The sequence below is a fragment of the Bidens hawaiensis genome, unplaced genomic scaffold, assembly GCF_021521415.1.
Source record: "Bidens hawaiensis isolate Kalapana, Puna unplaced genomic scaffold, B.hawaiensis_p1.1 tig00001960_1, whole genome shotgun sequence".
NCBI lineage: Eukaryota > Viridiplantae > Streptophyta > Magnoliopsida > Asterales > Asteraceae > Bidens > Bidens hawaiensis.
The window spans coordinates 2,457,845-2,518,792 of record NW_027491108.1 but is presented as its reverse complement, the minus strand read 5'-3'; the positions used below and the strand labels follow the sequence as shown (position 1 = coordinate 2,518,792).

At 36.7% G+C, this 60,948-nt stretch overlaps 2 protein-coding genes and 3 pseudogenes across 4 annotated transcripts; 3 read left to right on the top strand and 2 right to left on the bottom strand.

Annotated features, from left to right (window-relative positions):
* Nucleotides 1-7,534: 7,534 nt before the first annotated feature.
* On the top strand, nt 7,535-23,224 carry LOC143602214 (purple acid phosphatase 2-like; annotated as a pseudogene). Its single transcript, XR_013147791.1, has 7 exons — nt 7,535-7,654; nt 9,907-10,018; nt 10,093-10,322; nt 11,536-11,672; nt 11,763-11,984; nt 12,112-12,230; nt 23,009-23,224. The product of XR_013147791.1 is annotated as a purple acid phosphatase 2-like (transcript).
* A 1,320-nt stretch (nt 23,225-24,544) lies between these two features.
* LOC143602205 (F-box/FBD/LRR-repeat protein At1g13570-like) lies at nt 24,545-26,031 on the top strand (annotated as a pseudogene).
* Nucleotides 26,032-37,770: 11,739 nt separating this feature from the next.
* Nucleotides 37,771-43,584, top strand: LOC143600851 (uncharacterized). Its single transcript, XM_077078412.1, has 12 exons — nt 37,771-37,944; nt 38,018-38,127; nt 38,588-38,657; nt 39,378-39,519; nt 39,606-39,743; nt 41,243-41,382; nt 42,009-42,056; nt 42,148-42,258; nt 42,598-42,779; nt 42,899-43,020; nt 43,109-43,185; nt 43,419-43,584. Exons 1-12 carry the CDS (start codon nt 37,771-37,773, stop codon nt 43,536-43,538), a joined length of 1,434 nt encoding a protein of 477 aa, XP_076934527.1. The 3' UTR covers nt 43,539-43,584.
* A 1,842-nt stretch (nt 43,585-45,426) lies between these two features.
* Nucleotides 45,427-47,818, bottom strand: LOC143602194 (chromatin remodeling protein SHL-like). The gene is made up of 5 exons (XM_077079396.1): nt 47,723-47,818; nt 47,288-47,633; nt 47,143-47,211; nt 46,449-46,563; nt 45,427-45,453 (listed from the first exon to the last, which is right to left on the bottom strand). The coding sequence occupies exons 1-5, from the start codon at nt 47,808-47,810 to the stop codon at nt 45,427-45,429; spliced, it is 645 nt and encodes a 214-aa protein (XP_076935511.1). The 5' UTR covers nt 47,811-47,818.
* A 4,321-nt stretch (nt 47,819-52,139) lies between these two features.
* On the bottom strand, nt 52,140-58,087 carry LOC143600841 (beta-galactosidase 3-like; annotated as a pseudogene). Its single transcript, XR_013147554.1, has 18 exons — nt 57,916-58,087; nt 57,745-57,840; nt 57,529-57,641; nt 57,365-57,431; nt 56,843-56,935; nt 56,579-56,722; nt 56,143-56,234; nt 55,947-56,052; nt 55,778-55,865; nt 55,409-55,527; nt 54,666-54,828; nt 54,409-54,587; nt 54,221-54,324; nt 53,629-53,738; nt 53,285-53,395; nt 53,082-53,195; nt 52,439-52,642; nt 52,140-52,261 (listed from the first exon to the last, which is right to left on the bottom strand). The product of XR_013147554.1 is annotated as a beta-galactosidase 3-like (transcript).
* Between the last annotated feature and the right edge of the window lie 2,861 nt (nt 58,088-60,948).

The following is a 60,948-nucleotide window of genomic DNA, read 5'->3' as shown; positions in this document are numbered from 1 at the left end:
GCTGCCACTACGAGCGAAATAATACCGTCCCGCGGGTTACGCGCGGACGTTGTGCCGGAAAACAAGGTGCTCGTCTGCGTAAGAGGAGCGACCTCTACGAGCAGGCTCAAACCCATAGTACTGCCCCGTGACGTGCTAGGCACTCGTCTGTGTAAGAGGTGCGACCCCTACGAGTGGGTGGATCAAACCAGCAGTCCCTACCCTTAGAGTTCCAATGGTAAAGTAATCACTTACTCGAATCTGGTGCACTAACATCGAAAACCATAGATAACCGTTCGCATTGCTCATCATGAAACATAATTTAAACACATAATCGCTTGCATAGCTTGTAAGTATACCATGATAAAACATTATTTAAGTACGTGTCCCTCGCCCCGAAAACAGTTTAAAAATAGTGAAAACAGTGAAAATAGGGGCTGTGAGACTCACCTGTGGTTCTTGTTAAGGGATTAATCGAGATTCGGGTTTTCTTGGTGTTGGCCTCGGAATTGAAGGTCTATAATACGATTAAATAACAAGAAGTATATATATTAAGATCAAGAAATAGGAGAATATAAGGGTTGGAAAGTAGTTCTCAAGGTTATAATCTCGGCTTACCTAGTAACAGGAACGGAAGTGAAAATCAAACGGATGCTTGGGAGATGATTAGTGCAATTTGCAACTTTAAGAGAGAAGTTTGAAGTGTGTTTGGGTGATAGTTTGGGTTACATATTTATAGGCAAGATTTAGGGAACACAATCCCTTGCTTTAGGGGATTGTAATCTTTTCATATCTAGGTGTAATGATGATAAAGTATGGAAATTATTATTATTTATTTAAAAGTGGAGGTGATTAGTCCTAGGGAGTGGATAAAAGATTCTGATTTGATTTGGACAGGACATGCAGGTCTGTGGTTGGTGAGAGTGGGGTGGCCGACAGTTGACTTTTCATGTTACAGTGTGCTTTTTCAGGTACTTTTGTCAGTGTACAGTAAAAAGTGGAAATCTCTGAAACACGCTACTGTTTCCTTTTGGGCGGGAATAATTCCCTTATATCTGGAGATTAGGCTAAGTGTTATGCGCGTATAACTTTGTGCGCATAGCTTTCTGCGTGAAGGACATTTCTTTGCTGCGGGTAGGTGCGTAACCTTCTCGCAGTCAGGGACATTGAGTTTCATTTGTAGATTCTCCAGGTGGTCTTGGTATTTCAACATAGTGATCAGTTATGTTGAAGTCAATTCCATCTTGGAGCTTCAGTCAAACTAGCTCTCAATGTTCCCGCCATGCGGGGAGGTTAGTTCCCTTTCCGCATGCGCATAAACGTTTTGGGATGCACCCGCCTTAGCATCATGCGGGACGGTCAACCCATTAGACAATATAAAGTTATGGAAACATAAAACCAATACACTCGCGCATGGCGCATATAACATATGCCCACGCTGGTTCTTAACATGGTGCGCTCGCGCAGGGTGCACATAACAAATACCCGCGCTGATTCTAACATAGCGCGCTCGCGCAGGGCGCACATAACATGCCCGCGCTGACTAACATGGCGCGCTCGCGCAGGGCGCATATAACAAATACCCGCGCTGATTCTAACATAGCGCGCTCGCGCAGGGCGCACATAACATGCCCGCGCTGACTAACATGGCGCGCTTAAAATTCACAATCACCTAATTATTAGGTTGATTACTTAGTTTATAGGATTGGGAAATTACCCGGGTGTCACATTCTCCCCCTGTTAAGAGAATTTCGTCCCGAAATTTAGGAGACGTCGCTGGCAGAAGCCATGCTCTGAAAGAGGTGTGGGTATTTCTTGCGTATTTGATCTTCTCTTTCCCAAGTGAATTCAGGCCCACGCCTTGAGTTCCATTGAACCTTTACTAACTTGATTTTGCTTCTGCGTAACTTTTGTTCTTTCCAATCGGTTACTGCTATAGGTTCTTCTACGAAGTGCAGTTGTTTGTCGATGTGAATCTCGTCTAACGGCAAAATCAACGTTTCGTCAGATAAGCACTTTTTGAGGTTGGACACATGAAACGTATCATGAACTCCACTGAGTTCGGCGGGTAAACGGAGTTTATAAGCAACCGGACCGATCCTTTCCAGGATCTCAAATGGTCCAATATAGCGCGGATTCAACTTTCCTCGCTTGCCGAAACGGGGGACTCCTTTCCATGGAGAGACTTTTAAAAGTACTCTATCCCCTACTTGAAACTCCAACGGTTTCCTTCGCACATCTGCGTAGCTCTTCTGTCTGTCGCGCGCTGTCTTAAGGCGATCCCGTATCTGAAAAATCTTGTCTGTTGTTTCTTGGATCAATTCTGGACCAGTCATTTGCTTGTCACCCACTTCAGCCCAGCACAGTGGGGATCTACACTTGCGCCCATATAAAGCTTCAAACGGCGCAGCCTTGATGCTTGTGTGATAACTGTTGTTGTAAGAAAATTCAACCAATGGGAGATGAGTATCCCAGCTACCTCCGAAATCGATTGCGCACGCGCGCAGCATATCTTCCAATGTCTGGATTGTTCGCTCGCTTTGTCCATCCGTTTGGGGATGATATGCCGTACTCATGTCAAGACGAGTACCTAAAGCCCCTTGTAACGATCTCCAAAACCTTGAGGTGAACCGACTATCTCTATCAGAAATGATGGACACCGGGACTCCATGCTTTGAAACTACTTCTCGAATATACAATCGGGCTAACTTTTCCATCTTATCGGTTTCCTTGATTGGCAGGAAGTGCGCTGACTTAGTTAGCCGATCTACAATAACCCAGATCGTGTCGTAACCCCCAGGTGTCCTTGGCAGTTTGGTGATGAAGTCCATAGAGATTTGTTCCCACTTCCACATGGGAATTTCTGGCTGCTGAAGTAACCCCGACGGCTTCTGGTATTCAGCCTTCACCTTCGAACACGTCAGGCACTTACTGACATACGTCGCGATGGCGCCTTTAAGATTGGGCCACCAATACAGCACCTTAACATCTTGGTACATCTTGTCTGCGCCAGGATGTACGGAATACCGAGTCTTGTGAGCTTCGTTTAATACTTGCTCGCGCAATCCTCCCTTGAGAGGGACCCATATGCGGTTAGCGAAATATAGATTGCCGTTCTCTTTAAGTTCCATACTCTTAATCATACCCCCAAGGGATTCATTTTTAACAAACTCTGGTTTCAAGGCTTCTTGCTGAGCGTCTCGTATGCGGGTATTGAGATCTGCGCGAATGGTCAACCTTAGAGCCTTGACTCGTAGCGTTTTTATTCGCTCCTTCCTACTTAGCGCGTCTGCTACCACATTCGCCTTTCCAGGGTGGTACTTAATTTCACAATCATAATCATTCAACAACTCCACCCATCTTCGTTGCCTCATGTTTAAATCCATTTGATCAAATATATGTTGAAGGCTCTTGTGATCCGTAAAGATTATACACTTTGTACCATAGAGGTAATGGCGCCAAATCTTTAGCGCGAAGACAACCGCTCCAAGTTCCAGATCATGCGTTGTATAGTTCTTTTCATTGGTCTTGAGTTGGCGCGAGGCATACGCTATGACTTTGTCTCGCTGCGTAAGGACACATCCGAGTCCCTGATGTGAAGCGTCGCAGTAAACGACGATGTCATCCGTCCCCTCGGGCAGAGACAAAATTGGCGCACTACATAACTTCTGTTTCAACATTTGAAACGCCGCTTCCTGATTTTCGCCCCAAACAAACTTCTTGTCTTTCTGAGTTAGCGCGGTCAGGGGTAGAGCTATCTTGGAGAAGTTCTCAATGAAGCGTCGATAGTAGCCAGCTAGTCCTAGGAATTGCCTCACCTCAGTTGGGGTTTTTGGCGCTTCCCAGTTTTCGATGGCCTTGACTTTGGAAGGATCAACGTGTATTCCTTTCTCGTTTACAACGTGACCGAGAAAGTGAACTTCTCTAAGCCAAAACTCACACTTGGAAAACTTCGCATACAACTTTTCTTTCCTCAACAATTCCAAAATCAATCTCAGGTGTTGTTCATGCTCGGCCTTGGTTCGAGAGTAAATCAGAATATCATCTATAAATACAATTACAAATTTATCCAAGTATGGCTTGCACACTCGGTTCATCAGATCCATGAATACGGTCGGCGCATTTGTTAGCCCGAAAGACATCACTAAGAACTCATAATGGCCGTATCTAGTTCGGAAGGCTGTTTTCGGCACATCTTCCTCATGGACCCTAAGTTGGTGGTATCCTGACCGTATATCTATCTTCGAATAATAACTGGATCCCTGCAACTGGTCAAATAAGTCGTCAATCCTCGGTAAGGGGTACCGATTCTTGACTGTCAGCTTGTTCAGCTCCCTGTAGTCAATACACATTCTGAACGAACCATCCTTCTTCTTAACAAACAGTACTGGAGCTCCCCAAGGTGAAAAGCTTGGGCGTATGAAACCCTTATCCAATAGTTCCTGTAACTGATTGGATAGCTCTTGCATCTCAGATGGAGCTAGTCGATAAGGCGCTCGAGCTACTGGCGCAGCTCCTGGGACTAAATCAATACGAAATTCGACTTGTCGCGGCGGCGGTAATCCGGGCAAATCTTCAGGAAAAACTTCTGGAAATTCGCGCACTACTGGTAAGTCTTCAATTCTTCGCTCATCTCCTTTCTTCTCTACTATATGCGCCAGGAAGGCGTAGCACCCTTTCCTTAGGCACTTGCGCGCCTTTAGGCACGAAATCAGTTTCGTCGCAACTCCCATTCTTTCCCCTTGAATCACCAAAATCTCTCCGTTCAACAGTGGGATCCGAACCTGCTTCTCATGGCAAATAACCTCCGCCTGGTTCTCGACTAACCAATCCATACCTACCACAATGTCAAAACTTCCCAAGTCTATTGGCAATAAGTTAATATTGAACCCGTGACCTCCCATGACTATTACACATTGTTCAGTTCTTTCGTTCGCGCATAACTGCCTACCATTGGCTAGTTCTATAGTATAAGGTGTGTCTAGCCTACTGGTTGCTAGGCCTAGGGAGTCTTTAAACTCAGCGGATATAAAACTTAGGTCAGCGCCAGTATCAAATAAGACAGATGCAAAATGGCCGTTAAGCAAAAACGTACCGGTTACCACATTCGGCTCTTCCTTTGCTTCGCCTGCGCCGATCACAAAAGCTCTCCCGCGAGCTTGGTTTCCCTTTTGTGGGCAATCCCGACTGAAATGCCCTGGTTTCCCGCATGCGTAGCAGTTGTCACTGGCTCCAGCTTCCTTAGCACGGCAATTCACCGTCTTGTGCCATGGCCTGTTACATTTGGCGCACATGACGCTCGCGCATTCACCCTCGTGGTGAAACTTGCATCTGTTGCACCATGGGTAAGGCCCGCTGTATCCTTTCCTTGATGGCTCCGCGGCTTGGATTGCGTAAACCCTTGCGCTCTCCTGCTTCTTGAACGGTGGCTGCTTGGAGTCGGACCCTCGGTGGTGAGAGTTCCATTTCCTCTTGGAGTCAGAGGTTCGCTGCTCGTTTCCGCGCGTAGTCAACATACCCGCACGGACCGTATCCCTTGTAAGGGTGATGGCCCGCGCTACCGCCTCATCAAAGGTTGGAGGCGCTGCGGCGTTGAGCGGAACCCTAACAACAGGAGGTAACCCAAAGATATATATCTCTCGATCTTCTTTTCCTCCGTGTTTGCCATGTCTGGCACCAACTGGCAAAGCTCGTTGAACCGGTTGTTGTAGGCGTCGATATCCGTTCCTACCATGGTGTGGTTCCAGAATTCCTGTTGTAGACTCTGAATTTCTGCGCGAGAGCAGAACTTTCTCATCAACATTTCCTTCAGCTCCTCCCAGGTCTTGTGAAGAGCAACTTCTCGCCCCAAAGTCTTCACTTGAAGCTTCCACCAAGACGAAGCTGCTTCTTGGAACATGCAGGTCGCGTAAAGGACCTTCTGGTTCTCACTACATCCGCTAATGGAGAGAACTGTCTCCATCTTGTCAATCCAGTTGTATAGCCCAATGGCTCCTTCGGTACCCTTGAATGGCCAAGGCCTACAGGCCATAAATGTCTTATAGGAGCACCCTTTGTCCAAGGCTCCTGATTCGGGTTCTGGGGCCTCGTTCTCCTGACGACCCTGGCTTGATTCGGCCTTGCTGGCCTCATGTGTTGCGATCGCTTGCGCGATTATTTCCGCGAGTTCCTCGGGTGTTATGGTAATTCCCTTGGCTCTAGTTGGAGGTATTCTCGCTTTAAAAGAGTGAAAATATATCAAACTTAGCGCATGTACTCTGAGCACATAATGTTTTTATCCTTATTTACTAGACACTGTGTGACCCGTGTTCCTACGTGTGTGTGTAGTTTCTCTTTTGAAAATATTTTCTTTGAAAAATATTTCATGCGATTCCCCAACGGTTATAGTCTAGGTTAAAACTTCTTTTCCTAGTTCGCTATAACCAGTGCTCTGATACCAATCTGTCACACCCGGCCCTGAACGGCGGAAACAGCCGGGCGCGCGCGAGTGGGGATTGATAATTAAGCACGGGCCATTGCAAACTTTATCTAGCATTCTACCTCTTGATGAATCAACTCCTTCTTGACCAGTGACAACTCCTGTTTTAGGTCATCTAGCTCTTTGGTCTTCTTATCAAGAAGACTGGTCTTTGTCACCCCCATCTTCATCAGTTCAGAGATACGAGTATGGGCTTCATGGAGTTCAAGGCTCATGGCAGCAAACCGGGAGGAAAGATACTCGAGGCCCTACAAGGATAAAGAATCCCCAATATAAGTTATTCTCAGGATATGAGAAATCATGACAAACGAAGAAGATACATGCTGAGTCTTATTCATGGCGTCATGGAAATCAACATCGTGCACGGGAACGGATTCGCTGGTCTCCTGGCTCTTCCGTTTCTTAGAACCTTTCGCTCGGCTGCCTTCTGGACGTGGGATAGAGTTAGATATGGGTTCTTTCTTGATAGCGCTTCGGGTGGATACCATGCTTTCAATATCTTCAAGGGCAAAAGCAGAAGCAGACTTGCCTACAAATACACAGGTTAGTATCCCTAATCCTTAAAATGTTTATACTAACATCTCAAATGTTTCTTACCTGACATAACAGAACTTGAGGACGGAGATGGTTCTTAAAAACTTGACCGAAAATAATACGTCCTCTCTTCCTCGTCAATGAGAAATAAAGAAGCAAGCTTATTCTCGGTTTCTCTGGTGGGAGGAGCAATTTCAAAAGAACTTCAGAGCTGCAAAAGACAAAAAACATAACAATCAGCAAAGATTTCAGCATATATTTTCAAGATAATGTATCATACTTTTGGTCACCCAGAGGTATGGAAGGTTTTTGGGATTCGGAAGCGAGTCTCTCCTAACAAAGAAGAATTGTTTCTTCCATTGGTCATTGTTCTGGGTGTTTTTCAAAACTAGTGGGTTCCGACCAGATCTGATTTTGAGAAGGTATCTTAAGGATCCGTGGCTGCGAAGATCATACACGGATGCTAGCTCAGAAAGAGTGAAATCAAGAGCATGATCGGTAATTAGTCTCTCTAGAACAAGCAGAGTCCTCCAAACCATCGGCATGGTTTGGGCGAAACTAAGGCCCGTTCTAGAAAAGAACTCTGCGGTAAAGGCAGGGAATGGATACGAAAAGCCGATTTTGAACGGCAAAAAAGGAACAAATCCAGGTCTTGGTGACCAAGTCAGATACGACCGCCGGATCAAAGGGTCGGAAAACGGTTCCCGGGGGGAAGCAGCCTCGGGATTGTAAGCTTGCAATATCATTATTATTGAACGTGCATATCTCGCTCAAGGGATTGGCGAGAAGATTTTGGGACACGAAGTCCTCAATACTAGAATCACGGAGTTTGGGACTCATGATTTCCAGAAGCTAAAGGAAAGAAAGTAAGAAAAGATTACCTGGATGGAAGAACAAGTGAATGAAAATGTTATTTATCCAAGTGATTATAAGGACGGCCTAGGGTTTACTCAAAGGACGGATGAATAACACGTGCATCAGCAATCCACCACGCATGCGAAAATTCAAAATTCAAAATTCAAAAATTTTACAGCTGTAAACCATATCTACAGCTGTTAAATTTGGGGACAATTATTAGGGCTCGGATTTTCAATATCCTCAGCAAATGTTATATTGAGAACAACTCCAGGATGCGGTATCCTCCAAGGTAACAGGTATCCTAATTACATTATATAACTAACACGATCTTTGCTACTTTCTATGTTTACCAGGTCAAAGATTGTTATTGTGATCTCCCAAAGACTCGCGCTTTCAGTTAATAAAGCGTGACAAGAAAGGAAACGTGCTGATTGAAGGGCTAACGGCTAATTGGAATGATTCCTTACTTTCCTTAAATATAGGACTTCTAGTTAGTTTTGTTTTTGTATAAATAGAGCTCAAAACGGATCATAAGACACACTCTAGCACTCGAGAACTTACTAGTACTCGCATTCTTTGTAATCACGATCAAGTTTGAGCTCCACCATTGTAATTACCTTTATTATTAATAAACCGGTGGTGATAGTTTTCACCGCCCGGGGTTTTTTGCTTGTTATCCTTAGGATAACGAGTTTTTTCCTCGCAACAAATCCTTGTGTTCAAGTTCTTTTATGTTCATTTCATACAAGCACCTAGTCCCGATTACTAATTTGGTTACGAAATCATTGTGTTAATTTTTGACCAAACATAACTAACACGATGTTTGCTACCTTCCATGTTTACCAGGTCAAAGTCAGTTGTTTGATCTCCTAATAACTCGCATTTATTGTTATTGGAGCGTGGAAACTAAGGAAACATGTTATCTAACGGAATTAACGGCTAATTGATTTAGTCTAAGAGTTTCCTTAAATATAGGACTTCTTGTTAGTTTTATTTTTGTATAAATAGAGTTCAAAGCCGGATCATAACACACACTCTAGCACTCGAGAACTTACTAGTACTCGCATTCTCTGTAATCACGATCAAGTTTGAGCTCCACAATTGTAATCACCTTTATTATTAATAAACCGGTGGTGATAGTTTTCACCGCCCGGGGTTTTTTGCTTGTTATCCTAAGGATAACGGGTTTTTTCCTCACAACAAATCCTTGTGTTCAAGTACTTTTACGTTCATTTCATAAAAGCACCTAGTCCCGATTACTAATTTGGTTATGAAATCGTTGTTATTAATTTTTGACCAAAACAATGACGACAAACTCAAACATCATCTATTACATCTAACAACCAACAGTATACTCCTCTTAGTATTCTTAATGGTGTTTGCGAACATGTTCATGAAAACATACAGAAGTGGATGTAGCGGATGGCTAGTAATAAGAAATTAAAACTGCACATAAAATCAAATTATCACAAATGCTGATCATACTATAAGAGCATAGGGAACTACAGACACTAAAAAAATTTGTAAGCAAACCAAGTAAGTTGCAACAAACCGTCTTTGTAAGAATCATCGCCAAGTGTCTTAACTGAGGGAGTCAAAGATGGCTTTATTGTATATTCCTGCAATGGAGCATTAACAAAAGACACTAATCAGTGATATATTTATTAAATTTAAGAATTATCATTGATGGAGGACACGGCTTCATGATAATTGTGATCAAGACACCACATACTTGGGTGTCTACATTCTCATTTTTGGTAGGTTGGTATTGTTTCCTACGTTTTCATGGTTAAGATAATTTTATACATGAACCTTCTCCATAATAGTAATATGTTATAAAATATTATTAAATATAAACATGCTTCCATTTTATTTGAGAGTTATAGCAACCATGAGGCCGGTAATTATGGGCAAATGAAAATATACTATTATTTAGTTTTTTTTTCTATTTTAAATACATTGTTAGTAAAAATATGAAAATGTGTTATTATTTTATAAGGGTAACCATTTTCATGTTATGTTTTGTTAATATATTCTTAACATTAATTATTTGGCAGTTTGATACCAAATATTATTATAAGGTTGGGATCGATCATACTACAAGGACATTTTTTATTGTGACCCCTCCGGCAGTCGGTCCCGATGTGCCCTACACTTTTGGAATAATCGGTATGTTATTGGAGTTAGATATTGTGTTTTGTTGCATAAAATGTAACTTTTTTAATTAAGTTGATGTTGTTTAGGGGATCTTGGTCAAACATACAATTCTAATATCACACTTACACATTATGAATTGAACCCGATCAAAGGGGACTCAGTATTGTATGTTGGTGATTTGTCTTATGCTGATCATTACCTGTATCATGATAATCGAAGATGGGATAGTTGGGCAAGTTTTGTTGAAAGAAGAGTTGCTTGTCAACCTTGGATTTGGACCGCTGGGAACCATGAACTTGATTATGATCCTTCCATAGTAAGTAAACTTCATAAAAGTTAAAATGATTATAGTATGTGGTAAGACGGACATGGGTTAAACTTCATGTAAAAATGATCATTTTGTAAGTGAACCGGCCCGTAAACATAATGAAGAAACACGGATCTAATCATGTTAGGATCGGATCTATATTTCCACCGGGTAAGGGTTAAGGAATGGATCCAGGTTGAACAGAATCAATTATCAAACCAAATATGGATTACACCTACAAAACATATTGAGTCTTGTTATGGGAAGGACAAGATGGGGGGGGGGGGGGGGGGCTATTCCTGTAACCACCATCCGGTGTGAGAATAAGTACTGTTCTTAGGAGATAAGAAGTACAAAGTAAGGGATGTAATATTGTGATTGTGAATGAGTACCTTATGATGATGATGATGATGATGATGATGATGATGATGGTATTTATATCTGGGGGTGGAGGGAATGTGATTGGTGGAGTTGTCCCTATTCAAAGGATTCTTCATTTACCCGAATGGGCGCGTGTCACACTTTGATAGGAGGTGACAACTGGCCATGTGCATGGTTGTTACCAGTTCTCCGATGTCTCGATCTCTCTCATTGGCCGTATCACCTCGTGTTCTCCGTGAGGAAGGTAAGCGTCACTGCCAGAGAAATATTTTGACAATATTCTAGAAGGATATTGTTACAACTGTTTTCCCCTCCTAAGTGTGAGCTTCTACTATTTCTTTTCTGTGTGGGGGACTTTTGCGGTACGCGGGTATTATGGGTGACTTGCTCAAGTTTTGACTTGCACAAGTTTGACCCACTTGTATTATGAATGATGTGTGTTTACTCCCTACGATTACTGTGGACGATCTGCGGATTTCTTTCACGGGTGCTATTGATGGCCCGTGAGTATCTTCACTTGTTTTTTTTATCTTTCTACTACGCTACCTCTATAGATAATTTTGTCCATTTAAGTTTATTATAAATAATTAACGTGTTATATAAGAATATATAAATAATAATCAAAGTTTTTATATAGAACAATTTACAAGATTGCATTTATTAAAAAATATACTTTAGATGATTTTTAATCTGTTCTATTTATTCTTTTTTTTTTCATTTAAAGTATCATTTTGCATGTTTAAAATAAACTCAAACCAAATCAGCCGTCTCATAAATTATTGTAAAGCAAAAATCAAGATCGGTCTCATTTGGCACCTAAATGATGTATGTTTTGATATAGGGCGAAAACAAGCCATTAAGCCTTTTCTCCACCGATATAATGTCCCTTTTAACGCATCAGGGAGCACCGAACCCCTATGGTACTCAATCAAGAGAGCTTCCGCATATATCATTGTATTGTCTTCCTATTCAGCATATGACAAGACTTGTATTATTTATTGTTATAATTAAATGTTATTCCAGCATTAACTATGATAAAACTGTTACACCTTTAACTAATCTGATGCGGGAACATACGCTCCTAAATATATGTGGCTCATGGAGGAGTTACCAAAGGTGAACAGAAGTGAAACTTCGTGGTTGATTGTTCTTATGCATTCGCCATGGTACAATAGCAACACGTACCATTATATGGAAGGCGAGACCATGCGAGTTATGTTCGAACCATGGTTTGTTGAATACAAGGTTGATGTCGTGTTTGCTGGCCATGTTCATGCTTATGAGCGCTCGGTAAGTTGTATTCAATCTAACATTTATTACATATATGCATGCATCTAACTGCGTCGCGTAATTATTAATGAAACTGGGGCAATATTGTAATTTCTCACTTTCTTTTATGTAAAATGATTACACACAGTATCGGATATCTAACGTTGCCTATAACATAGTGAATGGGAAATGCACTCCTGTATTTGACCAAAATGCCCCTGTGTACACAATTGGAGATGGAGGCAACATTGAAGGCCTAGCAACTACGTAAGAGTTATGACTATGTTTGTCACACCCCAACCTAGGGCCTAGGCGTATGACCAATAGTTGGTACATGTTTTGTAAATATATCAGAGTTGTGGTCTTTTAGGGAAGTCTTTTGAATAAAATATCATTATATTGAAATCTTAGGAATTGAATACCTGTTTTGATATTTTAAACACCTGTTATTTTATGATTCTTCACAATATTTTAAATAAAATATCAGAGCCATCAGATTATCTCTAATGACTATGCACCAATCTTCTAATTTGTTTTGCTTGTCTGTTCTAATCTTTACTGTTTCCCTGAAATGTCGGGAAAATACGTCAGCTAGGTGCTGGTGAATAACGCTAACTCAATAAAAGGTTTCATAATTCATCATAACATAATCACATTCTTTAATACAAAATCACCTTTGATATAACACTAATAGTGTTCAACGACTTAGTGGGCCTCATCCCGTCTCATCGGAACTAAAAATACTCATAGACCACATAATCGGACTTCACTCGCCCTAGAAACAGTCACTTGCCTCATGGTCAGTATGTTTATAGTGTGCCCACTACAAAGCATATATGTAAGGATCCAGACGCATGTGTATTTTAGCCTGAGTGTTTAGTACTACCTTGTATCAAAACTTTTTAGAGGATTTGAGCCAACCCTCATGCAAACACTTTCATAACTCTTTTACATATGGATAACAGTCGATAATCTAAAAGAGTAAACATTTCATAAACATAGAGGATTTGTACCATCCCTCATATAAAATCTTTTTCTGACTTTTAATATATGGATAACTGACACGAGGTCGAAGACTCGCGCAAAAATAAACCAATTACAACTAAATAGATAGCGGTAAATGGGTATCGAACACGGGGAGTTTGTGGAATGTGTGTTTACCAGTAGCTATAACAAAAAACAAAATTAAACTAAATTATATAAAAGTAAATTCAGATTTGATTGTTTGATTTTTAGATTAACTAAAATAAAATAAAACAACACACTTGCAAAACAACTATTGAGATTTGTAAACAAATTAAACGAAAGCGATCATCTTAGATTTCAGGTTTAAATCAACACTAATGTTCATGCTTACTAGAAAGAACCACTGTGACATTTGTCAATTTCGGGTTATTTTATACTTGTATTCTTAATGTAAACCCGACCCGTTTTGTATCCCGAACCTTTCGATATTATCAAAATGATGAATTGTATGTTAAATATTTGTGTTATAGTTGTTGGATAAAAAAAAACACCCTTTTCGGTTCTTAAAATTCCCCGAAAACGCTCAAAACGAACTCCAGGGACTAAAACTACCAAAATGGAGACTTGAAGGACCCATTTGTAGTTGGTGCTTTCTTGGGTCTATAACCAAACCATTTTCATGAAACACCCTTTATGAAAGACCCATTCAACTTACCCTATATATACACACCCATCTTCTTCATTTGTGCTTGCTCATTTCTTCATTTCTCTCTCAAATTCTTGAATTCTAAGGTTGTTCTTCATAAGCTAATCTTTCATTTTAACTAACTTCTTAATACTTAAAGCTTGATGTTACAACATATATATAATATACACTCCTTGTTTACCTTCGGTCTTTCATTTCTCCGGTCTCGGCCGGTTGAAATGTCGGACTAGTAAGGCAAGGTTACATGGAGGACTTTGTAGTCCTTGTTTATATATTTAACAAATCTAACCATATAAATTATTATACTTTCTTAAATTCTACATATTTTAGTTTATTTTTCATATTTGTCAAGTTCCATGGTATTGGGTATGTGGTGACTAGCCTCGGTTTCATCCCGAGTTGAGAACCGAACCAAAAACCGAACTTTTGTTTAAAAGCATTATTGTTAACTTTTTGAATGTAAAACTTGAGTATTATTATTTATAAGTTATTTTACAAGTTCCATGGTAATTGGGTATGTGGTAACCATCCTCGGTCTTATTCCGAGTCAAGGACCGAACCAAAAACCAAACTTTTGTTTAAAAGCTTTATTGTTAACTTTTTGAATGTAAAACTTGAGTATTATTATTTATAAGTTATTTTACAAGTTCCATGGTAATTGGGTATGTGGTAACCATCCTCGGTCTTATTCCGAGTCAAGGACCGAACCAAAAAACCGAACTAAACTGAGTTTACTCGCTTAAGACACACAAGTGTGTTTTTAGCCACCAAAACTCATATTTTTCTTCAAGATTATATTTTAAATCAATTTTAGTTAATTTCTAAACATACTTGGCATGTCGGTAACCAACTTGATCTTATAACAAGTTCGAACCGATAAGGTCGTATACTCGCTTAACGAACGTTAAGGTTCTTCACAATAGAACTACATACTTGGTTAAGTCTATTTTGATTTTATTGAGTTATCTCATAACATTTATTATTTTGGGAAGTTAACTGTGAGCTTGGTCAATTATCAAGTCTCGAACCGACAAACCCGAACACTCGTTTAAACCTCGTTTTGGTATTCTTATAACCAAAGGTTTTGCAATATCGCATTTTAACCCACATTATTACTTAACATAGGTTGAGTAAAAAAAAGAAAAAAACTAATGAATAGAATACAGAGACCCGGTTTCGAGTAAACTTATTTTACAAAACTCGTTTATTTAATTTCTCAAATATTTACATTTTAAATCCTAAACTTTATTTATTTACTTTATTTGTCATGTATTTTATTTTAAACCCTTCCAATACTACCTACTAACACAAGACCCGTTTAATATAGGTCTTGCTCGTTAAACCAATCTCTCCGATTATTCACGACACTATCTTTCAAGTTACTTGTTAATGTGAGTACTTTTTCATCCCCCGTTTTCCATCTTTCGTTTTGGGGGTGGCATTGCATACTTATTCAAATTCAAATGATTTATACTTGAGTCTTAAACCACAACACGTATTGTATATGTTTACTTAAATAAATGCTCGATTTGGTGTTATATGCTTTACATGATTATGTGCAAATTCTTGAATTCTAAGGCGGGTAGCCTCTTGAATGCTAAGGCGGGTAGCCTCATCAAAGTATGATCATACGTTAATTCCGAGTATATATGGTATCCCCATATATAAAAGGTGTCGTCAGTGTATTCTTATTGACGATTTCATTATTGTCGTCAATGTATTCTTATTGACGGTTCGTCAATGTATTCTTATTGACGGTTTTATTTTCTAAATTGTTGCTATTATTTATTGTTTTCATATACTAGTTGTGGATTTCATACTATATACTTATTGTCCAAAACTATGAAAATTGCTCACCAACCTTCGTGTTGACAAACTCTATTTTATGCAATGTTACAGGTTTGATGTTAGCTTGATTGGATTACTTGAAGAAACTTATTATCTTGGCTTTAGGATATTAGAAAATAAAAGAACAAGTTATTTGTTTATCTATCTATTTGGCATTTTGTATGAACAATTGTTGTGTTATTTATGATGATATGGATTTAAATGAGTTGTTTAAATATTCTAACTTTATAGTGTCATTGTGCAATGAACAATCATGTCGCGCCTCGACGTTTCTGCCTTCATTGGTCGGGTGTGACAACCACCTAGACATAGTTCATGTTTGTAATAAAAGGGAACTAAGTACTTGGATTAACAAAATGCAAGGTTGTTACCCGATAATTAATTGACTAATGTTTAACCCTAATTCTTCCCATGATATCTCAATTGCCAATGACACCAAGAACGTATGGTTTAAATCATGATCAAACACAAGCAGCAATTTACAAACAATTAATCAAATACCATAACAACTCACAAACATTGCAAAGTCATTATTCTAGAAATCAAAGCATAACATAGTGTATCAATTAAACCCTACATCCAAGATGATCACCAAGAGGAATTAGCCACTCATTGTCTGAGAAATCATCATAATATCAATTGTATGCAACATCAAATGCATTAAAATGCACCAAACAATGATTACCAATCACAAGATATTGTTCTTCACTCCCAGAAATCGTCCTCTAATGTTTCTTGCTGAAAAGATAATGAAAAGATAAGCCAAAATGGCCAATTAAACCCAAAAGACACTTGCTGTTACAACATGGACCGTCGTCCACGGTTTGGACCGTGGGCCACGGTCTCCTCCACGGTTCCCATACAACCCACGGTACAGTGGGTTCTGCTAGATTTGTGTCAGGTGGATCGTGGTCCACGGTCTGCACCGTGGGCCACGGTGGAGCTGCTTCAAGTTTTCTTGTTTTATTTATAATTTTCTCGTTCTAGCTCCGTTTTCTTCACCGTCTTCGCCTATGATCTTGTTGTTTCGTCCTTTAGCTTTTCAAACCTGCAATCACACAATATAATGTAGTATTCCAAATCCTTGAAATTAAACATAAACGCACGCGATTTACTAAGAATTACTACACTTAAGGGTGGCTCTATGATCCACCCGTCAATAACCCTCCATAGTTTAAAAGAGTGAATATCTTTAAAAGACAGTACATAGACGTCTTCACATCGTAAAACATATTCATATTATAAAAAGGTTGGACGTATACACCTTTGTTCTTGATCAGTGTATCTAACTGATTTATGCATTCTTTTTATCTCGAACCTCTAGTACGAGAATAACCTTTGTATAAATATCTAAATCAACATCTAGCTTCAGACCTATAGTCTGTTTCGTATAGCTTAACCTTGACAAATCATTTCTTTCTATAAAACATTTGGACCTTTAGTCTCTTTGTTTGTTCATCAATCATATACTTTGTTTATTCTCCAGGAAGAAACATCTATATTGAGTTTCTTCTTCAAGAAGAAATTTTAATTTAACTATAACCTTTACATACCTTTCTTAATCATAAAGAAATATTATTTTATTTCTTACATTTCTTAATCATAAAGAAACAATTCTTTGGCTATATTCTTTACTTATGAAAAGGTATATTATGCTTATCAGTAATTGTAAGGCCCCATTCTTGGTAACCCTACTTCGGTGTTGGATTTACTCATAAACACAGTTCTAAAATCAGAGTTAATTAAAACTTTTGCGGAATAATTAAAACTTCATGCATTATATTACAAAACATCGAATCTTGTCTTAATAAAAGTTAACTTGTCTTAAAACACAACATAATAATTCATAACATTCCTTCCCAAGATGCCAGTCTTCCAGTCCCTACCACGTGCCATCCTCAAGCCAGCTCCTTTAATCTATTTACCTGCGTGCATACTAAAACTCAGCTACGCTGAGTGAGTTCTAGTCAATCAATTAACATACATTACATTCACATTCATACTCATACGTGTCAGAAGATACGTATTCGTACATTACTTATTATTACTTCTTCCATACATACTTTACATATATTACATACGTTCTTTCACGAAACCCTATGGTATACCAAAGCTATTCTTTCTCAATCGTCACAGATATTATTAGGGTTTGGTCCCTATCATCACAGATACTATAAGGGTCTGGTCCCTAACATCACAGACATTATAAGGGTCTAGTCCCTAACATCACAGATATGGTCTGGTCCCTATCATCACAGATATTGTAAGGGTCTGGTCCCTTCATTCCGTATCATCATAAAACCATACATCCATACATACTTCACTAACCTTTATTATATAACCATACACGTCTCCATACATATTCTTAACTCTTTCTATATCATTCGTTGCCATTCATGTAGCATACACTTACCACTTAGGGTAAGTGTATTCACTAAACACATAGAAGTATGCACCCAGCCCCGAAAACATCATAGATAAAAAAAGGGGGCTAGAAACTCACATGTAGTCAGTTTCTCTCATAGTTAATGGTAACGCCCTTCCTTAGCTGGGCACGGCTAACTGTGTAACAAGTTACGGGTATAAATTATCTATCACTACTACTTCATTCATCTATATTAATGAACCCTTCAACTAACGGGGGTCCGGGGGCAGCGCCCCTGGTAGCGGGGTCTAGGGGCGGCGGCCTCTAGCAGGGTCCAAGGGGCAGAGCCCCTGACTGGGTCGAATTTTATTTTCATCAATAGTCCTTTATCAAAAATGCATTAGAAAATTGAATCGGGTCACGTTTTACAACAATTTTGAAAGAATTCGCATGAGAATTCGCTTCGCATTGAAGTTCGCTTCGCATGGGAGTTCGCTTCGCATGACTGAGTGATGCGAATTCATGGATTCGCATAGCTTGTGCGATGCGAAGTTGTTTTATGCGAATATAACCTCCTTTTCTTTATTTTTACCATTTTAAAGCCATTATACTCCGTGACTCTTTGACGTGTGCGAATATATATATATATATATATATATATATATATATATATATATATATATATATATATATAATTTGAATAAAAGTTTCACACAAATAGGGTTTTAAAAATGGTTTTCACCAACAACCAAACCACACACGAAAGACAAGTGTACCTATCGTTTGTAGCAAAGTATCGGTAAGAACCGAGTGTCAATCCATGGACACGGCTAACTTTTGATACTAAATCTTTGTAATTAATTTAACCAAACAAACAATCCAAATAATTTTTCAAGTAACTAGCATACAATAACAAAGCAAATAAAATACAACTAACAATCAATTCAAACAAAGCTACTTAGACTATGCATCCACTTAAACTTAGTGACAAAATGACAATGATAATGGCAAACATCATGTATTAAGCATCAATATCAAATTCCAATCAAGGCAACCTAATACTAACAACAAAACATCATGATGGGTATTCAACAAGTTAATAACCATAGATTAGTAAGTTTGTCAAAACTACCTAATCTCACAATTAAAGGAAAGTTAGCATGAAAACAACAAACTAACCACCTAGAATCATGTAAAATAGACAAGTTCAAGAACACTAGTTAAACACATGAGTCTTTCAAATTAGCAAAATATAAACTAAGGATTATGGCCTTAATCTCTAGCAAACATTAACCAACTCAAAGAATCATATTATCACCATACAATTTTCCAATATCAAGTGATAGGTTTCATGCTTGTTAAAATTCATAACCAAGTTAATTTCCACTAGTCATTCCTAACTTAGTGATATAAACAAAGTATGCATACACAAACTAAGTTCATAAACAAATACTCAACACGTAGTTTTCCAACATATTATGGCTAAGCATCTATCAAACTAACAAGACTAGGAATTAAAACAAGCATTCAACCATTAAACTCTATTCAAGAACATGTCATAAACTTGAAGAACACCAATTTACCAAAATCATACATAGATAAATATCACATAAGTAGAAGTTTCAACATAATCTAAGTAACAAGAGTATTTAGCCAATAAGGCTTAATACAACAAACAAAATCAAAGTAGTCTTACAAAGCATTGTTAGGAACAAGAAATTGCAAACTGAGATGAATGATGAATGCTACTTGCAAGGATGATCATACAAGATGGAAGCCTTGAATTCTCTCTAGCAAACACACAATAAATTTCTAGCAATTTTAGAGAATTCCCCTAAGGCTCCATACCATAAATGAAGAGAATTGAAGGCTTATAAGCTGTCTGGTCACTTGGCACGGTCATGCCAAAAAGCGCACGATCGTGCCCAGATATAGTAAGTCAATGTTTTGCTTTCTCCCGACCAATTTTGCAGTTTTCTCTGATTTGGCACGGTCATGCCAAAAAGTGGCACGGTCGTGCGGCTCGGCACTGGCAAGCATGGTCGTGCAGGTCTGGTACTGGCAAGCATGGTCGTGCAGGTCTGGCATAATGCTTATTTTGTCCCCGAAACGCCCTCTTTTCATGTATTCTTTGTCGGGCGGGCGCCCGGACCTCCAAATTCACAAATAACTCAAATAAGTACCAAAAACAATGAATTTGCATGGAGTTCGGCTAAAATATGAGGAAAATTTGGTGTAATAAGGTGTACACTTTGTGTTACATCACTCTTCCTTATATTAGGACCCGATTCTACCCTTTTTATGGGTTTTGGGTTGTACCAACTTTGTATACCCGTGTTTTACGTTGTCCAAATATCACTTTTTTGTCCTAAAACGAGACCGTTAACACTCGGCCCAACAAGTTTATGTTTTTCTTACATCTTACAACCCGATCTAAAGTTCTTTCAGTTTGCATGTCGAAACCAAGCTCAAAACTTAGTCTGTTTAACCAAAGCTCACCTTTCGGTTCGGGTTTGGTTCGGATCTGGACCAACCCGAAGATCTGGTGGTGTTTCTTGTTGTTTGGCGATGTTGAACACGAGATTCACCCTTCCTTTTGCTTGGATTTGGATCTTGGTGCTAGAGAGAAAGTGTGTGTGTGTGTGTGTGTGTTGAGAGGAAAAGAATGGAAGGAGAAAATGAGATTTTGGGTGTTGAGGAGGTTTATATATAGGTCCCATGGGCCCTATGACCCATAACCATCTCCTAACCATTCCCAAGCCCAAACCCAACATAAATCAAACACTAACACATAATAAAAATAAACATAATCAGAATCCCTACCTCGCACGGGTATTTGGAGTTAATAACGAAAAACGGATGTTACAGTAATCAAGGTTCGGGCTATACCCCTGACTATGGTCTAAGCTATTATAATAATAATAATAATAATAATATAATAATAATAATTATTATTATTATTATTATTTAATCAGAATCCCTACCTCGCACGGGTATTTGGAGTTAAATGCCTATGACTGATCGAGCATCACTTCTACTCTAGATCGCGTATTAGAGCTTAAACCGTCAGAGCTTCGGAGCTTGGCACGTTCCACGAGACTGGCATGCAAACCGAGGCTAGCTATGTGTGAGAAAGTGTGATTTGTCTGTGAGATAGGAATGCCGTGAACCCCTCCCTTTTATAGCTGAAATTGGGTACCATCACGTAGCGCGATGGTCCCTTCTCTTTGGGCATCGCGTAGCGCGATGTCAGGGAATGACGCGTGGCATGCTGACTCAGCCCTAGCGTCTGCCACGTGTCTCCCCGTCGTGACACGTGTTTGATGAGTCATGGTACTCCATCACATAGCGCGATGATCTGGTTCTGGTGCTCATCGCGTAGCACGATGGGTTCCTGGAATCAGATTTTCATTTTTAGTCTCTTGTCTGTGATAACTTGTCACTTCTTAACCATACTTCCTTTTTCCAAAAATACTAAAGCGGACCTTATGCGGCTCGCGGCGATGCGAGCGTGCGAAGTGCGCCATCAAAACGCCACATTACGCCCGAGTCCGTGCGCATGCGCGTCAGGTGCTTCGCACCCTCCTCTAAGACTTGGAGAGTGGTTGACCATATAAGAATATTACTATGGAAACTCTCTTTCTTATAAAGAGCTTCCATTTTTTTTCTTGTTTTCATGTGGGATGAACTTCCTTATTTATACCCCTGTGGAATACTTTCACTTTTTCTATCTTTCTATATGGGACGGATTTTTCTTAACATGAGATACCTTATTTCCTTATTTCATTTTTCTCCTACTAGTTGTCTTGGAGAATATTTTTAATCCCTTAACTTTAAAAATTTACATCTTTGGTCCAAAATAAATATGGAATTTCTCGAAATGTTACAATGTTTGATTTTTATAAATTGGCCATCTTATATTCTTATGTCTTTTGATATTAATTTTTTCTTTATTTTTCTTTGCAACCCATTTTTAATTTATATAAGGCCCAATGATAAAACATGATCCTACACTTGATTATAGCATGGGCGGACCTGCAGCCTCCCTTAAGGGCGACCGCCCACCTTAAATTTTTCTTTTTTCAGTGTTACACCTATGCTAAACCAAGTGCCTCACTAAAAATTTTGCAATCGCCCCCTTCAACTTTTGAAAACGACGCCAACCCTAATGGAGTTTAGCAACCGACTCCTAAAATACCAAAATATAATTTTTTTAAATTGTTAACATTAAAGTTAATGTAATTATTTTTATAATTCAGTAGTTGTTGTTGTTGTTGATTTAGAAGCAACTTAGCCTAAGTGTCCGGCAGTCCAAGTGCCTAAGCCATTAACTTATATCCATGAGTTCATGTTTAAACAAGCCCAAGTAGGCAAGTATCCAATCCATCTAGATAATTAGAAAAAAAAAATAAACAAAAAAGAAAAGAGCAGCAATCAAAAATTCACCTAGGCCGGGCGTGAAAACGAGTAGCGAACCAACGATTGATGAGTAGCCGATGCTTGATTTGCAAACTTGAATAGTTTATCAAGTCTTGTTCAGTTAATGGTTGATAAAGAAACACCTTCAATTAAATTGGTGTATCGTCTATTAAAGCTAGCACTCGTGTTACCCTTCGCAACCGCAACAGTTGAGAGATATTTTTCGGGGTGAAGTTTATGAAGTCCGATTTGCTTAATTGGATGAGTGATGATAATTTAAGTGACAAATTGATTTGTCATATTAAAATGATTTGCTAAGGAATGGCTCGGTAGATGATGTTATGACAAGATTCCAAAACTGAAAACACGAAGAGAACGATTTAGATATTTATAATTATATTTGGCGTACTTTTGTTGATTATTTTTTATAATGATATTTGACGTACTTTTATTGATTATCTTTTTTTATAAAATCCGATGGATTGGAGTTTATGTATAAAACTTCCGCCTCCCATTAAAAAGATTTATGAGCCCGCCGCTAGATTATAGTGTGATGATCATTTTACTTGGACCAACATGTAGTGGCCGCTCAATTAGCTTGATGTACCTCTAATATGATGGGTCTGAGGTAGTTTAGCCTAATCCGGTTGGGTGTCGAGATTGTCCGGGACTCCGGGTTTAACCTTTATTTAGAAGCTATACATGGAAATGACCATAATGCACTATTTTTTGTACTTGCAGCATGACGGAGCCACAACCAAACTATTCGGCATTTAGAGAAGCAAAGTTATGGTCATGCAATGATGGAAATTAACAACCGAACACATGCGTACTACAGTTGGCATCGTGATTCAAATGGATGTGCTGTTAAATCTGATTCAATAGTGTTTTTTAATAGATACTGGTATCCAAAAAACGAATATAATTTTGAAAATTAATCAATAAATCATTGTTTTGGATTTCTTAGCATAAAAATAAATAAGCTTTGTGGTGTTTGAATGATGATTTGGTACACAAACTATATTTGTTGTAATACTTCAATCAAAATGTGTTCCTGACTACTTGTCATACATATGATTCCTTTAACCCAAAAATAAAACCACAGAACTTTTAACTTTTTTGGTTAAACCAGACCGCCAGTATGTTGGTAGCACTTTGAATTGAAAATCATATAAATCCTATTTAGAAACCTCACTGTGTGCAAAACCATCATTGAAAAAATTGCTTGATCATACTAACGTGCGTTCTACTACTTGATTGCATGTTACCATTGATTGAATCACGTAAAGCGCCTGACGACTCAATGAGGATTGAAACAACGGAGATACCACTGATGCGATTCGAACAAATATAGAGGGGGGGGGGGGGGTTGAGAGAAGAAGCTAGAGAGATATTGGGGCAATTTTCTTCATTCATAACCAAAACAACCATAGTAAACTTAGTCAGTTAGGCTATATGATATTTGCTTGCGGCATCTCTAACTATTCGATCAGCGTCTTTCGCTTAATGAATCACGCCTTTTTCAAAGCATTACTATTTCTGATTGTAGGTTCGGCGATCCATGCTGTGTCGAATGAGCAAGATACGCAAAAGATGTGTGTGTGTGTGTTGGGGGGGGGGGTTGCCTCTTCATTCCCTTTTAGGTTGTGTGTTGTGGCCAGCCAACGGACCCGCAAACAGATGAATTCAGCCACATGGATTGCGCACACCACAATGGTCATCTTCAGTGGCTGCCGCGAACGGATGAATTCATCCGGCTAGCGTCAGCAAAAAGAGAAAAATTGAGGGTTTGGCTAGCGGTTAGCGGCAAGAATGGCTAGTGAACCACAACGGGGTGAAGCGAACGACATGGGGTTAAGGGTTAAATCCAGTCAACACCATGCAATGCAATATGATAGGATGAATCGTGACGGTGGATTCAACATTATCATTACCCTAAAAACCCCTAAACTTCCAAAAATGACCCTACAGTCATTATAATATTTTATAATGTCCGCTCCTTTTTCAGACCTGTTTTAGCCGACCAAAGTCGCCCATCATGGACTAACCGGCAGCTGATTACCGTCGTCTCTCTTGTTATTCATTTGTGTTCGGCCTAAACCCTAGGTACGCAATTCAAGTTCATTTTGTATTTATTTATTTCACATACGTATTAAAATATTGTACAATTGATTGCCATTATCAATGCTGTTACGTATCAATTCAGTTCAAGAATATTTGAAGCCCCCAGTTGCTTACTCTAAATCTGATTTGTCCCGTGTGTGTTTCCACAGCATTATGGAGTATGAAAACCCAACAGGTAGTGGTAAAAAGATACAATGCCTAAATTCAGATATCATCGGCAGCCTTCCTCAAAACATACTTGAAAGTATTCTTAGTCTAATGCCCATCCGAGATGCAGTGAGAACGCGCGTCTTGTCAAAGAAATGGCAATATTGTTGGCAGAGCATGCCCAAGCTTGAATTTACAAACCAAGAGATGGTGTCTAATTCTGATTGCGAGATGGACGAATTCCCGCCTAATCTTGATTACGCACAATTTATGAGATACAAGCTTGCCACTGCCATCTTCCATGTTTTGTTATCACACAACGGTCCAGAAATACTAGAGTTCAACTGTCCGGTTGTTTGGCTTGATCTCGAATCTGAGGTTGCCAAGATGATGAGCTATCTTGCAAAGGGAAACAAATTAAAAAAACTGATCTTCGTTAATGATGATGCAGCTGGTAGCCGCTTCTACAAGCTTCCTGTTTCTTTCTTTTCATTGCAAGGACTAGAGGTTATAGATCTCCTAAACTGTATTTTTGAACCTCCACTGGCGTTTAATGGATCTGAATTTTGGGAATGTTAAGGTTTCTGCTCAAACGCTTCAGCGGTTCCTCTCCAAGTGCCCGCTGCTTGAGAATATCCATTTGGTAACCAACTATTTACAATGTTCCTTTAGTTAATGATAGAAGTTAATTTGTTATTATATATAAATTGGTATTTTAATGCAGAGTACTGTATGTCCAAAGAAGGACTTTATAGTAGGCGGAAACAAGATTACATTTGTTGATCTTTTACAGTGTGTGCCTTTGATTAGGACTTTGAATGTCTCAAAGGATTACATGGAGGTAATGTTTAGGTTAAAGATTATATCTAATGCAAGAATACCCTCGTATTTGTTTGCTAATTTTAGCCATTGTATTTGGTTAAAGTACTTATCTGCAGGTGGCATGCCACGTACGCTTCCAACTTCACTCGTCCATCTCAAAGATCTGTGTTTGCGTGGGTGCGTGATGGAACAAAACAAAATGTCTTGTGTCATTTGTATTATCCGAAGCTCTCCTATGCTAGAGAAGATTGTTTTTTGGGTAAGTAGTGTTATTCGTATTTTTGGTACTGATTCTTTATACTTTTATTGACATTTCTAACATGTTTTCTAATTAGATGGATGGCTATGCAAAGTCACCTGTTCAACAAACTCCTAACAACTTTCTTGATCCACAAAACCACCCAGATCTGAACTTGGATCATCTTGAGATATTGGAGATAGACATGAGCTATAGTACGTCACCTCTTGTGATGGAATTTGTGAAACTCATCATGGCCAAGTCACCAGTGCTAAAGAAAGTACAAATTCGCTTCGATTATGGAGCTGTTGAAGCAGAATTGAAAATGCTTAGAGACATGCTACTACTCTCGTTTCCGCGAGCATCACCATCTGCTAAGTTAATCATTGAACGCCCTGATGAAGACTATGAAGAGTATTATTATTATAATTAGAAGCTGGTTATTTTCCTTTCCATTTTTAGAATTAAGGATTGTCATCACAAAATGCTTTTATAGACTATATTGCATGTGTTTTGATGATTTTGTTTTTGTTCTTTGTGAAATATCACTACTCTGAGAAACTTTCATTTAAAGTAAATCATCTTGGTTTTGAACCTAAGTGATTCCATTATATAGCTATAAAGTCCACAGCGATAAGTGATATACCAAATTCTTTGTGGTATGATCTTCATGGTTTAGTTACAAGAATGCTGCTATTTTATTGAGTTATTACTGGTATGATGCGGGTCGTCCAACTTGTATGCCACTTCACGTTGTAACTAGTTTTCAATTAGTAGTTTGAAAGTGTTTGTCCTTTCTTTTTGGAACCTCTTGTACTGGCCAATTGTTTAATGCTGTTTATTTGTCACATGATATCAAATCCAAGGGAATGCCAAAATTGTGGTTAACAATGGGTTCGAACATAAGTCAAAACTGCCAGTGACGCAATGATATGGATACACACGACCCAATTGTTAGGTGACGTAATAGTTACGAAGATATAACGGTATGGTGGATGCATAAAATATAAAGTAGTATGACTAAGAATGTAAAATAGTAATGAAGAAAACTAAATTGTTTCAACTGACAATGTCCCTAGAGATGTCACTAATGATATTGTATACAATCCACATATAAATAAATAAGTACACACGATGGTGTGTCACCGTACCTATAAGGTACAATAGGCATATAATTGTTATGATCTGAACTCCTTTATCCGAAACACTAACCCGTTTAACTTTGTATTGTGTAAACATGTTGTGAAATATATAATCCGCTCATGTTACTCCTCCATCGCCTCCCTTTTATGCATTAGTATCACTTGTTCCTGTATTATCTTTACCTAATTACCCAATTAAACTATGTTAAAAAATCTATCTAGCTTAACTAACTTGTGACTATAACATATCCCATAAAAATGATTTTGTTCCCGACGTCAATGGGATATGAAACCCACCGAATGCAAAACTAAAATGCCTGAATTCGAATATCACCAGCACCCTTCCTCAAAACATAATCGAAAGTATTGTAAACTGACATTAGTTACTTCGACATTGTTCGGATCCTAGTGGTAGCGATGGTGATAGATTTTGAGCATAAATGGGGATGACCAGAGTGAAAAAGAGAAAAAGGCATGCGTGTGTTGTGTATGTGGAGATCTATTCTAGGGCTTAAAGGTATAAAGATGTGTGGCATAGCTTATACATACATATAGAGGGAGGGTAGCAAAGCTACTCGCGGATCGTCAAAGACATCCGCCACCTGCGGATCCATCAACCAACCCACAGATCCATCAACTAACCCGCGGATCGCCAAAAGACATCCGCGCAAGGAACAAGTGGATTGGCGAAGCCATCCATAATCCAAGATACTTCGTGGAACTCCGTCATAACCCATGGACGGTCACGCAAGCATCCGGGAAGGAATCCACAAATAACTCAAGGGACTCATCATACTAATGATCCCCACGTGATATGAAAGAGCAGTTGTAACAAACTACTTCTAGAAGATTCCCTCAAAACCTCCTGATAGCGACATCGGCCAATGAAAAGAAGACACCTGGATACGTAATGGCCATCCCACGACGTGCACAGGTAATGGCTACACCATAAACGGGTCCAGGCTGTCACATCCAATAAAGGCCTGACGCGTGTCCATTCAGGCAGAGAAGGAGTAACTTGATAGTGACAACTCCACCAATCACCTTCCCTCCACCTTCGGCTATAAATACGCTCGAGGTGAGGATTCACACTCTCAAGCCTTAAGCAATTACATACTATGTCTTACTTTATTCCGATCAAAGTACGATACTTATTCTCACGCCAGATGGTGGTTACGGGAAGACCCCCCACTCTGTCCTTCTCGTAACGAGACTCAACGGTGTTCTGTTTTGCAGGCATCAGCTTGGATTTGTTCTCATCGCTTCAATATACCCACATCTGGGGAAATACCTGATCGGACTATCCAGTTTGATCTAGTGTTTCTTCAATACAGTTTATGCAACAAGTATAGAGCTAGCATTTGGTATAAGGGAATGAGAGGTGGAATGGAATGTGTCATTTCAAAAGAATGAAAAAAAAACATGTTTGGTTGTTATGTGGTAATAGAATGAGCCATTTCCATAGTGAATGAAATTCCTTCTAAATATATGATTTTCATTCCTTAAGGAGTAGGTGTTTTTCTTTTTATTCCTTCAAGGAATAGAATCAACAACAACAATAATGATGATAATGATAATAATAATAATAATAATAATAATAATAATAATATGATTATTATTACATTATAATTATTATTACATTGTTGGATTATTATATTATTGTTATTAATTTTATTATATTATCATTATTTTTATATTATAATATAACAATTATTATATTAGAGTTATTATCGCATTATCAATATTATTAAAATTATTTGACAAGTCAACGCTTCATAGCACGCATGCGTGATCCAACATTTTTATGATTATTTTTATTTACTTTAGTGGTATTGTTAGAACGCGCATGTCTTAAAAATGAGTTAATACGAATATTCATATTATTAATATTATTTATTACTATTACTACTGGAATAATAATAATAATAATAATAATAATAAAGGGATGATCATTCCATTCCTATATAGTAACCAAGTATTACAATGAAATGGTAATTGTCATTTCATTCATTGGTCCATTTCATTCCCATATCCATTTCATTCCCTCATCCATTTCATTACGTCATACCAAATATACCCAGAGTTTTACTAAAATGAGGTTGAGAAAAAAACTATTTGTTAAAATAGGTAATTTGAAAACCAATTAATAAAATAGGTATTTTTAAAAAGCTTTTTGATCTCTTCAAATCTCATTGGACTAAAACTTATTCACTAAAAACCAAATGAAAAGTAAGATTTATGTTAGAATAATTTGATAAAATGAAAAGAGAGGAATAAATAATAAACATACCTGTGCATCGTATTTCACTTTTGTGCTAAGCTCATTTTGAATTTTTTTTTTCCTAAACGAAATGAGAAGCAATCAATAATATAATTAAAGACGTTGAACTAATTATGCCACTCGTATTTTTTTTTCATGTAGTGATTTCTATAATCATTAATGGATCTCTTCATGCGGTATGACGAAAATTCAGTCAGTATTAGTTTGATTCGTTAGGTATCGACGATTCTTACCAATGTTGTTCGGTAGGAACCGGTCCAGATCGTCACTATATTGGTATGGTCGACGCCTCTTATATCTTATAATACAAAAACAATCATAAAAACGAATATCGGTACCGGTTCAATAATTAGGGCCGTCTCCGAGAATAATAAAAAAAATTAGGCCTCGTGCGAGATATAATTTGGGCCTCCTCCTTATACCATAAACTCATCAATTATATATCAAAAAACCAATCAAATAAACAAAACAAAAGTATTGTATCAAAATGATGGCTTATTTAAGCGAATTTTGAGGCTCTCCTAGCGTTTTGGGAACCGAAAATTTTAAGCTTAAGGGTTACACTAAAAATATTTTACATTTGTTGTTGTACATCAATAATTGATATATGAAGGCTGGGTTACCAATAATTGCTACATCTAACAATTCAAACTCTTTCTTCTCTTTTTGTATAGTTATGTTTATTAATATTCAATATATTTCATCAAAGTTTTAACGCCTGATTTAAGCCTTTACTTTTGCTAACCAATGTATCTTTGGAAAAATAATCTTTGTGTAAAAATAATAAAAAATATGTGGTATACAATTATGAAAAATAATAAAACCTATCAAATAATATATAATAACTTTTAAATCAAATCAAAATCAGTTTCAGATACACTTAACAATAACCATATTATATACAAATTTAAACATTAAAATAAAGAAAAATAATTAATATACTATGCTAAAAAAAAGAGAAAAGACATACAATACAGTAAAAGAGATAATATATAAAATGTCTATTAGGCCTTTGGTATCGAGCCTACTGGATCTAGAAAAAGGCCTATCAAACCTAAAATATTAAATATATATACTATCCTTTAATTTTAACCATCCTCTTCCTCATTTGCTTCTTTACTTCTACATATAGCATACTCACCGGGAGACTAAATCATCGGCGGCATGCCGGAAAAAAACCTTTGGGCCTCTTTGAACTTTTAGGCCTCATGCCATTGCACGGATTGCACCGTCCAAGAACCGAGCCTGTCAATAATATCAATACACAACCATGTGTTTAAATTTTTTTAAAAGTATAAGAATGAATTTGAAACTTGTATATATATAACGAAAAAAGTGTCATTCATAAGCCTATGCATTTTAATATAATTTACGTCTGATTTCTTTTTTTTTTTGATTTTATAAACTTTAAACTTATTGCAACCAGTTTTTAAAAGTTTTAACCAAAGGATTATCATAAACAATTTCACATCATAATTAACATATTATGAAATCGTTACTGTATATTAAATTAAATGATTCTCAATTCATTTATTTTAAAAGTTTAAATATAAAAGAAAATAGTTTCGACGCAAAACTGAGAATAAAATATGCTAATCGTTTAAAGAAATTTTTACTTCCTTATATTTTTATTAAATTTTTCATGCAATTTTAATGTGTATAAATCCTATATTTCATTTGGCTTTTAATGGATTAGCTTTAAACCAATGAGATTTAGAGAGATAAAAAAAGCTTTTTAAAATGGGAAAATTCTTAAAATGATTTAAAAAAACAGAGAGATTTCCAAAATAGTCCTTGAAAATATAACATTTCAGAAATAGTCCACTTAAATTTATTGGAGCCGATACATTGGGAAGAAATCCGATGGTTTTCGCCAGCCACTAAGAAAGTGTCAAGTGTCCCACTACCCACCTACCCCCGATGGTTTTCCAATGAAATCCGTTTGGACCAATAATTTTGAAATTAAAATCATCTCCCCATGAAAACCATCTCAAAAAATCATGAAAATCCATGTTTTTTGAAATTCATCTAAGCTGATGAATTTCAAATGAATTTTGTCTTCGAAGATAATTTTCAAAAAAACATGCACCACCACCATTATGATCTCCACTTTCCAGCCACCACCCCACCCCACCCACCGTCGCCACCACCACCACTCCCATTTTTCCGGCAAATATCACATTCATTACCTGCCCATGGGAATTGTTCTGTCAATTTGGAAACCCGATCAGTGAGGAACGGCGACATACAATCAGTCTCAGTCATCGTGCAACACTCGAATCCCTTGGTTGAAAGTTGAAACCCTGGGCCACTGCTCCGCCATCGCTTAAACCCCTTTGTCGGAACCCTAGGTAACTGCTCCTCCGCCGTTTAACACCACCAAGGGTTGCGATTACACCTTCACATAAAGTCTATCAAGCAAAACTATTTATCAAACTGATCTGCATCATACACGTCTGTAAACAACGATTTCTTTATCTCATCTTCTTCTCTCTTCTTCTCCGATTCCAAACCCTAATTCTTCCTAAATCAAACCTCCGATTTCGATCTCTACCTGCCTTCGGTGTTCAAACGTGTACGAAAGCTCACCTGATTCTGCGTTCTGCTGCCGTCGCTACTCCATAACCACCGCAAGCACCACCGCAACCATCTTGAGCCGCCGGTGCTGTCATTTGCTACTGCCATCGACTGCTGGTTGTTTTTCCGACGCGCCGCCGCCATTTTCGACGAGCTGCAGCCACCGGAATTCATCTTTTGCTGCTACCATTGGTGTGTGCTGCCACTCCTGTCCGCCGATCTCACAGCTTGCCGGATCTGCTGTCGCGCCGCCTCCTGCCGCTGCGTCACCACCCACGGCCGCCGTAAAAGTCGCCGGAATTGTTGGTTCACCTTGTAACACCCCGACCAAAGGCGGATTATACATCGGGGCGCCACATATTGTTTCATTACTCGTGACACTATTGGTGTCAATATTTAATAAATATATTCATTCGCGCACGCGCAAAGTAGACAAGATAACATAAATCATCATAAATCAATATATTATAAATCATAATGTTCGAACAGCAATAACTTGTCTTGATACATTTTAATCTAGGTCCAAAATAAAGAAAACTTCCTACGTGTCCTCGAGCTCCAAAACAGCTACTGCAAACCTGAACATGTGTTAAAATAAACGTCAAACACTTGCGTGTTGGTGAGAAATCAAGTTTAATACAATACATAGATAACAATAAATCTGCGCGCAACATGTGTATGTCTGGTTTTCAACAAGGGTGTAATCCGATCGGGACCAACTCTAAGATTCATACTCATAGACTGCCAGTGCTCACGATTGAGCTCACAAACAAGAAAGACTGTGCAAGTGTAAACAAAAGAGAAAATCATAAACGATAGTTCTCCCGTGTTCATCTAATGGTACCATGAGAACTGCGGAATAGACCGACAAGACGGTTAATGATCCACACATACAAATAAACAGCCAAGTCTACGTCCTCAACACATGGGATACTGCGCGACTAAGGTTCATAAACACTTTAAGACTCTAAGTTTGTATGAACACATGAACATCCCAAAACATTAAAAGCAAAAAGGGATTAGGTACGAGATTACTCACTTGATAAACGATGCGGTGTAAGATAAAGCAAGAACCAACTTTAAACAAACACAAGTTAACCTATAAATAAGATTATTGTTTTAATGATTTGTTTTAAGTCTTGATTATAAGTTAGCATAATTAATAAGTAAATTATTATATATAATATATATTACCGGAAAAGCAGGGCAGAACAGGATAGAAGACGAAGGCAAAGAGAGAGAGAGGAGACGGCAGAGGAAGAACAACGGCAAGGAGCAAGAGAGAACATGAGAGTTTAAGTGCTTTGTGTGTGTAGTGTTAGGAAATTAACATTATTATTTATAGGGAAACCCTAGGGAACACAATCCCTAGAAAAGGGGAAAAGATCTCCAAAAAGTAAAAGATTCCAAAAGCAAAAGATATCAAAAGATATGGCAGCTGCAGGGGGCAAAGGAAAGGCTGACAGGTAACAGTAAACAGGCATGGGCGGGTCAGATAAAGGTACTGGTCAAGCATGGAAAAGCAGATCTCAAAAGATAATGTCAGTCACTTTTTCTGTCAACCAATGGGGTTGGTGCGCATGATGCGCCAAAAGTGGCTTTTCAGACATAAGATAGGTCAGGTCAACAGCACAGAAGATAAGACAACACAAAAGCAAACGGCTGGATTAAACAGAAGAAAAGACTCAAGACATAGCGCGAGAAAGCTTGAGCGCGAAGGCAGACACAGAAGGTCAAGAGTGCGCGAGCGCGAAGGCAGACAGACGCAACCTTAACGCGTCGCGGGAATAACTACATTTCTAAGCGCGCCGCGGGAAGAACTTCAATTCTAAGCGCGTCGCGAGAAGAACTATATTCCTTAGCGCGTCGCGGGAAGAACGGTATCCATAGCGCGCCGCGGGAAGAACTAAAATCCTTAGCGCGCTGCGGGGACAGTTCGCCTCGCGTATCGCAGTAACAGGTGGTCTTCACGCAGGCTTCCTTGTAAGGAGTCTGGCGCGGGGAGCTGCGTAGACAACCTTAGGCGGGAAGGAACAAAGGACAGGGGTTCAAGGCTTAAGGGCGGGACGGCGACAAGAGGGAAAAGAAGGCGGAAAGAGAGAAGAAGAGGGACGGGACGGAGGAAAGAAAGAGAGAGAAAGAGGCGGGAAAGAAAATGTATTATTATTATTAAAAGTAAAATATAAGTATAAATATTAAATCATAAAAGAAAGAGATCGGATCAGAGAAACGGGTACCTGGGTCGGGTCGGATCGGGGCAGATGTCACACACCTTGTTGTGTTGTCCCGGTATACTCGTTCCTTTCTCGCTATTATTATTATTATTATTAGTATTATTATTATTATTATCATTAGAACATACGTGATCCGGATCTTTGGAGTTTATTTTCATTTTAAGATCTCTTGACTATTATTGTTATTGCTACACACTATTATTATTATTATTATTATTATTATTATTAGTTTTTGTTACTATTATTATTATTATTATTATTATTATTATTATTATTGATTTGGTGTTCTATTGCTTGTGTTTGTGTGATTAGTTGCAACCATAGAGCGTAGGAACCATGAGTATTACTTGAGACCATGTCCTGAAACGAGGGGTGTAGGAAAGAGTAAAGATAGGGAGCGTATATTGCGTTTGGCTTCTTGGAATGTAGGAACATTAAATGGTAAGTTGCTAGAATTGGTAGATGTGCTTAAAAGACGTAGGGTTCAGATAGCAAGCCTCCAGGAGACTAAGTGGAAAGGACATAGAGGGGCTGAGTGTAATGGGTATAAGTTGTGGTACTCGGGGTCTGATGGAGCTAGGAATGGAGTGGGGTTTCAAGTGGCTAAGGAAATACACACTAGTGTGGTGGAGGTGATAAGACATAATGACAGGATTATGGTGTTGAAATTAGTACTAGGAGAGGAAGTAGTGGCAGTAGTCTCCGCCTACGCGCCTCATGTAGGCCTAGGGGATCAGGAAAAGAGAGAATTTTGGGATTGCCTAGACGCAGTGGTAGGGGGCATACATAGGGGGGAGAGGATTTGCATAGGAGGAGATTTTAATGGACACATTGGTAAGGCTAACGATGGTTTTCAAGCCGTTCATGGGGGTTTCGGTTTTGGTGATAGGAATGAGACCGGAACAGATCTTCTAGAGTTTGCGGTGGCACATGACCTAGGTATTATAAATTCTTATTTTAGGAAACAAGATTCTCATTTAATCACTTTTAGCAGTGGCGGACGCGACACGCAAATTGACTACCTTTTGATGAGGCAAGGAGACCGACGTTGGTGGAAGGACTGCAAAGTCATACCTGGGGAGGCAGTTGTGACTCAACATCGACTACTAGTGACAGATATAGCCTTCATAAATAAGCTGACTGTTCGAGAGAAGAAAGGTACACCGAGAATTCGATGAGGAAATTTGAAGGACGAAAATCTCCTACTGTTTAAGGATAAACTCATGCTGCATACGCGGGCTCGACTAAATGGGGACTCAACTCATATATGGGAAGCTATGGAGACAAAGATCATCCAAGTAGCAAAGGAGACTCTCGGGGTCACAACAGGAAAAACAAGTGGGCATAAGGAGGCTTGGTGGTGGAATGACGCGGTGCAAGACAAGATAAGGGACAAACAAGGATGTTTTAGGGAGTTAATGAGGTGCACGAATGAGGAGGAGCGAGGGGAATTGAGGGACAACTACAAAACGGCCAAGATAGAGGCGAAGAAGGCAGTGGCGGAAGCAAAGAAGACGGCCTTTAAACGGATGTATGAAAGTCTAGAAACAAAAGAGGGGGAACATGCTATGTTTAAGATTGCCAAAGCCAGGGAGCGTAGAAGGCAAGATCTAGGACCGGTGAAGTTCATAAAGGATACAGATGGGCATGTACTGGTCAAGGAGCAGGACATCAAGCTAAGATGGCAAACCTACTTCCACAATCTTTTTAACAATGGGAGAGCTTTCCAAGAAGAACATGACAACACAAACTTTCAACGACAACAATCGAATAACTGCTACTGCCGACGGATCACACGAGAAGAGGTGAAGGATGCACTTAGGAGGATGGGAAGGTCTAAGGCGGTTGGCCCAGACAACATACCCATCGAGGTGTGGAAGTGTCTGGGGGAGGAAGGAGTCATGTGGTTAACTACTCTGTTCAATAGTATTCTCAAATCAGGTAAGATGCCAGACCAGTGGAGGAGCAGCGTTGTAGTTCCTATCTATAAGAACAAAGGAGACGCCCAATGTTGTGGTAACTACCGAGGAATCAAACTACTAAGTCATACTATGAAGCTATGGGAAAGAGTGATTGAGGGTAGACTTAGACGAGAAACTCAGGTTACGGTCAACCAATTTGGCTTCATGCCGGGCTGTTCCACCACAGAGGCAATACACCTTATAAGAAGATTAATGGAAAAGTATAGGGAGAAGAAGCGTGATCTACATATGGTGTTTATTGTCCTAGAAAAGGCCTACGACAGTGTGCTACGACAGGTGCTCTGGGAGTGCTTGGAGGGTAGAAGAGTGCCCAGGAAATACATAGAGATAATTATGGATATGTATACCAGGAGTGAAACAAGTGTCCGTGCGCCAGTGGGGGATACTGATTTCTTTCCTGTAGAGGTAGGTCTTCACCAGGGGTCAGCGTTGAGCCCGTTTCTTTTTGCAGTAGTCTTGGATGAGTTGTCAAAGTCGATTCAGGGGACTCTCCCGTGGTGCATGATGTTCGCAGACGATATTGTGTTACTTGCTGAGAAAAAACAAGATCTAAACATGAGGCTTGAGGAGTGGCGAACAACCTTAGAGACAAAAGGTTTAAAGATTAGCCTATCTAAGACGGAGTACCTCCACTGTGATTTTGGTGGGATAAACGACAATGAAGACGCACAGATCACAATTGAAGGTCAGGTGGTCCCGCAGGTAACGAAGTTCAAGTATTTAGGATCATTTGTACAGAGCGATGGGGAATTAGACAGTGATGTGACCCACCGAGTTCAGGTAGGATGGTGTAGATGGAAAGCAGCCACAGGTATATTGTGCGACAAGAGTTTCCCGACTAAACTAAAGGGAAAATTCTATAGGGTGGCAGTTAGACCTGCAATGCTATATGGAACAGATTGTTGGGCCATCAAGAAGGCACAAGTGCGGAAGATGGAGGTAGCAGAAATGAGAATGCTACGTTGGATGTGTGGGCACACAAGGCTAGACCGAATAAGAAACGTTGAGTTTCGCGAGAGATTAGGGGTGGCGAACATAGCAGACAAGATAAGAGAGTGGAGATTGAGATGGTTTGGACATGTAAAGAGAAGACAGACGACGAATCCTGTTAGATCCGTAGAAAACATTACTATAGAGGAGAGGAGGGGTAGAGGACGACCGAAATTGACTTGGGATGAGAGGATTAGGCATGATTTGATAGACCTAAACCTCTCCGAGGACATGGTTGAGGATAGGAATTCGTGGAGAAGTAGAATTAAAGTTAAGGATTTTTAGAGAGAATTGAATACCTTAGGGCTTAGAATTAACTTATTTAGGTCACATACCATAATGGTATTTCCCTTACATATATTATTATTATTATAATTATTATTAGCTTTTATATAGCTGTTAAACTGTGATCTTATTATTAATATTATTATAATTAGTAGTAGTTTTTATATAACTGTTAAACTTTGATTTCCTTTATTTTGCTTCATACACATGTACTTAGAGCCGAGGGTCTCTCTAGAAGCCACATTTTTATTCCTTTGGATAGAGGTACGGTGTGCCTACATCCCACCCTCCCCAGACCCTACTTATAGCTTTGCTGTCGGTGGGATTTTACTGGGTCAGTTGCTTGATGTATTTTTAATAAAATTTTGCTTTCGTTGTCAGCAAAAACAAAAAAAAAAAAAAAGTTTTTCCCTTAACCCAATAAATAACTCAACAAGTATGTATACACAGATCTAATAATTTAACGGTGGACGGCCACGTGTCAAGAAGCATAACTAATTAACTATTAACTTTACCGTCAGGGACTGACCGTAGACCGATGAACGAAACGGCACATGCTCTCGTTGTCAACGCCAATTTCAAACTCCCGTGAAACTTCGATTTGTCTGCAAAATTGTAGATGCGATTCGATCTGTAACGAATTAGAAATCCTAGATATGTGCTGAATGAAGGATCGTAGAGATGGCGGATCAGACGATCGATGAAAATGAGAAGAAAAAGAAGGACGTAACCGAAGATCCAGAGAGGTTTAGCTGTTTGCTTCAACCCTGTCCCGCCGATTCCGATCCTAATTACATCGGAATTCGCCGTATTCTTCTCTTTCGCAAGGCCAAAGCAGGCCTTCTTCGCCGGAAGGTATTTCAATTCGATTTGATGCTTCGTTTGATAATTAGTGAGTGTAGATGTTGATATGTGTTGTTGTTATTAGGATTGGAGATGCAATGGCAAAGGATACGTGGCGTATCGTAATTTCATCAACAGGCCGGATAATTGGTTGAATTCGCAAATGCCTAGTCGAACTAGCACTCCTGGAACCAGGTGGCTGAAGTTTTTACTTGTTTTTGTTTTATTTTATGTGGATTTGTTTCATAGTAAGATGATGAATGCAAAGCTTGATTATATTCTATTAGGAACTGATGATGCTTAGCATTGAGCATAGTGTGGTTGATTTAGATGCGGTGACGTTGTTAGTTTGTTCACTGGTTAGAATATGGTTTGAAAATTTGCAAGTAGATTGTCATGAGTTTGTTTGTCAATGAGGATAATGTGGTTGGATTAAGGTGCAGTGACATTGTTAGTATGCTCGCTAGTTAGAATATGGTTGAAAAAAAATACAAGTAGGTTATCATGATTTTCTTCTTCATCACTGAGCGTAATGCGGTTGGATTAAATGTTGTCACAATGTTAGATTGCTCACTAGTTAGGATATGGTTTGAAAAGCTGCAAGTAGATTATTATGAATTTGCAATAATTGCTAATCTAGTGGATGGTTTATCAGTGGGCGATGGATATCTTCTCCAAGTCAACTCTCCCTTGCACTTGAGGCAGAAAGCTGGGCTGGTAGCAGGGTAGGTTTTACTGCTTTCATCACCCTAAATACATATATATTGGGATAATGAGGGGTTGCTTGGGATTTCTTAAAGCTTTTTATATGATTACTGCTTTTTAGTACAACTGATAAGCATTTTGAGGGTATCTGGAACAGCTTATCTGATGATTTGTTATATCATAGGGTTAATACCATAAAAAAACCAACAAACCTCGAATTTTGCACAAAACATTTCCTCAAAGGAGCTTTGGAGTGTTATCATCCCTGAAGTTATTAAATTTATACAAACCTGTTAAATGTTTCTTGTTACCAGCACACCCAGCACATTTGTGGACACCACACAGGCACTTTTAGCTGATGTGGATGCCACATAGATTCTTTTTTCATGCATGGATGGTTTTTTGTTGGCAGGGTTCTAAGAATTGTTATTTGTTAGTTTGTTAAGGTCAGCAAAAAAGCGCATGCATGGCATACATGTAAAAGAATGGCTAAGTGGCATTCAAATATGTGCTGTCTGTACAAGCAGCCAACGTTCCATCCCTTAATTTTGTAGACATTTATAAAATTAACAAACTCAGTGACTTCTAATATGTCAAACTTTTACGTGCAAAATGAGAAAGTGTGTTGCTTTTTCTATGGAACTAACCCTGTCTCAGAAGGCAATAAGCAGATATTGAGTTTTAATTAGCAATCCAAAGAGTCCTATTGGTGCGTTTTATATACTCTGTTATATTTTCAGGATATACGTGAAAGTCAAGCACTAAGCCGTACTGTTAGTTTTGGTGCAAATTCAAGTGATTTTGATAACCCACGTCGAAAGGTTGAACCTGCATATTCTTTTGTGGGAATGCATTGCATATTTGATGAATGCAAATCGATGGGTAACTTTCAAGTTAATTTTTTTATGGTAATTTAATTTTTAGTTTCTTTTAAATTCATGCAGTGAGTGTTTTAATTTTATTTGCAGTTACTGTTATAAAGTTTGGGCATATGTCATCTGATATACTTGCCTATGGAGCAACAGAAGGAACAATAACAGTTTGCACTGTTTCTGAACCACCTTCAATCATGAAGAAGTTGACTGGACACTCAAAAGATGTCACAGGTTGGATCAACTGGTACTGACCCTTGAGTCTTTGCTTTAATGTCTTTTGATGCATTCTCCTTTTTCTTGTTTTTTGTTGCCAAAAATTTTTTGTGATCTGTTTGTGTTGATCATGTTTAAAGTTGGTGCAAACTGAAGGAAGTTGAAACAACATCACACCTTTTCTGATTTAGGAACCGCCTATCATATGCACATATCATTATACAGTTCATTACTAGTTTTAGCAACCCCAACTTCATTTTAACTGATTTTATCTGTAAATTACTCTTGTGATAGTGGTGGTTGTTATGTTAGCTGCCACATGAGATGTCACATATGCAAAATAAAAAGTTCTTATCTGAAAAAAAAAAACTAAAAAAGTTGTTTATACATGGCATATACATATACACTAAAATGCCAATATACCAAATAAGATTTCACTTAAAGTTTTTGTAAAATAAACAAAAAATGACCTGCCGCAGGCTGAACACATCATTCATTGTTACAATTGGTAATAAAATGTAACTTGGTTGGTAAAATTGGTTAATTTAAGTTGGTGTAAGACGTTTGCCAAAATTGGGATCAAAGTTCGGTTCGATTTTAGTTGAGTTTCTCTTTAATTTGCCGAATGATGCACATACACTGAAACGCGTTGAATTTTTTTTAAAATAAACATATATATGTTTGAAATGGTTTTTCTTACAAATTATGCTTTCAAATAGTCATGAAAGATTGCATCACATGGTATGTCGCATATACAAATACTGAAATACATAAACCTGATATGTAAGATGCCGCATCAACAGTTTTTTTTTTTTAAAGAAATCAGCAAAAGATGGCCTGTTGCTACTGTTGAACAGGTCCATTGTTGCTACAATCGACTATAAAGTATAACTTAGTTTCTAAAACTGATCATTAATGAAAATTGGTTTCTCTTTTGGACCTAATTGTTTCTACTTCGTGCAGTTTACCCCTTCAGTTATGGTTACATATCATTTATTTGGATGTCAGTCTGCAAAAACTTTGTACTGGGACAAGCATTTATTAGCTTTATGAATAGTAACAGAAAAACTATTTAATGTCTGTACAATTTTCTAGCATATATCCGTATAAAGCTACAGTTGTTCCTACACATACAGAATCATAAACAACCGGAACGAATTAACAATCTTCATTTTGGGCCGCTAATTGATTTATAAAAATGCCTTGTTGGTGTAAACTTTAATATTCTAAATGACTTTTGAAACAAGACAACTTGAAAACAAAATGTTTAGGTGATGATATATGTTTTCCATCGGGTAAACTTTAAGATGTGAAAGAATGCATGTATTTGGAGTTTGGAGCATATTGTTGTGTTAAACCTTTAATGAAGCTTAAAAACGCAAACAATATTATGTCTCGAGGGTGCAATAAGGTATTTGTCCTGATGCCTTTATGTCGTAGTCTCGTAGAAAGGACACTTTAAAGTCTTATGATTTCTTTTATACTTTTAATCGTTTTGTTTTGTTTTCTTTTTATAGATTTTGACTTCTCATTAAACAACCAATACATTGCATCATCTTCGCTGGACAAAACTGTGAGGGTATGGGATATTCCAAATGGCCTCTGCCTTCGAGTAATATATGGAGTTACCTCTCAGCTTTGTATTCGATTTCACCCTGTAAGTGCAAATCAACATTTTATAGTTTTAATATAGTTATATTGTAGGGAAAATTACATGAACCCTACTTTGTCATCTGTCCCACATTACTCATCTTACTCAGGAAAATCCCACTTGTGTCATAAGGTTAAACATTTTGTTTCACATCAAGCCTTTTGGTAACCTAATGACTGCATTTATTTTCGTTTACTCTTTGTTCCACTTTGGTCGTTCAATGACCAACACATCAGTGTATTTAGTGGAATAAAAGGTCATTTGTTAATGACCAAAGCGGTATTATAGACCTTTTAAGAAACCAAAAAAAAAAGCAAATTTGCAAAATTTTAAACTGCATAAGTGTATCAGTGTATGTATTGTTTGTCTTTAGTACAAAATGCACTTCAAAGTTCATATATTCAATTAAGAAAAAGAGTTCTTAAATTTGCAAAATTTTAAATTGCATAAGTGTATGTAATGTTTCATTTTAGTACAAAATACACTTCAAAGTTCAAATTTTTATTTATAGAGTGCTAATTTTATATCATCTTAGGATTATGGATCGTTGATACAATCAGTTCCACATATTTAAAGAAAAATATAATTGGGTTATGGGTATACACTAATTAAATTTATGTAATTAATTGCAGGTGAATAATAATTTTCTTACAGTTGGAAATGCGAACAGAGAAGTCTCGGTAACAGCGCAAATCTTTTGCTTTCTTTATTTCGTGAGGTTTCTAATTAACTAATCAAGTAGACTGTCTGATAATGTATTTTCTATCTCAGGTATTTAATTTTAGTACAGGAAGACTAATAAGGAAGATAGTTGTTGACGGCGAGGTTCCTGCCCTTGATTATGACCATACGGGTCAATTTATTTTCTGCGGGGATTCACAGGTCAGCCTTTTTCAAACCAAGTCAACTTTATCCTGATATCTAATCATGTTTTGTAAGAAATGGCTCAAAATTTTTGACTAAAAGAGGAACGGGTCAAAAGTCGCCCAAAGTCTATTTTTGATGCTTACAACCTCCTAAATTGTTTTTATTCAAAGATTTATATTGTTATTTCAATAATATTGTTTTCTGTTTTTTTTTTCTAATTATTATCAGTGCATTGATTATTTATAAAAAGAGGATAATATGTGCGAATCGTTTTGACCCGTACCAATGTCAATGTGCCCCCCTCTCCCCACACATGCACACACATAGACTAAATTGTTAGTTTTGATTTGTTAGGGATCTATTTATACACTTAAAGTGAATTCTCATCAAGGTACCTTATCACGGGCCCACCGCAGAAGAAGTATGAGCAAACATAAAACCGAATTTACGACAATACAGTATAGAACATTTTCTCTTATGACACAAGGTCCTGTCTTGCTTTCTCTTACTCGGGACGGAAGCTTGTCTTTTTTCAGGTATTTGTTTTAGTAAAATTGCTTATATTTCTGGAATTAAAGCAGTATCTTACTTACCATTGGTGATCAAATAGGTTAAAGTTTAAAATGCTGATCAGCTTTTTATTTCATTTTGATAGTGTTTCTTTGGAGTTGCAAGGTTATTTGACTCTTCGGTGCTCTTTAAAGTTGGACCCACGGGTTCACAGTATTCGGGCTTCTTTTTGTCCTTTGCTTTCCCTTGAAAAGGGAGAATACATAGGTATCTTCTCTTTCTTCGGTTTCCACTATTTAAGGTTAATTAGTTAGCATAGTAACTTTGGTCTTTACATAATATGTTGATTTTGAAGTTATTGGAAGTGAAGATGCGGCTGTTTATTTCTATGACTTAACTCGGCCCAAGCATACATGTGTCAACAAGCTACAGGTTTCTTCCTCTTTTATGTGTGTGTGTGTGTTTTATACCCATGACCTGGTGGTATGGTGTTTGCCCCTCCAAAGGTGAGGCGGTGGGTTCAAATCCTTGCAAGTGCAAGGTAAGGGGGTTTTAGGTGGAAAACTTTGCTGTTAAAAAAATTTATATATGTGTTTAGTTATGCAAATGGTCAAACATGGTTTTGCCAAAAATACACAGGTTTGGGCCTAACTTTGTATGCACAGGGGCATGGATACCCGGTGATTGCGGTTGCATGGAATCATGGTGAGAACCTATTAGCATCCTCCGATTTTGGTGGCACTGTAATTGTGTGGAAAAGAGAAAAAACAAAGCAAAAAAGGTAAATTTTAGTTACTTTCAATGAGCTTTATATGTACATTGAACATTGTAATTACTGATCATCGAGAAGTTTAGTGTAACCATCATTCATATAATACTTTTAAGAAAGCGTGACGTTATAACCTTTTCTTAACATGTTAAAATGAGAAGCGTGTCTTCTTTTCATTTCCTTTTAAAAAAAGTTGTCCATAACTTCTATTCAAGCTGTTTATGTACCTGCAGATGATTTGACCGACCCTGCTCCTGCTACGACATTTGCACATTTAGATGCTACTACCGTACTATCAAGAGGATTAGCCGCCAAAGGTATCTATCCAGCAGTAGATCCTTTAGATTCAACGTCAACTATGCTACAACCCCGGATCGTCGGTGAAGAACATTATGAAACTGCACAACAGGTTAAGCAAACTTTACAACGTTACAAAGAACTTGAATTAAAAGAGACAACATGGTCTTAACAAAGGGAGCATGGTTTTGTTGCCATACGGAATGACTTGTTTAGTTTGTTTGACTAAATACGTTGACCTTTATAACCTGTTTATGACATGCTTAACCCATTTTGTACAACTCACCGACTAGGGTTGTTCACGAGCCAAGCCAACCCGAGGAACTCGGCTTGGCTTGGCTCAGAATTGAAATCGAGCCAATTGTAAACTGTTGCGTTCTTTTTTTAACTTTTTGGACAGCCCCACCACCAACCCAGTTAATATGTTCATAATATTGCATATCAACCTGCTTGACATCTTTAGATAAATGGGTTGTGTTCAAGTTACACGAGTTTTAAGTTTGTGGGGGTTAGGGTTTTGACATCAACAATCATATGAGTTGTGTTTGAGTGAGGATTAATGTTTTCTCATGAATAATTATATGGCAATGCTTTGGTTGAACAAATCAACCGCATTGACATCCCTAGTTTGGATACAGACCAACCAGAAATTGCAAAACAAGGCAATTTGGTTTTGCTTGAGGCAATTTGGCAATTTGATCTTACTTGAGGGTTTGAATTGCTAAATAACCAAATAAAATCGCAGTATTCACCGAATGTTTATCTACTTTTTTAGTTTTTAACTTTCACAAAAAACCATTTATTAATTTCAGAAAATTGAGGGGTGATGATATAACTGTATAAAAGAGCAAATGACTTCTAACAAATTAATTTCCTTCATCTCTCCCTTTCTCTATCGTGTTACAAGTTTTAAACATATGTATAGATTAGAGAATTATATTTTAGTGCAACGAAACACATGCATAATTCATTTATACAAAACTGAATAAAACATATGTATAGTTCATTTATGATTGGATAGATTTATACGAAGCTGAATAAATACTTCGATGATGTATAAATTTGTTTGTTGAATTGCAACTAGAAACTATGGAGAGACAGCTTAAACCATAGTAAAATACTATATGGGAAATGAGAGAGCAATCATGCTGAGCATTGACATTCCATAATTCTATATAATATATAGGAAAAATAAAGAAAACTAACTAAAACACCACTACATTAAAATCTCTATAATAGATAAAAGTTTAAAGAAAACTAAAGTATACTGTGATTATCAGTGGGTATGAAAAAAATTAATAAAATAATTGTTTGTGAGTAGGATAGAGAGAAATATGAAGAGTTGAATGAGGGAGGTTTTTGATAAGTAAATAAATTTAAAGAAAAATGTGCTTTCAGGTTTAATTATAAAGATGGATTTGGAGCTTCTTATGTGAATTTAAAGAAAAATTAAGAAAACAATTGTTTGTAAGTAAGATAGACATATCTCTACTACCAAGCAATTACAACTACATAAGTGTAGGCACAAAATTTGACATATATAAACCATAGTTTCTCTCCATGTTAACACCCTATTCTTTCTTTGTTAAAACTTCTGCATCACCTATTCAGCTTCGACCGCGCTTTGACGCCACCTATAAATAACACGATCATAGACATCAATTTTTCAAAAAGTAAAAATATAGCAGCAAATATTAAAAATATTAGCATATTCTCGATGGCAGTATATCAATTTTGTCTAAATTATAACTTTTTTCGATCCATTTTGGTAAATTATGAGTTTTAGAATAGTAGGTATATACTTGGATAATTATACAACACTAGTATTCTATACATTCTTTTTTAATTTTTAATTGATTATTGTTCCCTTGGGTTCTTCAATTATTATTCATACAAAACCATTAAATGGCACAATATTTAGATACCAAATCTCAATCTTCAAAATTGTCATAAATATAAGTAATGTGGCCTTTGACTATTTACCATTTTTAATTTTCATAGAGGCTAGTAAGGTAATATTACGTTTATGACTCGCTATTTATAGCTAATTAACAAATGGCCCTTTTATGTCACTAAGATTTTCACCAACTTTTCTTCTGTCATCAATTAGAGGATAAGAACATATAGTTAAGTTCAATGAAATCAGATTAAGTTTATGTATCCCGTTTCGGTTATACCAATTTCAGCAGGAAAAAAAAAACATGTCCCATAATGAAATTTGGCGAGGTGTTTGGTCATAGGTTAACAAAGTTACGGTTTTATTTAAAAAACAAAACAAAACTTCAAAGCCATTTTCGTCATTTGACATGCTTGTGGTCAAAACTGGTGAAAAGGAAACAAGATACATACTTGGGTGGCCTATAACTAGTTTTAATGTTTGGGTGGAATGCAAAAAAGTCAAATATTCGTTGACTTTCACATACATTATGCCACTAGTTTTAATGAACGGACTTGCAAGATTTTAGTCATTTTTGTTATGTTTATGTTCATGTATTAAACACTAAAGAGTAAAGCCTAATGGTGTTGAATATACTAGTGCCATGAGATATTATCATTCAAGGCACGATAAGCAACTCACATATAAATGAAAAATATAATAAGTTTAAATAGTATTGAGAATGAAAAACACCTTCATGGCTGAATGTGTGGGAATAGCATGAGAATTTTGGAGACAGTTTTGACAGAAAAAGTGTTCCATTCCTTTAACCTCTTCTGCGGTCATACCTATACAAGCAGGATGAAACCTGAACCAAAAAAAGTGTTAGATTCTAAAAAGCAAAATTACCATTATACTTCAAAAATGTTATACCAACAAAGTAAACTCAAAATAATATCTGAAATATGATTCTTGTTCTTAACCTAAAATAATGCCAATCTTACTAATAAAGCAACACTAAGACCAATCTAATCATTAAAATAATACTAACCATCCTAATAACAACTAAAGCAGAGTCTAAGAAGAGCATATCAGGATTTCAGATATACACAAGGATGCAAATACTACGTTTCGAGTTTCTAACTAACCTAACGTTTTGTGAAATATTGTTTTGCTAGCATCAAACATTTCACGTTGTGTGAAAAGAGTGAAATTCTAAGTTTGGTTTTCAGCAAATAACACCAAGTCAACACGGTTACAGAAAACGCTGTTTATCAAACACAATAAAAGCAACCGAAAAAGGCTCAAATTTAGGTCAACTTCAACTCAATACGCATTCAACATTAGCATGAATTCAATAAACATCAAGAAACTCAACTTAACTTAAAAGATTAAAAAAAACACACATAAGAAATGAAATTAACAGTAATAAAATAACGAAAATTACCAATCTTTGCAGCTCTCACATTGAATCATCAAATCATCAGGATTATAAGGCATCTCACACTTGCAATACCTAAATTAAAAAAATAACCAATTTAGCAACTAATTAACAACCTAAAAGTATTAGTTAGTTAACAGTAGTCACATACACAACTGCTCTATTCGGATAAAACTCTCCGGTGGACGAAACATACTCAAAACGACAATAAAAATCGTCGTTTTCAACCGCCGCGAGCTTCAAATAACTCCTGAAGGAGTGCACCGTACACTTGCCTTGAATCGTATCAGCACTCTGGACATCATGATGATCGGAAATAAACACCTCTTTACTTCCGTGATACCGTTTCCGGCCACCGGTTGTTTCCTCCGGCCAGTAATACCACTGCACGTGGACATTCACCTCACTTCCTCTGTCGTCCGATTCGATCCTCTTCACCTTCGCTATGTACGGCCGGTTCGACGGCTCAGGCGATCGCATGTACACGCAGTCGCCGGCTGATTTCACCGGAAACAGAAATTGGTTAGAAAATAATAATAATAATAATAATTTGGGGAAAATATAAGTTAGTTAAAATTGTTGATACGTTGAATGGATTTACGAATGCATTTGACGAAATAAGAGTCTAGGGTTTTTCCAGTGGCCATGGACTGAGGACGACTTCCGCCGGACATGCAGACGATCAAAGAGGTTTGTGTTCTTCGGTTACTATTATTATATTTATTATTGTAAGTTTAAATATTTATGGGGTTTTCCAATAATAGCCTTTCTTTATCATAAATGCACTTTTTTAATTAATTAGTTGCTAAGTAATATTCATTAATAATAGTCTATGGGCGGGTGATGGAGTGGTAAAGAAAAGACCTGTTATACTATGTGACCCAAGTTCCCGATTCTTGCCCCAAGCATTTAGTTTCGATGGCACTAGGTGATGATGAAAGATTAGGCAAGTATGCGGCCTTCACTAGTTGTGGATCCTTAAACTGAACGAGTTTTATCTCACCACACATTGTGCTTTCGGGCGAGTGTTCACGGGCGTTGAGCTTAGATGAGAGTTTTCCCGAATCGAAAGACGAGTGTATCCCGATGATGTAAATTTAGCCGGTAGCTAATTTGGAGGATTTGTTGACCGTTAAAAAAATTTTAATTAATTAATTAAAAGATATATTTATAAACTATATAAGTTATTAATTCAATTTAATTAGTTTAACTTAAATGGTTAGATATTAGTTAATGATAAGATATATTTATAATCTATACAAGTTGTTAATTCAATTTATTAGTTTAACTTAAATGGCTAGATATATTTTAATTATGTACAATAAATCAAATTTATACAAATCACATCAGGGATGAAATCAGTACACTGTCAGTACCATATCGGTATCGATACTGAAAGTACCGATACCAAAATTGAGAAAAAGTAGGAACCGAACACCGTACCGAATATATCGGTTCTGTTCCGCTACAGTACCGGTAACGGTATCGGCATCTCGGTAGTTTACTTGCTTTGATACCACTTTAATATTTTATCTTTTTTTAGCATTTAACGAGTCCGAAATGGCGTTTTATATTTTTAGCAGCAAAAATAAAATGTTTTAAATTGTTATATATCGTTGATTATCATTAATTTCTTGAACTTATTTGACTTGCTGTTATAAGAAAATCACAAGCGACAAGATTTTTATAAAACTCTTACAAAACCATGACCAAACTAAGTTGAAAAAACCATAACAAAGCCAAATTCATAGAATGCCATAAACTTACAAAACCATAATGGTGATGAAGATACAATATAATCTTGAATGAGGATTCATAAATCCTAACCGTTTGATCGGTACTAGGTTTTCAAGGAAAAAAAAAGTAAACTGACATTTTAAATAACGATTATGATCAAACTAAGTTGCTTAAAATTCAGAAAAACAGGGTAACTACAATATGTGATATTGTTATTTATATGTGATACTTTTAAAATTTTAATAAAGATCCCTAGAAATCCTCTAAATATATATCTTATACAAATTCGGTACCAATACCGATTTTTAACGCAAAGTACCGGTACCAATACCGTTTTTTACCGTTACCGAATTTAAGAAAAAGAAATACAGATACCGATACTGCTTACGATCGGTCGGGACGGTATTGATACAGTACCAGTATGGTACCGATATTCAGGAAAAAAAAAAAGCTCATCCCTAAACCACATATGGTAAGTCTAAAAGATATAGATTTATTTGTCCAATTGTACATGTTAGGGATGAGTGTTTTCGGTGTTACCGGACTGGTACTAATTTGGCACCGTCGGTACCGAATCGGCATTAACTTTTTAGTTTTCGGTATCAATACCGGTATGGTACCGGTTTTTCCCGAATTTTGCATGAAATACGGTACCATACCGGCACCGAACTGATACATGTACCGGTACCAAATAATTCAAATTTTCAGGATCGGTACTGGTATGACGGTACCATCCCTAGTGCATGTTAATGTTTTATTGTATTATATTATTACAAGTAGTATAATATCTTGAACTTTTAACGATATCCCATTGTTACAAGTTTGATACCGCGCTTTTAAAATATGTTTTTTTCCTTACTAATTTATGCTTAAGAATTTGTGCTGCTACCACCAATACTAACCGAATTTACATCGGTTCGCAGATGTAACGTGTCGGTTTTTGTGGTTCTACATATGATAATTGGTTGTATATTGGTATTTATAGATTTAGTTATTTTGTTTAGTTTCGATGCCATAACCCGATACAAGCTATTTTCGAGTCAACTTGCAGAGCTTTCATGGTTTAACGTTTTTAAATTTGTTTCTTTTGTTCGGTTTAATGGTCCCGTCGCGATGTGCAGGGTCCTAAATCCTAGTTGGTCATTAAAAGACGGTCACGTATATGACAATAAAAAGTGGTGCAAAGTATGCATTCTCAAAACGCTCATTAAATAGTTCAGGAGGTATTTCTCAATCAAAAGGGAGTCCGAGCACACTCCTTCGGGTACCATTCCTTACCTATCGGGCTACTTTGTATGCTCGCAAGGTACCACACCTCTGGTTGCAAAGCGGTCGCAAACTAAGTTTTTCCACGAGTATTTTTGTGTAATTTCGATTGCAAAAAGTCATTTACAACCATCAGCAAATAATTAGTTTTCTCTAGTTTCTAATGGAAGCAAAACCAACTATATTATATATTTGAATTGGGCCTTTGCTTCTTGTATGACTCTAGCATTTGCTTCTTGTAATGGTTCTTTTGATTTTTATATTGATATTGGTTTTTTGAAAAAAAAATATATTTGAATTTATAATTTAATCTTTCATTGTTAGTTGAATATACTTTTAGGTGTCAAGATATTGAATGTTAAATACAACATTGTTGGATGTAGACTCCACAAAACTTGAGAGATGAGATTATTAGAGCATTTATATAAGGGTATGTTTTGTACGGGGTAATGGAATAGATGAGGGAATGGAATGGACGTGGTAATAGAATAGAGAAAGGAATGAAATGGATTATTACCATTCCATTGTCATGTTTGGTTACCATGTAAAAATGAAATGATTAATTACTTTATCATTATTAATATTTTTATTAGTAATAATAATAAAAAATAAATAAATAATATCAATAATAAATGAATATTCATAATAAGTATTTTTAGGACCTCGTGCTGCAACGAGATCGTTAAACTGTATATGCGTTGTGAAATGTTAACTCATTTAATTTAAAAATAAAATATATTGATAATGTAGTAATAGTTCTAATATAATAATAGTTATTATACAAAACGATAATGATAATATAATAACTATAATAATGGGTTAGGTTCAAATAAGAAGTTTGATTTTTCTAAGAAAACTAGGAAGGAGAGTATTTTAGTCTAACACTTAAATATCAAACCCCATTTAATTTAATTTCAAAAACACACTTACATTAATTTAAAAAACCCACTTACATAAAACCCAATTACATATTTATTCTCTACAACCACCACCACTCCACTGCCCACAGCCACCACAACCGTCACCCACCGCCACCACCTCGCCGGAAAAGTCTGGAAAAACACAATGGAAAACACTATGAGAAACACAATGTAAAAAACACAATGAAAAAAACACAATAAAAAACACAATTGTATGACACAATGTAAAAAATACAATGGAAAAAACACAATGAAAAATACTATTGTATAACACAATTTTGTAAAACACAATTTGATAAAACACAATTTGTATAAAACCCACTAATTTTTTTTAATTTTATATTACAATATGGTACTCATATGAAAGATAAAAAACACTCGTTATTATGGTGAATTTGTTTTTCAATAAAAACGTCGTAAAAAAGTTATGAACGTTTTAAAATGATAGAGAAATTTGGCATGTACCTTACATGTGGAAAGAAAAAGTCAACAAATGTGTTATTCTTTTTATACCCTCCCCCTTCTTTCACACTTGATTTTCTCCTAAACTAATCTCAACCCTCCATATTCAAAATTAATGGACAAGATTACTTAATATCATTCCTACAAAAACTATACTTCATATCATAACTTAACCCATAATAATAATAATATAATTATAATTTTATAATAGTAATAATGATGTTGACTTTTTGACTTTTTCATTTCTTGAAGGAATGAAAAAAAAAACACCCATACCTTTCAAAGGAATGAAAATTCTAAAATGGAAGGAGTTTCATTCCATTTGGAATGATCCATTCCATTCATGCATAGTAACCAAACATGTTTTTTTCCATTCCTTTGGAATGGCTTATTACATTTCACCTTCCATTCATCTATAACAATCACTACCTAAAAAGTCTTATGCTTTCATTGTGTGATCATTTCATTACTTATAAAGTTAAAATACTTTTGAACGTACACCATGATAGTTAAATAATGACATTAGTTGTACATTTCCAAAAAAAAAATCATATGTTATTCGACTTCTTATGCTAGTTAGAGTTCTTGATCAACCCGGCAACAAGTAACATCCTTCTATATGCACTTCTCACCTTAATGATCTTCTCATAATAGAAATGGCTGATGCATCACCACCTATTTCCTCAAAAACAACTATCGAGTTTTGGGTCGGTTTTAACCAAGATCGAGGAATGTGGTACCTATATATAAAAAAAATAAAATAATATAACTTCTATAATCATATATGATATTTGTAAAACAAAATAAAAGTTTTGGAAGATAACTGTTTTCTTTGTTGAAACCCGTTCCACCAACCCGTTCCAAAAACTATCCATTTTGGCAAGTTACCCAACTATGGTTTAGAGTGTAAAGTATACCATCGTTGAGTCGGTTCTCCGCATTGAGTTTGACACTTGACGGGTCGAAAAGTTCCAGCATAGTTGCAATCGGAAACAACTACCCTTTGCGTTAATGATCCAATATCTTCCTAAGCTCTCACCATTGATCCATACTTGACCCTTTCCCATACTAATCATATCAATAGCCAAAGGGTCCTCGCCTTCTGGTGCATCGAAATAAGCCTAAAATGTTCACAAAGTTTCAAGTGATTAATGCATCTTTCATAAAGAAATGCAAAACAAAACGCTACAATTTGTGAGTGAATAACGAGAAATCTTTCTTGCAAATGGGTCGTTTTGGATCATATTTATGTCAAATGGGTTGAACCCGTAAATATGTTGATGGTCAAGATGAGTCATCTAAAAAAATAAGTTCCTTTATTAAAGTGGGTTAGATTTTCTTCTCTTATTGGTTCTTACGGTCAACTATAATAAATATTAGTAGATTAAGATGTAAAAAGAAAATAGACTAGCGTGTGGTTAGAAAAACCCTTCAGTAAAAAATCATAAAAAAGTGTTTGCAAATCCAACCAGCTCGTTTTAATCTTCAAAAAGGATATCCCTTTGACCAGTCAAAGCCCGTCCAACAGACCCAATCATTTCTTTTGCATAACAACCGTACCTTGTACCATGTAAGTGGCCTATGTATCTGTCCTGATAACGACAATTCTGTCCACTCTACTGATGGCATTCCTGTTGGTGATGCTAGGTTTTTGGATTCGCCTTTCAAGCCAATCTGTTAAAACATATCCAAATATCAAAAAGACGAAAATGACTTGCGCTAGAATTGAAGGTCAAACCGGCTAATTTTGAAATGAAACACACCTGGTATGACCACTTCTGATGGGTTATATCCCACGAATCGTGACCTACGCCATGCAACACAACGGGTCCTAAAACTCCTGTTTTTGATAGCTCGAAGCGTGGCCCGTTGTTCTTGTTCATAAAGAATCAAACAATTTAGACATGTTTAGAAAATTAAATCAATGTAATTAGAATTTAGAAATGAAGTTCCACGTATGAAGCTCATGCTCGAGCTCGTTTCTTAAATTAGCTCCATTTTAGGCTCGAGCTTTTAGCAAGACGGTCTGGGTTGCTTGACTGATCATTTACACCACTTATATACATATTTGCTCCTAAATAGGCATAACTTAAATTAAATGACTCACTTGTAACCCGACAGCAACACTAAGGAGTTGAATCTTATTCATTCCTGCCCGTAAGTTGGCGTTTCCTGTAAATCTTATTTTCCTACTTTCTTGATTACCAAATTCTGAACCTGTTGATTTTGTGACAAATAATAATAATAAGTTAAAATCACGTAATATGTACACGACCCATTACCCATTTCCTTGAACGTGTCAAATGGGTTGATGTGTAGTAATCAAGTTGTAAACGTGTTAATCGAGTTGGACAGTTGTAAAAAATAGGCTAACCGGGTCACTAATGGTAAGTAGGTCAACTTGTTTAATTAAACAAGTCGGCCTGAACCATTGACAGATTAACGCGGGGGACAAAAGTTGGTTAGGCTAAAAAGGGCCTGTTAAAACAAACAAATAGCCCACCAAAAATATATTATTGATTGCAGACTAAAAGGTTATCTTTTATGGGCTTATGGGGTTAAATATAATACAAAACCTTTTATTAAACGCTATCCTTTTATTAAACGGGTTAAATATAACTCAAAACCTAATTATTTTTTGTGTGGGTGCTTCAGGTCATGTCAACAATTGCCACCTAAGGTGCTTATCAGAGTTGTACCTCCGAGCTCGTTGTTGATGAAAACATGTAAAGCATGGCCTTCGGACTGAACGGTTATGGTCGGAACACTATCCCCATGTAATTCGGATGGGTTTATCACAACACTACAAACCAAGGTCATAGACATAAGTTACAAGCTCTACTGCACAACGTACAACCTGTAATGCACAACGTACAACTTTCCTCACCTCGTTGAATACTAAAGGTAATCACTTGCATCCCTAGTTACACTCAACTGATCCAACAGCCCGAAAACCGTCATCTTTGAATCAGAATCCACAGATGAAACATCTTCATTAAACGTTTGCCAATCAAGTTTGTTAACATTTGTTGGCAACCAACTAACAACTGATGTTTTGGACCCAACCTTAAAACAGCAAAAAAAGGTTATTAGAAATTTGGTTTCCGTGCTCGTTCCTTATGCAATATTAGTTGTGCTAATTACCTGGGCAGTGTTAAAGGCAACATTTTTGCAATCAGGAAGAATGCTGATGGACCATGGTGGTAGATCATAACGCTTGTTTCTGAATATAGCGGTTGCGGATGAATTAATATGATTTGGCTAGAAAAGCAGCACAACCACCTATTGTTGAAGAAAATACATGGGCCTATAAGATTTGAACATTGGGATATGATTTAGTCACACATCACAATAATATGAATGCAATCGTATGGAGTCGAATCGAGCCAAGCTGAGCTGAACTCATCTAAGCTTTAACTAGGATCATACAAGTATATGACACAATACATGTTATTTAGTTATTCTTATCATAACTTTGTATTTAGTGACAACGATTGTTACGTATATTCAATATATTTCATATGGTCATCTAATAAGCAGACTTAGGCTAGCGAGCCTAGTTTATTAAACAAGCCGGGCTTTAGGTCGTTCAAGTTCAGATGATGTGATCTTTTTGCAAGCTCATCACGAGTAGCTCACGATCAGCTTTATTACACCCATAGTTTGCAGGTATGTGTGTGTTGTTGCTAAAATGTTTTTACTTCTAGATATTTGATATTTCACAATATAGCAATTATGTTCAAGTGAATGGAAGACATGTGAACTAGTGGTCACTTTATCATATACCTTGCTTTAAAGTACAAAACTCCAATTATGTACTCAATTTTATACTATGTATACTTTCTGTGTGAATCTCTCTTCTAATAAATAATTTTATTTAACAAAACCTGTTCATAGGATCCTAAAGAAATGAAAGTGGGATCGGCTGAAACGATAGCTCCCTCGCATAATTTAATGGCTTTATGAAGCTCCTTTAGGTGATCATATTTCGGTTGCCTAACCAAACCTGTGCATATAAATATAAGAACTTTAGAGCGGATCACATACATGACAAAAATAACGAGTCAGATGGGTTAGTTAACGATAAAATTGGCTAGTAAAAAGATAAATTAGTTACTTATAATAGTATGCTTTATCAAATAAACGAACTTTAAAAGTATGTTTCACTCAACAAAGTTCTACTCTTCTAATTGTTTATTCAATTAACCGTTTTTAAGTAACGCGTGATTTTATTAAAGAGTAAGTAATTTTAGTACCGTATTCATCTATAGGAGCATCATAGTCGTAGCTAGTAGTAATGAAAGGGCCTCCGGCTGTCCTTCCAAAGTTCGTTCCTCCATGATACTATTTTTACAATAAAACAATATTTAATTCTTTAAAGAACTTTAATCCAGTTTCTATTTAAATTTTAAATAAAATGCTAACCATGTAATAATTCGTGAACGAGCCCCCCTTTTGAATGAACCGGGCCACCGCAAAGGCCAAATCTTGAACTGGCCGATGAGGTAACGGTCCACCAAAATTCGAGAACCTTAATTGATAGAGTTCAAATTTGTAACAAGTTTCCATAAACATGATTTTGGCTTTGAAAGTCAAAATTGTTGTTTGAAGTTTGACTTACCAACCACTCCAGGCCTCGGTCCACATTGTGGGTTTGGTTTCTTTGTTATTTGGTGAGAAATAATCACAGTAGAACCCGTTGCAAGTATTTATCTAACAAAATCAGAAATCTTTAACATTAGTTACATTGTTATTGACACTCAAGCTAGTTTACCAAATGTGGTAATTTGGACCCGTTTTACATACGAATACATCATGGAAATAAGCACAAAACGACCCGTGACAAATGGGTTTAAAGTTGCCCAAAGTGATAAAATTGTGAATGTCAAGATTATCATTAAGTAACATTTATTATGTAATTAAATTTGACATACTAGTTATTTAAAATACATATTTTAATTTAAACAAAAAGCGTTTCTGATCAACCCAAACCGAACTTTTCGATCTTATATAAAAATGGACCCTTTTGATGGGCAATAAATAAGAAAAGTACATACAATAGGATCCGGAGCATCATCTTGTTTGCACATAACCCAAGGGACACCTGTGTCTAAACCAACAGCCATTTTAGCTGCCCATGTCATGTAAGCATGACCAGCTGCCCCATATCCTTTAGTGTCTGCCCCATATTCATTCTCTATCTGTCCCATTTACCAGAAAAATATTTTAAAAGCATATTGCCATATATACAATTGTTGTAAAACTGGTTAATCATTTAAAAAGAAATGAATTGTTGATAATGAAAAGAAAGCATAAGAAACCTGAGAGAGGATAATAGGGCCCCCTTGAGATTCAAACAACATTTCATCCTTCATGATCTCCACTATTTTTGTGGTGAACTTTTGCATTGCCATCTGCATCCACCAACCATATACATTTTAAGACGATAATCTTTATGCTTTTATCCAAGAGCGCGGAACTCTTAGCCGAACATACTTAATAGTGTAACTGGGATATAATTAAGTTGTAAATGAGTTAAACGGGATAACCTTACAAAATATATATTTTATTTTACTTTTAAACGGGTTGACCTGTCAACTTGTTTAATTCAACATGTTAACCTTATAAATATGTATCTTTTGTTTAAATTTTAATCTGGATGACTGTCAACCTGTTAATTTGGTCACGTTAAATAGGTCAACCTGAACTCGACATGTTTAACTAAACGGATTAAAGTTGACAACGCAAAACCTGACAATTTTTTAACCGGACCAAGACTCAATGCTCATCAAAGATGAGGATTTGAGTGCAAGAAAACAGAGGATTTGAGATAAAATTTATACCTTGAAAGGTTCATTATCAGTTCTGAAGCTGATTCCAGGAACATACTTCAACCAAACAGGAAAACCCCTTTAAAAACATCAAAATAACTATTAAAATCACAAACAAACCCAGAAAAAGAAATACAAAAAAATGCATAAATCAAAGTGTTTCTAAATCAAATGACCCAAAATTCCACTCTGCACAAACAAATGGCCCAATTCTTAGATGCATATACATTCCAGCTTTCTGAACCAGCTTTACAAACCGAACCAAATCATATCTTCCTTCAAAGTTATACTACAAAAACATAAAATCAACCCAAAAGTTAACCAAAATAACATCATTATTTATAAAAAAATATATAAAAACAGAAAAAAGATATGAAAGAAGAATAGTGTACAATGCCAGGTGAAGGCTCATGCACATTCCAAAAAACATATGTGTCAATGGCATCCAACCCTCCATCTTTAGCTTTTTGAATAAGATCTTCCCACATCTGCATTCAGTTATTATTATTATAAAAAAATGGATTAAATTTGAGGGAAATGTGAAGAACACAGAGAGAGGTTACTTGAGGAGTGCTTCTTGGATAATGTATAGAACCAGAGAAGAGGATTCTTCTTTGGCCATTGATTATCAGAGATTTCTTGTCATAAGTCACAATGCATTGATTAAGTTCACTGCATAATAGCAATGAAATGCAAACTAGATAAACCCATTTGGAAGCTGAGCTAGCTGCCATTTTTTTTTCACTAGAGAGAAGTGTGTGTGTGTGTGTGTACATACATTCATATATGTGTGTCAGCGTGTGTTTGTATATGTAGAGAGAGAGAGAGAGAGAGAGAGAGAGAGAGCTCATGTCACTCATTGTGTTTTTATTGGTGAGTCATTTGAGATCTAGTGCTAGATTGGTTTCTTTTATTCATGGAAAAACGGACAAGTTTTTGGGTAGGTTTTTTAAGTATTTGATACTTGGCTTAAACCAATGGAAATGCTCAAAACAGGGGAAGAAAAAGTATTTAAATAATGAGGTATTGGTCGAAGTTACGAGAACTGAGAAGAGACTCATTATAGGAAATTGAACAGTATAGAATGGATTCACATTTTCTTCCTTTTTTTTATTTTTTACTTTTTTTTGTGAGACTATCAGTTTGGTTACCATTTTGCCTCTCTTTTTACAGAGCCACGTCAGCGCCAAATCACATCCTACTCTACTTCACTTTCATACACAATATCAAGAAAATGGACACCAATTCACCACCTTCATCCATTTCCAAACAAGATAGTAATAATTATATACAAAAATTAACTTAGTTTAATTATTTTTAAAGTTATTAATATAACTAAATTTAAATAAAAAAAATATTTGATATATCTACCTATTCTAATAAAGTAAAATAATTGTGAATACTTGTCATGTTATGGTTAATTCTTACCATTTTTTCCCTCCAAACTAACTTAATTAATCTTAATATATGTAATAAATCAATAATTATTCACTTTCCTTTTATACTCTATTTATATTTATATTTTTATAAAAATAAATATTAAAATATTCTTTTACTATATATTCCAAAATACTTGGTGAATCCAAAAATCAACAATAAATCATGTTTGTCAAAGATTGAAAAATCATATAATTTTAAATGTTATCGTTAATATATTGTACTATGTATATTGTGAGAGATTGTAAAGAAAAATAAAACTCGAATATGCTTTCATTTTACAAAGTTATTTTTTAATCATTAAATTATAAATATATGCTTAAAAGTCGATCCATTTTTTTTAAATCAATCAATTTATCTATTATTATTGTAACACCCCAACTCGGAACGGGCTGGCGTGTTACTATTATAGATATCAAATCAATGTCACAATCCAAAATACATCAAAAATCAATGCAACCTATGTCATATTATTAAACAAAAATGAATTAACTTTTAAAAAGCTTGAACTTCATTATTCTCTCTCATCACTGATCTCCCCGATTTCCCGAATTACCTGTTAGCAAATAAGACAGACACAAACAAGAAAATACGGCTGAGCCAAAAATTGCCCAGTAACGGAGAAAACAATAGTACAGGTAAAGGCATACATAAGACAAAACACATACTGAAATAAAACTGAAACTATTGCGGATATAAAACCACGTTTTAGACCGAACTAGAATTAGATGCGAAACATAATCCGATACACGATCGGGACGTAATCTGAATATACTCAAATTTAACCAAATGCGTATACACATATCAAAACGGACCAGAAATATAGCGAAACAAAATATAATTACTAAAATACACGACGATGATGTTAAAATAAATAGGTCGTTTAATACGGAAGCAACCAGAGCCTAAACAGAGGGGTACACAGCTAGCTAGTCCATGCACCAAGGAGACGGTGTGGGTGGCGTGCACACATTGTTCCATCTCAAACAGAAGTCAGGAGTCAGGAGTCAGGAGTCGGAGCTAAGATCGATATATACGCCTCTAAGTGGCCAAGGTACTACATGAGTACTTTCAGAGACGCCGTGAACTTTGATTACGCACTGTCACGATAAGTGTCATGTCGTTGACGCCCCAACGACAAGTCAGAAATGCTCGGGTAACAGAGTACTGAACTAAAGTCGTATAACTAAAAGATATTTAAACAGGAACATGCAATAATGAATTCAAAATATATATAACCTATTGCATGCTATAAAATTAATATAACCATATCATACGAATAAACCGAACTAGATAACAAAAATCCGCACTACGAAGTGACGGACATCGAATATAAAATGGACTAGAACCAATACTATGAGTGAAGAAAAACAGAATCCGTACCTTAGTTGTTAAGCAAAAGTAAACAAATTGGCTCGTCTCCAAAAATTATGAGGACCTATGATTTATTTACATTTTAATTTAGATATACGAACACAAGTTACGACGCATGATTCGTTGATTTTCCACGGGAGGACACTTTAGGAATTCATATAAAATAAATGTGTTTAGTCATATGCTTGTTTCGACGATTATTTAATATTGTTAAAGCTACCAATATATATATATATATATATATATATATATATATATATATAAAAGTGTTACCTTGTAAATTCTATATTTTTAAATGAAATAAACTAACTGAAGTTGAAATATTATTTATTTATTTACTTATAATCATCAAAACTTTAAAACTATTATTATTATTAATATTAATAAAATATCTACATTCCCAAATTTGATTGAAAAGTTATTAGTAGTAGATGGAGCAATTTATAATAACTATTTTAAACATATCAGTTAACTTTAGCTAACCATATCCACAAGGACAACATGCTCTAAAATAAACACATGGTTGCCACTAGTCTTTTAACAACTACTCAGAAGAAAAGCAGACCAAACACACTCTTGATTTCCTTTCTATACCATGCATGGGTTATAATAAAAGTTCAAGTACAGATTCTATTTAAACAACGTTTTCGTTGCCGGAACAAGTCAACGAATCATAGGCGTATTCGAACAACTTAATTAGACAAGCCAACCAGAAGAGAGGGAGTGGACGACTACCTCTATTGACGAACAAAGTTGGCAATGCGCGAAAACGAGATGGTTCTCCA

Coding starts and splice junctions, on each gene's coding strand:
- LOC143602194 (XM_077079396.1), bottom strand. CDS start 47,810: ATGTCCGGCGGAAGTCGTCCTCAGTCCATGGCCACTGGAAAAACCCTA. Junction 47,634..47,722: donor CATTCGTAAATCCATTCAAC/GTATCAACAATT, acceptor CGGTGAAATCAG/CCGGCGACTGCGTGTACATG. Junction 46,564..47,142: donor TGTGAGAGCTGCAAAGATTG/GTAATTTTCGTT, acceptor TTTTTGGTTCAG/GTTTCATCCTGCTTGTATAG.
- LOC143600851 (XM_077078412.1), top strand. CDS start 37,771: ATGGCGGATCAGACGATCGATGAAAATGAGAAGAAAAAGAAGGACGTA. Junction 42,057..42,147: donor ATGCGAACAGAGAAGTCTCG/GTAACAGCGCAA, acceptor TTTCTATCTCAG/GTATTTAATTTTAGTACAGG. Junction 42,780..42,898: donor GGAAGCTTGTCTTTTTTCAG/GTATTTGTTTTA, acceptor TCATTTTGATAG/TGTTTCTTTGGAGTTGCAAG.